At 42.2% G+C, this 72,089-nt stretch overlaps 1 long non-coding RNA gene across 1 annotated transcript; it reads right to left on the reverse strand.

Moving 5' to 3' along the window:
- Positions 1-400: 400 nt before the first annotated feature.
- On the reverse strand, positions 401-57,200 carry 2310016D03Rik (RIKEN cDNA 2310016D03 gene). The gene is made up of 3 exons (NR_045491.1): positions 57,126-57,200; positions 18,154-18,233; positions 401-1,792 (listed from the first exon to the last, which is right to left on the reverse strand). It is a non-coding gene; the product is annotated as an RIKEN cDNA 2310016D03 gene (long non-coding RNA).
- Between the last annotated feature and the right edge of the window lie 14,889 nt (positions 57,201-72,089).

Consider the following 72,089-nt stretch of genomic DNA (forward strand, 5'->3'; position numbering starts at 1 on the left):
GAATTTTGAGAAACCTAAAGTTGTATTTCTGGTCCATAGTCACTCAAACTGGCTCAAAAGTAAACTATCCCTTATTTCCGGGAAACAGTGAGAGCTCCGCTGTTTCTTTCCTTGTTTTGTGGTGATAGGCACCTTGGGTTTTCCAATCCACAGGATGTTCACTTGCTGGTAGTCCTTGAGTGTTGGAAAGCTTCAACAAAACAAATGAGTCTGGGTCAGTGAATTCCCACCAACTCAATATCAATGACAAATGAAGACAGAGCTCAAGGAGGCTCCCTTTCCTTGCTTTCAGTTCTACTATGTGCTGATAAGGGCTCTGTATTATTGCCAACATGATTTAAAAATCAGGTGAACTCTGCCAGAATAGAATCACACAATTCTGTCCCCGAAGGGAAGAAATGTTTGTTCACAGTACCGTTTATTTGTTAGCCTCTAAATCTATTATGCAAATAAAATTGTGAAACTACTACTGTGTTTATCCTGTGGGTGAAATGCTTATGGAAGAGAAGTCATTGAATATTAAAATGCTTATCACTTTGTAAATGTATGTTATAAAGATAAAAAAACAAGGAAATCTATTACTTTAAAGTGTGTTAATAGATGGATAACCAGTTAAAGTAAATACAGTATTACTTTGTGCCAACTGCAGACAATTCTTTTGTCTAAGGCTCTAGAGAGCATGTGGCACTGACAGGACCCAGACATGGTTCTGAAGGCATTGACCTCAAAATAGAGGAGAAAATCCTCGAGAAGCATTTGGCAATGTGCACCTTATTATCACTGGGTTTTAGTGCAATGGGGGCGGGGGAGAGTTTTAGGAGAAAAACTCGATGTGACCCAGGTAAAATCACAGGAAGAGCCTGTCACTTCACCTGCAAGGAGAAGCAGGCTATGTTTCTAGGGTAGAAATACCTGGTATATTCTTGTGTGAGGGGATTACATGACAGATGTCAAGAACAAGCTGGGTTGGGCATGACAAGATGTCAGTAGTCTGTTCTGGATGGAGATGGGCTTAGAAACTGTGTTTCATTGGGTTCCTCTGCTTTTTCTTCTTTATCTTTCCCACAATACAACACCAAATACATACAGACATGACCCCTGTACTGGAAAACAGACAGAGGAGAATGTCTGGGAGAAGAAGGCAGGCACTTTAGAAGACAGAGAGTAGGGTTTGCATTCCATCTGTAAGGGGCAGAGGATAGAGTCTACTGAGAAAATACTTGAAAACAGAACATAGCAATGGAGATTTTTAAGGCATTCCAGGTATAATGGGCTGCAGCTAGTGAACTATTACAGTGAGCTCTTACCATACTTTGGCCCTATGAGACCTATGTGTCCTTGCCTAGATCTGTACTGGTAGTGGCTCTGCAAGAACTTCTGGCACAGAATTCAGTCAAGCACTGGGGTGGTCAGCTGGAGCCTCCTGCCTATCTGAAAGCGCTGCCCCATGACTGCCTAAAGAGTCTGCTCTCCTCTGGTAGCTGAGCTTCTCTGGTCCTCTTGTCAGGCACAGGTGGCCAGCTCAGGGACAGAAGGACCCAAGCATCCTCAAATCAAGATCCTGGAAATTCTCAGTTGATACTGGTGATAGACAGCTCTGTTCCTCAGTCCAGAAGTAGAGTAGTGCATGAGACATAGCCTTGTAGATCCCAGCCTGTGAGTCTCTGCTATTCTACTTCCTGAGATGTCTCAAGTACTGCATGCTGCAACCTCTGTGTACTTCATTCCCGAGGAAGAAAATGTGGGCTCCAAGGTGAGACGCCTTTTGTTACTGAACAAAATAATTCTGAAACTGAAGGAAGGAAAACATAAGCATAAGAGGCAAACTAGAACACCCACATGTCCCAAAGAACAGTGGGAAATGGCACTTTTCTCCTCACAGGAGAGCACAAGTGATCTGACCTCTCCTGTTAGCTGCCGTCAATATAGAAGACACAAGTACACTGAGCATCTTAAAGCTTAGAAAGAAGACAAAAGCAAGTTAGAATAAAAAAAATCTCATCTGAAGAAGCTCTGCTGCCGGTGAGTAAGGGTGATGGTTGGGCGCACCCCCCCCCCAAGGCCAGAGAATGCTTTCTACAGTACACTGTAGAGAAAACTAACTTCAATAAATACTACAAAGGCAATCAATAGGGAGAATGGCCAATACGGATGACCAAATGAAATATGAGCTAGATGAGACAACCTCGCAAAATTAAAGTTAATGACAGTCTAGTCAGGTGTCTCCTGAGACATGTATGTCATCTCAGTTCCTGGGAAGTCCCAGGCCTGCAGGTGGCTGAGAGTGGAGTTGAAGATCCTGAGGTTTCTCATCCACCTTTGAATCCTTTCCTCTCAGGCTGGTCTTGGCTTCATCCAGGCCCTCAGCTGAGAGCGACTCGCATGACCCTAAACCCAACAGCATAAGTGTTAATAAATAGAACATCTGCCCAAAAAATCTTCAGGCTTTGTAGATAAGCTAAGCTGTAAAAGTGAAATTAACCATTAAATGAATAAAAGAAAAAGAAAAAAATATCAGTGAAACTGTGAATTGCCAATATATGCCAATACATTGCTAGAACTTCAAAGCACCCGGCAGCAAGGTCCAAGGAAGCTATAATTACAACTTTTTTCCACAAGTAAAAATGAGTTGGAGCTATATATTAGAAGGGCCTACTTCTACGTGTGTGTGTGTGTGTGTGTGTGTGTGTGTGTGTGTGTGTGTGTGTTTGTGTGTATGTGTGTGTTTAGTGCTGAAACACAGATGTATTAGTCAGGGTTCTCTAGAGTCACAGAACTTATGGAACAGACCGGAAATTTATTGGAACGACTTACAGGCTACAGCCCAAGTAATCTAACAATCGCTAGCTGTGAATGGAAACTCCAAGAATCTAGTAGTTTCTCAGCCCCACAAGGTTGGTTTTTCGTATGCACAGGAATCCCTAAAAGTAAGCTTCAATGTGAAAGACGAATTAATGTGCTAGCAAGGCAAGGGCAAGCAGAGAGCAACAGCTTCCTTCTCCCACTTCCTTAAACAGGCTTCCAGCAGAAGGTGTGCCCCAAATACAAGGTGTGTCTTCTCACCTCAAGATCTAGATCAGAGGCATGTCTTCCTACTTCAAAGATCCAGATTAGAAGTGGATTCACTCACATAAGCCAAGCAGATTATCTCTCACAGGTGTGCTCTCCATTTCTAGATAGTACTGCACTTCAGGTGCAGTCAAGTTCACAACCAAGAATAGCCATCACACACCCCAGAACAAATAATATAATTTAGAGAAAAGAAAAGGAATCTTAAGAACCAAGGGTGAAATGTCACATCTCTGACTAGAGATGGAAGTTAACTCCATGATTCTCATGAGCATCTCTGCAGCCTGGACCCAGTAAAGCAGCCATGCAGAAGCCAGATGGTAGCTGGCCATCTGCAATTCTGAATGAAGAGTTACCAGTTCTTTGGACATCAGAGTTATAATCAAAATAATGGGCATGTAGACCACCCATGATATTTCTATGAACTCCCGGGGAGGGGGGTGGCTGACTCCCATAGAGGCATTCTGGGGCAAGTGCAGGAATCACCCAGTTTGCTGCTCTCTTCAGCAGGGCTCTGGTCCCCGGGAATAGGTATTCCCAGTGTCTGAAGACACGATTTACACTTTACCCATATTTTCAGCCATTTATTTCAGAAGGTTAAGATTTGTCACGTTACCTCCCAGCTGGTGACATAAGCCAACACTTATTTTCTTTGCTAAACTGAAAATAACAATTTTTAATTTCTTGTGGACTTTAAAACTGCTTCTGCCATTTGTCTCTGTACACCTATGAATGCTTAGAGATGAAGTGCACAGAAAGCCTGAAGTTGATGTTACATAGTCTTTGGGAATAAGCATAGTAGCTTTGGTATGGGAAGAGATGATACCAGTAGTTCTTTCTTAAGTTTCGAGTAAACTAAAATACAGCCTCTCTCCATGTACATGTGGGTTTATGGCTTTTCTACAGTTTATTTCACCTTTTTCCCCACTACATTGTCAACGAATATCATTGAAAGATATTACCTGATTCCAGCTTTACAATTTCATCTAGGTGTCTTAGTAGAAATGAAATTTCTTAAAATGGCTTGTGTGTTAAGTATTCTTGGTTGTCAACTTGACATGCCTGCGAAAGAAGGAACCCTAAATGAGGAGCTGCCTCTATCAGATTGGTTTTGGGGAATGCCTGTCAGTCTTTTTTTTTTTTTTTCACTGTAAATGAATGGAGGAAGACCTAGCTCATTGGTGCCATCTCTAAACAGGCAGTCCTGGGTTGTATACTTTGAATATACAAAGTAGGGAGTAAGCAGCATTCCCCCCAAGACTTCTCTCCTTTTCCTGCTTTCAGGCTCCTTCCTTGGGCTCCTGCTTTGGTTTTGCATCATAGAAAATCTGTAACCTGTAAGCCAACTAAACACTTTACTTCCCAAGTTATTTTTGGTCAGTGTTTTATCATCTAAATGGAAAGCAAACCACGGCAGCTTAGAATTTGCCACTGGGTAGATATCCCAAAAAGCTCTTTCATTTTCTTTATCCTCCTTAAACACCAGGCCTTGTGAAGCCTGTAAAATGTCCTGTAACCAGAGAGGTAAGTGGAGCAATTGAAAGTCAAAGTCAGCATCGCAGAGGAGTTACTGAGACATGAGTGTCCTCTACAGGAAGTCAGCTTCGCTGAGATATACAGGGGTCAGAGTGACGAGGGATGAGTGAGCTCTTCATGTTCTTTTGTGGGATTTTCCTCAGGTCTTGTCATAACATCAGAAGTCCAACAGGATTTTGCACTCCTCATTGTCTACCTGGTGCCATTCCACAGGAATTACTGGATTTACTGGATTATTAACATGCAAACTTATGTATCAAAGAACAATAAATCTTGACTATTAACCATCATATAACACACATTTTAGATTCTAAATGGAGCGTCTTCATTTTGTGTAAGAATAGATACTTTACAAAGATAAATACTCTCCCATTTAGATGTCCATATTTCTTAAAAATTATGAATTGCAAAATAATTTCTACTGTGAATCAAACAAATAATTATTGCATTATAAATGACAGCTATGTCTCTAAATATAGGTTCTTTAGAAAAAAGATACTACAATATCCCAGACATCAATTTTCATTTTAGATTTGAATAAGAAGCATTCATTATGATTCTTTTAAATTTTTATCTGAAGATGCTATTAGGGACAGCTTTCACAGAAAGGTATTTTTAGACAAATGCACATGGTTCAAATAAAAAAATTAATATAAAAACAATTAAAGCTATTATATTAATTTAATTGCCTTTCAAAAACATTTTATTGTATCAAAGATTTTAAAGTGTGCTTTTGGAATTCATTAGAAATTTTGTGCTAAATCCTCAGAATCTTTTGAATGATTCCTTTCAAACACTGAAATTATTTCTACTGCTATTTTGTAGCACCCCACAGCGAGATCATCAGCATTAAGAATAGGTCATTGATGACCGACTAGGGCATCCTCTGCTGCATATACAGCTAGAGCCATGAGTCCCTCCATGTGTTTTCTTTGATTGTTGGTTTAGTCCCAGGGAGCTCTGGGGGTACTGGTTGGTTCATATTGTTGTTCCTCCTATGGGCAATAGGAGGAGAGACCCTTGGTCCTGTGAAGGTTCCATGCCCCAGTATAGGAGAATGCCAGGGCCAGGAAGTGGGATGGGTAGAGTGGGGAGCAGGTGAAGGGGGAAGGGGATAGGGGATTTTCAGAGGGAAAACTAGGAAAGGGGATAACATCTGAAATGTAAATAAAGAAAATATTTTAAAAAAAAGAAAAGAAAAGAAAAGAAAAGAAAAGAAAAGAAAAGAAAAGAAAAGAAAAGAAAAGAAAAGAATAGGTCTTTGCTCTCCTGGTTGGCATCTCATCAAATCCATGGTCACTATAGCTTGGTCCTCTGGTGCTGACAATGAGCATGTCCCTTCACCCTTCATTGTACTCAGGACATAGAACACCAGGAGGAGCTGGCATGACGCCAATGCCAGTGACTGTCTCTTAGCTCACCCTGGATTTATTATTACACTGCTCTGTGTCTAAGAACTCAGCTCAGTGCGAAGCAGAGCATAAGGAATATGTGGCCATCGAGCTGGATGGCTGAGCTCCACCCCGCTGACTATGTTACAAGCTTATCCCCCCTCTTCAGCAGCCAGAAAGAGCAGCGCACTGAATTTCTGAATTCTTAGCTCTACTAGACGTTGAGCTACTGGGGGAAGATGTTCTTTCTCATTGGCTGCTCTACCCAGGCCTTTGTTGGCTGCAAATGAGCCTGACAAATGGCTCTATAAGATTGGTTCATCTTTGTTTTTCTGTTGGTGGCATTCGTGTAGATTCTACTATTTATTTCTACAAATGATACTGCAAGGAGCAGTTGCATTTACATGCCACAGAGCGCGTGTATACCTGGCTGTCTCTGGGGCTCACAGCCCACAGAGCGCATGTATACCCAGCTGTCTCTGGGGTTCCCAGGCTCAGTGCTTGTTCATACTCTCCATCCACATGGATCCCCAGTGCGTTACTGCCCATTTGGCTGCTTTTGCACAGAAATGCTGACCTTTGCCATCACATTGCCCATGGGGCACGTCATACTGCTTGACAAGTAGCTGAGAACAAGTAGCACTCTATGTTTTCAGAAGGTTAGCCTTCCATTTCTTGGTTGTAAATTAACCTGTTCTCATGAACGACCCACGGTTCTGTTGACTTTAACCTTATAGCTCTCAGGTCTGTTAATGCTCTGTGTCAAATTGCAGAATTCCTCCAGGCTGGCGTGACTCTAATTCAGTGGAAGGATCCTTCTGGTTGAGAGATATGACTTTAATGTGAGGCCTCTACATATATCTGTGGGGGGATTATCTTGAATACATTAATTGCTATTGGAAGACCCATCTTCATTTTGAGTGGCACCATTTCCGGAGTGGGGAACCTTAGAGTAAATAAATCAGAGAAAGGGAGCCGAGCTACATGCATCCATTCATCACTCACTGCTTCTTGACTGTGGATGTAATGTACTTACCCTCCTGCCATTGATGACTTCCCTACCATGATGTGCCATGAGGCACAATACAAGTTGCATTAGTCAGAGTACTTGATTACGTCAAGAGGAAAAGAAAGCAAAAGTGGCTGTTTTTAGGGCTATTTCCATTGTAGACATTGGTCATTGGCTCACCAGTATCAATCTATAGAATATAAATAATGAGGAAATGAGAGAGGGCTCCTTTGCTACCTACTGACTTCTCATTAGCAGGACCAGGACAATCTGGATACCCAAGATCTGAGTTTACAGCAGGCTCTTGCTTGTTTCAAGCCATAAAGTTTCTGCATGCAAATCTTCTGAAATATTCTTCCCCTTTTGACAGCTGAGTTATTCTTTGAACAGCATAATTAGCATATAAAGGGTGAGTTTTCCATCTAAAGGCACCTGAGGCATTTCAGATTCCGAGTCTCTGGAAATGACCTTGCTTTTAAGGCGCCTTCAAATCAAGACTCTTTCACTCCTGCCATGAGCGCTTTGCTCTGCAGATGAAGGGGAGGCATTGTTTCAAGCACAAAGGGGGGGCTCATACCAGCCAGTCCTGAAAGGCTCAGGAGTGCTTTTATAAGATCCTGTAGCAAAGAGGAGGAGTTGGGACACAGGATGCTGAGTCTCAGCCCACCACTGTTTCCTATGCTGTCTGCTCCTCCAAGCTAGTACCTGAAAGTACCCATCTGAAACTGCTGTCCAGAGTGCTTGGGGCTACTGGCTGTACTTCCCTGGGTCTCTGGAGGAGGAAGTCATTAACATCTTCCAATTGTGAATTGTTTAGGTGCCAATAGTGGCTGGATTGTGGTGTTTGTGTGCTGATGCTCCAGGTGGAGAAGTGGTTGGGCCCTCTGTCTATGGAGATTCCTAAGATTTAAGGTCTTTTCATTACAAAACATTAAAACCATAAACTCTGTGCTTGCAGTGGGCCTAGTGTTTATTTTCTTCTTTGTTTTTCCAGTCCAGGGGCTTCCCTAGTTGTTCTGGGTAACGGGGTAGACCACCTTTAAGTGTCTTGTGTCAGTAGACAATAAGCTGGCGAGGCTTTGAAATCTGGCAAGAATGGCCAAGATTTGGACTAACACTTCTCTTTTTGCTGTGGTTTGAGAGCCAATGAGGTTAACAGTGGTGGGGTCAGAGGATGTGGTAGTGGTCATGTGGCTTCTAGTCTATGTGTTCTTCATGGGATATGCCTGTGTTCTCATTTGTTTGGACCCTGGCAGCTCTGTTTGAAGGAGGAATACCAAGTGATAGCAGAAAAACAGCAGTCGAGGGTTTTGTAGTTGTGGTGAGGTTGTAGTCGTGAGGTCTGTTACTGTTGACCCATCACTCTGCTGGCTAAATGTCATGCACTCCACTGTTGGTCTGCTCAAGATTCAGACACTGGCTTGGCCAATGCACAATGAGGATTAATACTTTGAGAAAGGAGCTTGTTCTAGATGTCAGATGCAGTATAGAACCTTTGAGATGAACAGAAAAGAGCAGGAATGTTGAGAGCTGTCTCTGTCCTATTCTAAGTTACTCTGTATTATATCAAATGATGATTTTCAGGTTTGGCCTTACACTGGAAGTCCCCATTTTACAAGCATCCTTTGCTTCATTTTGGGTGAGAAGGCAACTAAAGCCCTGGGTTGAGTCCAGGAACATCTATAAGGCATCACCTATCTAGCACAGATTAATAGATTCCTTTAAGTAGAAGGAGAGCTACCCTAAGTTTCTTGGGGTGAATTGAGACTATCAGAGCACATAGTACATTAAATAACATCAGCGAAACCAGGTCCAAGAACTTATCGGATATAGTAGAGCAAGGCAAAGTTGTAACTTTCCCATCTGTACTCCACGAAGTGATGAACACTGAACACTATGCGGGCCCCAATTAGCCACGTGTGTGCTTCAAGGACTGCTAAACAGAAGATTTTTTTACTGTCCCTGGAGTTTTGGCTGCCCACCGTTGACACAGTCCACTTGGCCACCTGTCTGTCCACTTGTCACTCATCATTATAGACCTGGATAGAAATTCTCTAGTTCCTTCTCTCGGACCCAAGTTTGACCTTTAACTGCACAGCTGTCACAGCTTTGACCTTAAAACCTGATTCCAACACATTTTTCCTAGCATAGGTTTGGTTCATTATTTTATCAATTCAGAGTATTTCTCAACCAAATTCTGAAAATTCCTGAATTTTCCTGTATTCTTTTAAACTTCTATTCTCTCTCTCTCTCTCTCTCTCTCTCTCTCTCTCTCTCTCTCTCTCTCTCTCTCTCTCTCACACACACACACACACACACACATACACACACATACACAAACACACACATACACACACATGCACACACAGACACATACACACACATACACACACACATACACACACACTCACACACACATACACACACAGACACATGCACACACACTCACACACACATACACACACAGATACACACATACACTCACTCACACACATACACACACATACACACAGACACATGCACACACACTCACACACACATACACACACAGACACACACAGACACACACACACTCACACACACACACACACACACACACACACACACACACACACACACACACACACACACACACACACACACACACACATACACACACACACACACACACACACACACACACACACACACACACACACACACACACATACACATACATACACACACACACTCACACACATACACACACAGACACATGCACACACACTCACATACACATACACATACAGACACACACACACTCACAGACACACACAGACACATGCACACACACTCACACACACATACACACACAGACACACACAGACACACACACACTCACACACACATACACACACACTCACACACACATACACACACACTCACACACACATACACACACAGACACATGCACACACATACACAAACACACACACATACACACACATACACACACACAGACACACACAGACACATGCACACACACTCACACACACATACACACACACAGACACACACACACACACACTCACACACACATACACACACATACACACACAGACACACACATACACACACATATACACACACACTCACATACACAAACACATACACACACAGACACGCACACATACACACACAGACACACGCACATACATACACACACACACACTCACACACACACATAACAAACACACACACACACACCTACACATACACACACAGACACACACATACACATACACACACATACACGCACACATGCACACACATACACAAACACACACACACATACATATACACACACAGAGACACACACAGACACACACATACACACACACACACACACACACACACTGTAACTGATGTACTTTATAAACTTGGAATTATTCTGGGAATGGTGCTGATCCAACTTGGGTGGCATAGTGTGGCTGGCCTTGCTAGGTTAGTCTCACAGAATACCTATATATCGGGGTACAGAAAATGCTGCAGAGCTTATTAACCATGGGGTTAGATTTAAGATACTGTCTGACCTATAATCCTAATGTCCTGAATACTTAATAGTCAGCTGTCTATGAGGGTAATAATTGATGCTAGTGTGTGGGGCGAAGGGAAAGCAGGAGCCTTGGCTCCCCACTTGAGCAAGAGATAACTCAGGGCTCCCTGGCCACATCCTCGGGTCCAGCAGTCTCTGGGTATAGAATTTGGTCTTGTGGTTATTTACTTTGACAGTTGACAAACTTTGTGCCCTTCCTCTTAATGTTTCTCCTTGCTCCATGACAAATCTGCTGCCCTGGAAGCCATCCACCGAGCATGTGACATGCTGGCTTTCTCTGAATGCTGTTGATGATTTTCTTCATATTTTGCTTCAAAAATGTTGGTAATGATGTACCATGATGATTTTGCTAGGTTTTATCATGACTGGGGTTTGCTTAGCTCTTTGAATCTACAGGTGTTCTCCACAAAACTTAGACTTCTCAGATACAGCTTCTTCAAGATCGTCAGCACGAGTTTCTCCTTAGGAAATGACAGTTGTATGGCAGTTGGAAGTGCAATTCAATGGGACGCTGGAGTTCTTTGTCGACATGTTTACCTTCTCCTTATTGTCCCTTTTTTATTTAGAGTTTTTACTGACTATATTCCTAAGATTATCAGTTTATTCTCCTTTGATTATGTGTGCCTTCCTTCTGGCTTTGAGTTGACACACCGAGGTTGTTGCGTCTGCAGCTACAGTTATTTTTCCAAGACATTTTATTTTCTTACATGATTCCCACAGTTCCTAGTGGCTCAGTAAAAGTTCTAAGACTATCACTGTGTGATTCCTTGTCTTGTTTCTACTAAAATTCTCTGGTGGAGACTCAGCACACAGTTAGTGTTCTCAAGTTCAAAGCTAGCAAGTGAGTCACTGACTTACTCCCATTGTGCTGGTGCAGGTGCATGCAAACTTTTGACACTGCTGTTTGTTCTGCGCACTGTTCCACCTCACTTCAGACACTCTACTCCAACTAAAGAGGCCAAGGGTGACCCTGCTCCTGCCCAGGGGTCCAGAAAGCAGATCAACTCTGGAACAGCAGGAGTTGCCTCCTCTTGATGCCAGCCAGCATGAAAGCAGAAGGAAGAGCTAGACATTCCTCCTGTGGTTGGGTGCTTTGCTGATCCCAGCCTGTGAGGATAATTCTGGTCGATGCCTGCTAGTACAGCTTCTGGTTCTCTTTTATGATCTTAATCATAAAAAATGCTGGCTCTGGCATACATAAAAATGGAGAAATGTTTCGGGTGGCAAAGTACTATTCTTGCAAGCACATGGATCTGAGTTCAACCCCTGAAGCTTATCGGGGAAGAAGATGAAGATGGTGGTACACACCTTACCAGCACTGAAGAGGCAGATAGAGTTTGATCAGTGGGGCTCTCTGCCTAGGCAGCCTCGCTTCTTCATAAACTCCAGATCCTGTCTCGAAACCAAAATTGACTGACATCTGAAGAACAACACCTGAGGTGTCTTCTGGATGCTATATATACATGTACTTGCATATACATGTTCCCCATGCACACACATACACACACACAGAGAGACTCACATTCACAGACTTACATATGCACTCACACCACTTACACACACATATATTTATACACACATACACTCACACACATACAGTCACACATTCACATACACTCACACGCGTGCATACACACACACACACACACACACGAGCACACATGCATGTTGAATTGTTTGTGGTTTGACTGTGTTTGTTTTACTGTCTATCTTAGACAACATTTTACAAGATTTATTTTTACTGTGTCTGTGTTTGTGTGAATATCACATGTGTGAAGATATTTAGAGAGGCTGAAAGCATTCAAGACGATGCTGGATCCCTAGAGCTGGAGTTATAGACAGTTGTGAGGGACCCGATGTGGGTTCTGGAAATCAATTTCGGGTCCTCTAAAAGAGCAACAAGTACTTTTATTCATGAAAATATCTTTCCAGAAAAAAAAAAGCCTTTGGAAGGTTTTCTTTCTTTATTTTGCTTGCATGCTTGTTCTCTGTGTATCTGTATAAGTGTATGGACATGTGGAGTTGTATGGACATGTGGGATCACAGACATTTGTAGGGAGAAATGCCTTGCTAGGTGGATACTGGGATCTGAAATCTGCTTCTCAAGGTTGAGAAGGAAACTGTCCTAACCACTGAGCCATCCCTTCAGCGCTGGGCAGACACAATTTAATGTATAGATTACTTTAAAAAAATCTAGTCAACTCTTTACATCTGTTGGAGGAAGCTGAGGCTAAGGAAGGGAGAAAGACACCCAAGCCACAAGCCAAATGAAGCACTCTGTCCCCATCCACTAGAGCACAAAGTCTTAAACATCTGTGGTCAGTTTAAGTCATCCAATAGCAGGTATCCTGGGGTGTGACAAATAGCCACATACCCACTAACCTGTGACCACCATGGGCTTCGAGGGTCCTGTGAGGACATCTTAGAGCCTGAAAGATAGCCTAGAGTCAGAGTCTTTGAGGGACAGCGGGCATACAAGTCCAATTTCTAGAAAGGAGCAGCTGCCCAAAACACAGGCAGAAAGGGAGGAAGGGAAAGGAGGGAAGGGAAGAGTGAGGAGGAGATAGCACTTGTTCAGAGATGTGCTGGCATGAAACCCACATTCCTAAGCGCTGCCCTGAGCCTGGTGAGCAGGAAATGTTTTGTTGCCTCTCAGAGGATGAACATCTACTTGGTCTTTTGGTGGGTCAGAGGGAGGATTGCGGGGCTAAATTCCCCTGAACAATGATGATGCCTGTGTACATGTGGGGTTCCAGGGCTCTTTGAAATGCACAAGGAAGCAGGTTTCCAGCCAAAGATAAACAGACTCTCCTGTGGGCTTAGTAGACTGCATTATCTGCCTGATGAAAATGGAAACATTAGCAGCCTCTTACAAAGGAGCCAAACGCCACCCCATTGTTCTCAGATTCTCCCATGGTAGAAGTAGAATTGTTAAATTTTCTAAGTCCTTATTTATTTATTTTTTTATTGCCTTTCTCCTACACATAAAAAGGTTTCTAAATTCCTTTGGGTTCTTTTGAGAGAATGTAAATGTATTTCATCACTCAAACAAAATGAAACCAATAAAGAAGCAGCTACAGGGAGTGAAAGAATTGTGGCTGCTTACACTCAGAAAGGTTGATGCAAAAAGCACTTTTCATCTCTGATGAATCCCTGGTGCGGGGAAAGAGCTGCAGGAGCAGGTGGACACTGAGGTATTGCCATTACCCGTCATTCAAGGCAAAAGTTAAAAAGACCTTTCCCTTGCCTTCCTGTTGAAGATGCTTCCATTTGGAAGGTCTGTGCTCAGTGTCCATTATACCTCTGTTATATTTCCTGATGGTGTCCTTAAATGGTCAAGTGGGGGCCGCATGCCATGACTGTGCTTGTGTTAAGATAAGACACCACATAGTAACGATTTACCAGTAAAATCTAGAGCAATCTAAAGGTAGTAAACAGAATTGGACATAGAAAGGATCAGGTATCCTCACTTGTTTCCTTCAGAAAGGTCTGAGATAGGTGTGCTGAGTTGCAGTGTGAGTCTAGAGCTCAGGCCTGGAGCCCAGAAGGGGGTAAGCTAGTGCATGTGTCATTTGGAAAGTTTAATAGCATAAAGTGCATAGAGTTCTTGAAGTGTGGTGATGGCTGCAGGGTGTATAACTACGATCTGGGTGAGTGGGAAGGCTAGGGGCAGGTAGTGGGAAGATAGGACAATGGGCCACCGGACATTACATGCCACCAAACACCCTCTGAGCCAATAAAACTCACACAAGGCCACTTAAACTTGGTCCTCATGTCTGTCCTGTCAATGTGGGAACTGTCCCTTTCACCTTAGTCTAGTGACAGCCACCTGAGGGAATTAGAGGCTGGGCTAGGCTGTAGACAGCAATTGGTCTCAGTGCTAAGTTATTGGACTTGAATTGCACACTTACTGGATTCCGGATTCTAAAGTATACGTTGTGTATACAGTAGTCAACAGCATAGACACCCGCTTGGCATAAGTAGGGTTGATGATCCTGTTATTTCACTCCTCGTAATATACCCAGATGATCCCATACCCTGTCATAAAGATATTTGCACTCCCTATGTTTATTGATGCTTCATTCACTATAGCAAAGTCTTGGAATCAACCTAATTGTCCACCAACAAATCAGATGACTGAATAATGAAAATGTGTGTGTGTGTGTGTGTGTGTGTGTGTGTGTGTGTGTGTGTACTATTCAATTCTGAAGGAAAATTAGATCACAAAATCTGCGGAAAAAAATGAAGTCGGAATGTATATATTAATCAAAGTCACTTAATTACAGAAGGAAAATAATACATGTTCTCTTTCATATTCCTAGGGGTGTGTGTGTGTAAACAAATGTACATCTGAGTGCAATGTAACATGTGAAAAACAGAACAGGAAAGAATAAATATTACAGGATGAGGAAAGACTGAATACAACCAATGAGTATAAGTTATGAAAGGGATAATGATATTTTTCTAATTCTAATTTCTAAATCTAATTTCTAGTAGATTTTTCTATTGCCATAATTAAGACTCTGACCAGCTTGAGGCAGAAAGGGTTTATTACGATTTACAGCTCACAGCCCATCATCCAGGGAAGTCAGGCTAGGACCTCAAGGCAGGAACCTGGAGGCAGGAGCTAATGCAGAGGCCATGGAGGAGGGCTGCTTACTGGCCTGCGTTTCCTAGCTTGCTCAGTCTGGACTTTTTAAAAAATACAACTCAGAACCACCTGCCAGGGTGACAGTTGCCACAATGGGCTAGGTACTCCAAGATTGATCATTAACCCAGTAAATGTTTCATAGGCTTGCCCATAAGCCAGTCTGGTGGGGCATTTTCTCAACTGAAGTTCCTCCTTCTCAGATGATTCAAGTAGACCAGAAACTAAGCAGAGCACTCTGTTAAGGATTTTTCAAATTTTTTTTGGGTAGTGGATAAGTACATAAAAATATATTCATTGGTGAAAGCATAAAATTCAATATGAAGCTTAACAGCTCCTGTTTAAATGCTTACTCAAACTGTAAAAAGGTTTATTGAATTGTATGAGGTGTGATTCTGGTTGACCAGGTATTCAAATTTTGAAATTTTTCTCCTTTTTTTTAAAAATAAATTTTAGGATTAAATAAAAGAATTAGGAGAGTCAAGTCCGATGAATAGGGTTACGTTAAGTAAGATATACAGGAGTTTAGCTTCAGGTAACTTACATCAGGTCTCTTTGGGGACACAGGCTGAGGACATTCCAGAGATCCCAGAGATTCATAACCCAGCTCAGAAGACACAAGGAAGCTGTGTCCTGGACCAGACAGAATGTGATCCAAGCAACCCACGGCAGACTTCTCAGGCTGATGGAACTTCTACCGTCCTAAGCAATCACCAGCACTTTGTTTAGACACTTGCTAGAGAGGGCTAGAGAACCCTAGACTACAGACTTGTCACTATGAGAAATTCATCATTGAAATGAATCATGCGTACCCAAGCCCCTTGGATTCCTGGAAATTTTACCAGGTCACTAAACTGAAGCAAAATAGAAAGTGGAAAGCCATTAAGACTAAAGTCATTTGGGTCCCAGAGCACAGTGGTGTCAGGCCACACTGAAGTCTGGGTTTGAGCAGTAGCAACTATCATCTTTAGATACTCCTGAGACTCTAGAATACCAACTTTACAAGGAAAGAGATTTTATCTAAGTAATTCTCAAACATTTAAACTGTTTGAATATTTGAATAAATAATTACTTTCAGCAACCCCCAGTGGTAGTACTTTTAGTAATATGTTCACATTATTTTCCAGCGGTTGTTGCTAATGAAAGTGAACTGCATTTATGAATATAAATTATTAAGATTAGCCAACTGATACATGGCAACTAATTTTCAAGATACTCTCTGTAAACACATAAACTTGTATTAAATATTCATATAATCATTGTGATAATTAATCCATAAAGCAATTATAAGTGAAATTAAATTGTCTTATAAATAACCAAATAAAGTAGGACTTTAAAAGCTAGGAAGGTAACACATCAACTTTTACAACTTAACATAGCATAACTTTAATTCTGCTAGTTCCAGCTGTGCACAGTAAAGCGAGGTCCCATTGTCTTCACAGGTGTGTGGCTAAGTCATGAGCCTGAGAGGGGATAAAGCGCCTCTATGAGAGGGTTTCAGAAGAAGGCCAATGATACCTCATGGCCAGATGTTATTTGGTCCAGGTGAACAGACCTTTACCTGCCCAGTGAGGATGTAGGTATAATGCTACAGGAGAAAGAGGGCAGGAGAAGCGTCAGGGTCCAGTTGTCTGTCTCCATCCAGGATTGCTTTGACGGTTCAGTTAGATTAAGTTTGCTGGCAGTGCTAGTCTTGATGAGAGGTTCTCAGAGTTCTGCTTACCTATGTAGGGAGACTCCAAATAGGAAGGTGGCGAGAACTGAGGAAATATTTACCTACACTGTGCAGCCCATGCTCAGCTTTGGGACGTGTTCCCATTCTCTCCACCTGATGCTCTGCTCTCTGGCCAGCCTCTGTGTGGATTCCTAGTCTCTCTCCTCCCTTCCTAATGAAGCTCATATTATCTTCCTCATAGCTGGCAGAGGCATTTTTGGGTTTCTGGATCCTCTGCCTGGAAGCCCCTCTGTCTTTTGGTAAGTTCTGGTCAAACTTTTCCAGTGCAACTTCTCTAGGCAAACAGTTACTATTCACTGCTAAGCAGTACTGTTCCTTATATCCTTTGGCAATGTATTGCTATAGCAATGTGGTGATGATGATACTCATTTTAGTAGAGGGCAGGAAGATGTGAAAGAACTATTCTAGAGTGTATTTGAGATAATTTGCTAGAAAAAGTAGTTAAAAATCAATTCTAACTCTGTAAATTAGACTCTATGTGTCCTTCCTTCCCACCCCCAGACCCCCAACCCTGCTTCAACATTCTCCTTCTCCCTGGTCTCTGGCTCTGTCTTATCTATATATTTCTGTCTGGTTTCTCTTTATCACTTTCTGCCTTTCATTTTGACACATGCCTTTAAAGCTGTGACCTGTACACACACATCATTCACATGGAAATAGTGAAATGACTATAGATAAGCACATTGGTATAGCTGCCACCTTTTGATGTATGGTAAGAAGAAACCAAATCTACTCTCTTAGCATTTTTCCAGTACACAATACAATGTTACTAATGTTATACATTAAAACTTTAGACTTACCCACCCTGAGAAAGCTCACACCCCTTGTCCCACTTCCTATTGTCTAGCCTCAGAGCATGTATCATTTCCATCCTACCCTGACCATAGTCCTGGTTGTGGTCACTGTTCATTGAGTTATGACAAAGACTTTTAACTTATTCCTTTTCACTGAAAAGTATTTGACCAAGTAGAAACAAACCTGCAACAAGCAGTATGGTATAACTTCAGAGCTACTGTGAAGTTTGATGAACAGGCTCATCAGATGAATGGAAGAGACAAAGAGCGGATCAATCTGCCTTGGGGATTTGTGGTTAGTACTGACCCACAGGCAGGAAAGGGTCAGAGGGAAGATTTAAGGAAGAAAAATCTACTGTAAACAGCAAAGCCTTACCATCTATCGACCATACGGTGTCTGGAGGTAGGATCAAGACTGTCAAGCTGGGCCTTGCCTTGGAAGAAAAATCACTTCATCTGTAAAGAAAAGCAGTATAATGATATTCGTAGGAACAAGGATGCATGGCTGGAGAAAATAATGCTGAGTTGTAAGCCAGACATGTATGGAAAATGTTATAATAAAACTTGGTATGCTAACTAAAAATTAAGAAAAAAAATAACAGCTATAACCTTATACATTGTGTCTGATCTTTTAGCTTGCACAGTCTTGACAAAGAAATTACATATCCTTAGTCAACTACTCCTAAGCAAAATTAACATATGCAACCTTTTACCATGCTCCCAATTTTGTATAAAGTCTCCGAGAGGAGCTAAATTGTAATGCTCTTTAGAACACAAACTTCCTTTTCAGCTTGGCTTTTCCTGCTGTGACACATTTCCTCCCAATTTCTTACTGTGTCTCCTCTCTGAGTGTTTTTTCTATAATGCCAATGGAAACCTACAAATACTGGATAAAGGTCTCTTTCTGTTCTTTCCCTCTCCAGGACGTCTCAGCCTTCACTATGGGCAACAGGTTCAGAAGAACAGCAATGTAGAAATGGCGACCTGCACACCTCCAGATTAGGACTGCAATCTAACCATGCTGTAGATAACATCCAACCTCACTTGGGATGTTCCTCACAGGGAACTCTTCAGTAAGGAGAATGAGGCTCAGAGAGATGAGATGCCTCAGAACTGGGCAGCGACCCAAGCCTGACTTCTTGAATTCATGAGATGGCACAGGCATCATTGTTATCCCCAGACATTACAGAGTCAGAGTGTGTAAATGGTGGCACTGCTGTGTGCTGGCCCTGTGGTGACCTCATTGGAACTCTTCTTTCAAACACCTCTTGCCTCAACTTTGGACTGTCAATCATGGTGGGAGCTTAATTTCTAGATGTTTGTGCTTAATAGGTTACCTGTGTAAAAACTACTATCATTGATCACTGACAGTGCTAGCCCATAGCTATATATCCAGGTCCCTCTTGGTCCTCTAGGACATGTATAGTTCTTTGAGGATACAGGGATGTCCCTTGGAGCCTAAAAGTGTGGAAGCCTAAAGTGTGGAAGTTTCAAGTGCTATGCCTATGAAGCACGAGGAAGAGCTCTAGGATGATGGGAACAGGACCGAGGTGCAGGGTGGAATCCTGTCCCATGTACACGATGGGTTCTGATGAGATGCAGAGCCAAAATTGATCCACTGCATGTGCATCAGGACGTGTGTCACCTTGTGACACCACACTGCCTTGCTAAAAGGCCCTCCTGCCTTTGTCATGTGCTCTCAAAACCACCTCTGGACTTTAGAAAAGGCCAACAATATGGGTGACCTGAATCAGTACATGGTCAGGATATACACCCTTAACCAGTACAGACTCAAATCCTTGACAGATAGCTGAAAGACACAGCTGACTGGTTCTGACAGCTACTCTGGAATTCTGGACAAGCTGTTTTCTAGAACTGAAGTGATGAAAGCTTGGGCTATAACATAATTCTGCCTTTGATTTTCCAGTTAATGTGTTCTTATGTAAAGACAGTCAGTTCTGTTTGGCTGCCTGAGATGCTGGGGTTTTCTGAGAATCTGTGAGTGAGGCCTGCCTAGTGCTACACATACCCCAGTATCAACATTCGTATGAGTGGAAAGAATCTGACTCAGAGATCTAGAATGTCCCCTAACCTGGGGAAGACTATTAGGACCCAGAGGAAGAACCCCACAGATCCTGCTAGCTACCCCATAGTCCTCATTATAATCAGTTCTAGTTACTTTAGCCCTGAGGGAGAGAAAAAAGTCCCTACAGTCATAGCTGAAAATAGCAACCATCAAAGCAATAGTAACTTCATCTTCCTTGCCGAAGTTACTCTGGTATGTGCTCAATGGAAACCACAATGCATTTTTCAATTTTAAAGTTGGGCATGACCCATCATGTGTACAAGCAGCCTGGACCACTTCACCCTCAAATACCCACTGCCTCAAAATGCCAATTATAGAATGGTACTGGAAAAAAAAACTGGCATTGTTCACTTACAGAGAAGTAAGTCAGCAGACCATTTAATTGGCTATGAGGTGGCAGCCTTAAAAGCTGATCACAGCCTTGCTTACAATCATTTTCTCTTTGAGAAAACATTTTTGCTTAGTGTCTTCTGAGAACACCAGTGAACAGCTGGTCATATTTCTGAGCTGGAGATGAAAGGATTCCCACATATTAAAGGAAGTAGATTTGTTTCTCTCCCTGGACTTGTACCATGGGCATAGTGAAGTGATCTTTCTTACCTTATTTCTAGAGTCGGATTCTAGCCTGGAGTACAAATTACTTAATGAGACACCTCAAAATGTGATGTATTTCACTGGTGGGTGGCTGTGCACAACAAGCCTTTCCATGGTTACATTCACCGACTTTGCTGTCAGTGTTCATCATAATCCTTCAAAGTAGAATAGATTCCAGGTTCTGGATGGTAGTATCTCAGGACCATGGTCAGCACTGGGCACAGCTGTTGCAGCTCACCGGCTGCACATGGCTTCTGACCAGTCCTGTGCTGAAATCTGAATGTGGACACACAAAAATGACTTACATGGATGGCTGTATTTGAGGCTGGTTTTGGGAGAAAGAGCCAAAGAGAACATAAAAGGAAGTGCCTGTCTTCGTGTGTTTGTTACTATACCCTCCAGTGGCTGAGGCCCTTAAAGCAAAGCCTACCAGCTAAAGACCAATGGAAATTTGCATTTTGAGCTTTTTTTTTTTTGATAGGCAACTGGGATTTCTTTTAAAGATAAAAATGTCACATAAAAGCAATAGGGTGTTTTTATTTTATATCTCCATCAAAAACTGGAAATGTGGTCTTCCTGGGGCCTCTGGATACAGAAAAGGGTTTTGAGTTGCGTGGTCCCTGCCTTGTCCACAGGGAATGTGGCTCCCACCTTTACCTTACTGGCCTGTCCCAATCTAAGAGGATAATGTGGCTTCAGGGCATGGTTTCCAACCACTTGTATCCTACCCTCAGAGAAAGCATGGCTTCGTACCTTACCCAGCACTGAGAGGGTGTAGTATGTTGGCCAGTTTTATGTCAACTTAGTACAACTAGAGTTATTAGAGAGGAGGTAGCCTCAATTGAGAAAATGCCTCCATGATATATGGCTGTAGGCAAGCCAGTAGGAGGTTTTCTTAATTAGTAATTGATGTGGGAGGACTCATTCCACCATGGGTGAGGCTATCCCTCTGTTGGTGGTCCTGGGTTCTATAAGAAAGCAGACTGCACAGGCCAAGGGGTGCAAACCAGTAAGCAGCATCCTCCATGGCGCGTGATTCAGCTCTTGCCTCCTGCTTCCTGCTCTGTTTGAGTTCTTGTCCTGACGTCCTTCAAGGATGAGCAATGATGTAGAAGCATAAGCCAAGTAAACACTTTCCTCCCCAAACTGCTTTGATCATGGCGTTTCTTCTTAACAATGATAATCCTAACTAAGCCTCCACTTTCCCCACCCACAGGGAAGGCACAGCTTCTCAATTATTTCCTTCCATGGTGAGGGTATGACTTTCCAGATGGGATTTTGGAAATGGGAGTCCAGATATTACTCAGGTCTCTTGTTAACATCATCTGCCTTCCACACGTAGGTCTGAGTTGACTATTTCTGATTCATGGTTGACTTAGCTATTATAATTTATAGAGACAGACTTCATAGTGGTTTATAAGTTGCCAAATATCCATCTGTCTTTGTTGGAGTGGGGGATTATTTATGGGGTGTAAAGGAGAGGAGGTGGAGAGAGGAGAGATTGTGAATAGACTGGCCCAGACTATCACTATTATGGTGAACCTGTCTGGTCAACACCATTCTCATAATGCTGTCTGAATCTCTCAACAAGCAGATTACACATGTCACCATCTCAATTTCTTCACAAGGAATCTGTAGCTGAAGGATGGCCTGCCTCCTAATGCTGAGTCTTGCTCGGGTTCAGATGGTAACAGGATGATAACTTTGACTTTAAAATCACAGTGGCAATCCTGTGGTCTGTCCATGATCACACAGGCTCTGGGGGGACTTTTCAGATTGACTGAATGCAATTTGTCTATCCCTGATTTAAGAACACAGGATGGCAAAAGCTTGTTGCATGTGAATTTTCTTTATCTTCACTTCAAAATAGAATTGAACTTGCTGCTGTTTGATTCAGAGCAGGTGTCTAGGGGGCATTGCTCATAGCTGCTGTAGGTGTTGATAACACACCTGATATCAGCATTTTTCTTTCATGAAAATGAAGTAAGGTGAACTTTTTCTCCCCCAAATTACACCAGCATGTGAGAAAATTGGTTTTGTGTAATTGTGAATTGTAGACACTGCATGTTATGTTGGGAGTTTAATGAAAACCTCAGGAGAGATGCTTCAACCTTCACTTCACAGCAACTACTCTCTGCTCACTGAAACAGCAAACTGTCTGGAGAATGCAGTAACAGACCTCAGCATGTTTTCATGGGTACCTTCCAGGTCCTTGGGCTGGCTCAGGACCCCCTGAGATGCCAGTCCTGGGTGGTATGGAAAGCTGAACCCTGTTGTGCTCCAGGATTCGACCTGATACCTCAACTCCAGGGCATCCTCTATATTGCACCCCTGAGTCCTTCACTAGAAAAATAAAACAAAAAGCAGTTTCAAAAGTCAACCAGCATGTCAAGCAGTTAATACTCAACATTCAAGTAGAAAAGCATGTACTGAGAAGCTAAGGGTACACCCAGGCCAAGGGTCAGCTGGGTGTTGTTGGAGCAAGGCTGCCTAGGAAGAGGAGTGCTATCCTGAGACGGTGGCACAGCCGGCATCTAATGCTGTGTTAGGACAGGTGATGAATGGGAACACAGAGCACGCAGATGCGACAAGACCAGTTGAGAATCAAAAGGAACAGGAGAGCCAGAAATGTATATGCAGGGAGGCTACCACAGAAGACAGCTATGACTGTTTAACACACAAAGGCATTGTGTCACCTTCCTTCCTTCTAGAACATTCTGATAAAAGAAATTTTGTACAGTCATCTAAAAATATGCTAGTATTCAGAAGAAATGCCTTTGTCGGGCCTTGTTTATAGACATGGTGGCTACACATTTTCAGGCTATTTAAAGGAATGAGTGGTTGTTTGATGATTTTTCCTGGGTTGAGCTAAAGAAATGTCTTATCATCCCAGATAGAGACCAGAGACCAGAGTAAGGTTTCAATCCAAGTCCAAGTTGGTGATCAGTGAGTTCTTTCAGAATTGCATGCAGACTCCTATGTATGGATACTTCTCAGCATCTACAGCATATAGAAGGACCATCTCCAAGTACTTGTTTGCTTCTATATAATCCACAGAAAGGGTTAAGGCCTGTTGAGGATCTCGTAAGAAACTCATGAGACTCATGGGACTGGCTTCCAGGATGGAGATATTGGCTCCTGTGGATTCCCACAGCTGCACAGATTTAATATGGAGATGATCTTGCCCAACATCAGGAAGCAGCTAAATTATAATGGTCTAATTAAAGAGATAGCTGCTTATTCGTCTCATTGTGATTACTCACTTCATGTCAAGGTGACAAGGTTTCACTTGCTGATCTCTGTTGAGTCCCTATACATTACCACACCACCCTGAACCCTGCCTGCTAATCTCACATTAGCATTGCTTCTGAGACCTGCATAGGAAGAACCCTTACCATTTGGTGGATCACCTTCCCTTGCATAACCCCCCAACATATCCCCGCCAGAGGTGGATGTTCCTATACCAGACTGATTGGCCCATCCTTTCTTCCTTTTAGTGCTCAAATTCAAGCTCTGGCAGGACACAGGTCACATTGTCACCTACACCAGCAGGTGAGGAGGATAATTGGCATAGAGGTCAAATTAGAGTAAACTTGTACCCTGAACCCAAAGGCAGCCTTCAGAAAGGATGCTACTTCTAAAGTAAGGGCGTGGAGCACTGAATTTTTCAGCAGTGCTGCAGATGACCCCAGTTCCCTTCCAGAGACTTCTTTCTGGAGGGGTGGTGTAGAAGGCTGGGCATACTTGTAGACACTGGGCTCATGCTGTGGACAGAGGCTCATGCTGTGGACAGATCAGAGCACTGCATTTGGATGTATGCTCTTGGTTCTTGATATCCCCTCCTTCTGTACAAAATTTTAACCCATTGTCCACAGGAAAGAAAGGGAAACCTAGCGCACATGTGAAGGAAGAAGAGGGAGATGGAAGAAGAAAAGGAGGAACTCTGGAAGCATGCCATGTTGCAGTTGACCAGATACAGGCATTATCTACCTGTGCATTCTGCAGAGCTCACCAATTGTTTATACATCTCATGATGAAGACATTTGTTACCTTTTTCAAACAAGACAGTCACCTTTGACCCCCATCCTTGGCACTGTGAGAAGATGGCTAAGCTGAAACCTCTTTCTACTTAATGCCTGGACACAGTATGAGAGGTTTCTGGGGGTTGCTTGAATTTCCTGCAAGCTTTGTGGGTGAATTGGACATGGGCAGCTGGGCATGGGATACTGGTTTTGGTGTGGGGAGCACTCACTGTACACAGGAAAGCAGAGTAGTTGTTACATTTTTCTTCTACAATGAAGCTCCGAGCTCAGGTCCTTCCACTCAGTGGGGATTTGGCAGTCTTTAAAGCTACTCATTTCTGACTCAGACATTTCTTTTCATGATACCCGTATTCAGTGCATTACCAGGAAAACATCTGCACTGCCTGGGCGGGGAGCTAGATTGAAATTACATTCTAGAAGAAAGAACATGATATGCTTTCTGTAGGAAGTGTTACTTGTGCGAACTGGAGGAGAGCAGTGTTAGGAACAAGTGAAAGTCTGCCATTGTCCTCATCCTCTTATCTGTGTATCAAGTGTTAGCAGGCGTCAGAGCACAGCCGAGGTTTCACTCTGATAGGACCTGCTGGGCTTCTGCATCACACTCTTTGCTGTCTCGGCTGACTCCCGCTGCTGGCTGCTCAGGCTGCATGCAGGTGAGACAGACTGCTCCCAGCAATAGTCTACAAAAACATTTATGTATTTCAGTTTCTCTGGAATATTGAATACTGCAGGGATCCAGGAGAAATAGCACCCCAGGCAAAGGAGGGCTCAGTGAAGGCAGGGCACAATGGGCAAACAGGAGGGAAGATGAAGACGGTGGTGATCTTGGAACCATGCAAGTGTTTCCAGAACTCTTTTAGCAAAACTATCATTACATTTTACATCTGTTTGAGGAAAGGGACGAGCTGCACCCCTCACTCTTCTGTAAGCAACCTCACTCCACTGCCGAGGACGGAACACACATGGCTCAGTCATCCCCACTAGTGTCCATTGCCTCACCTTAGCCCACTGTATGTTAGAACCCAACATCTGGGTTTTAGGGAATTATAGCAGAAAAATTCACAGCAGCCTATCAGAAGGGCCAGCTCCCATGAGAAGGCAGAATAAGGAAATCCCCTCATATCTTCCCATATAGAAGAAAAGATGGAAAGAGTCTATTATTATTGGTTAGAGTCTGAATATGTCACCCAAAACTTAATACATTAAACCTTAATCATAATACAATGATGTCATTATTGTTTGATTAAGGTAACTGCAAAAGCTCGGTTGTTTAGGGATTGATGCCCAGCAGGTGAAGAAAACCTGCTAGGAAAGTAGAAGCTAGTTGGAGGAAATGGGGAAATGGGGCCATGAGTGGAAGATGGTATTTTGTACTTGATGTCTTCCTTCCTTTCTGCATTTCTGCTTTCTTGCCACCATGAGGTAAGCATATCCATCCTGCCGTATGCCACCCACCCTGATATTTTTTCCCTTATCATAGGCCTAGACACCCTAACTTTAATCTGTGAGACAAACTAGTCTTCCTTCTTGAATTTTTCATATTTCGTTATAGGAAAAAAAGGATGATCAATACAGAAGGCTAGTCCTAATTAAAGCACAATGGCCTAGCCTGTCAGAAAAGCTTGAGGCTACCCTTAGCATATTTAGTCATTTTAAGTGATGTGACAGCAAAGCACTAAGACACCATCTTGAAAGCAGACAGCAGTCCCTACCTGATATCAGACCTGCTGCCACTTTGCCCTTGGTCTTCTGAACTCTGAGAAATGTGTTTCTGCTCTTTATTATGTGGCCTGTCTATAGTGTTTAGTATAGTAGCATAAAGGAACGAAGACAGTGCCCATCCCACCTCTACCCTGCTCCTTTTGCCATCTCAAGTTTCCATGGAGAAATGCCCTGATGAGTAGATGCTGTCTGATTCCTGCATCACAGATATAAACCAATGGCACCATTGAAACTCTGTCTGTGGTAAGACTGTCCTTTGCAGGAATCCTTGGATGACCTCACAGATGGGCTTCAGACTGGAGTGGTGGGGTGACAACTGAAGGGTGGGCTGAAAACCCACATGAGCATGTACAGGAGGATACAGGCCCATGTATATATGCTCAGTGAATAATTTCTGGAAAATTATTTTTCCTTTTTGACTTAGACACCTGCAAAGGAAATGTGTTTTACACCAGGGAACCTATGACATTTCAACCCAAGGGTAAAGTATAAGAGTAAAATCTCATCAAAATCATAGCCGGGGTGGGGGTGGGGGATGAGTCTAAGGAGGAGAGAAGCCTAGGCCACAGGATGAGTTCAATGGCTGAGCCAAGAAAAGGTAGTTAGTCTATCTGTAGCTCCACTGAGATTTTTTTAAAACCCCACAATTCCATTATAACATGAACATTTGACTTGGAAACAAGCAACAGCTTCATTGCTGTACCGTGTGTGCTATTAATTTAAATTGCTTAAACGCATTTCTCATGCATTAGTAATAAAGCTAGACTAAATTACAATCCTTAATTTTTTGCTGATGTTTTTATTGCATGGTGATATATGGAAATTTGCAGATCACTGAGAGTTTTAATTCATCTCTTTCCCTTGTCAGCCTCTGGGGACAGGAAAAATAACAGGAAAATCAAATTCTCCTGGCACGTTAGAATGACAAGCCTTAGGGAAGAATCTACCTAGTTTATAACCTTAGAGCAAAACAAACAAGGGGGATTTATAATTTCCAATGGGCTCTATAACAATTTATATCTGTGAAATCTTTCATGTTATGAAACATCTTTAAGAATGGATATTTTCTAATTTTTGTCTGTTTGTTTTGTTTCATTTTGTTCGTTTTTGAAAACAAGTTTTCTCTGTGTAACAGTCCTGAATGTCTTGGAATTGTCTTTGTAGACCAGGCTAGCCTCAAACTCAGAAGAGATCCGCCTGCCTCTGCCTCCCAAGTGCTTGGACTAAAGGCCTGGACTACCACTGCTTAACTTCTAATATTTTGAATTGGTTTCAGATTTGCAGAAAAGCTACACAAAGAGAGTGGTGAGTTCACACAGGCCTCACACCCAGTTACTAACATTGCTGATGGTGTTAATACACAGGACACACAACGCTCCATTAGTGAATTAGCATTGAGATTGCTGTGAACTGAAGAACAAACTATTTCAGATTCCTTTAACTCTCCTTAATGTGCCTTTGTGATTCAACACCCTGACTAGAGCATCAGAGGACAGGAGTCCTGTCTCCTCTCAGGCTTCCCTTGTTTTCTGTCAGTGCTGTTGTGGTGTGTATATAATACGCTCATCCCCCAAGTTTTGGTGGGCTGACATTTCATCACTGGTTTGAGGTATGGAAAGGTTTGTAATGTGATCTGACTCTCGAGTTTAGAGGTATGGACACTGGGATGATTTAGGATAATGAGGCCGGTGAGGGAGGCCCCATGATTGTGACTTTGTGAAGATGGCGATCACATATGAATGCACATGCTACCACATCAGGTGGTGCCCTCACCGTCTGTCTCATGGTCCTTCCATCAAAAATCTCATCACCAGCTACCACCATTAGCCTTAGGCCTTTGGAAACATGAGCACAAACAAACTGTTCTTTATATTGTATTTGTCTATTGTATTACATTGCAATGGAAACCAGGTAAATATTGCCCTTTAAGTTTACAGGACACACTGTTGGTTTTGTATTATGTCTCCAAATTAGATTTTTCTGAATTTTTTTCATGCTGCAAGTGAGATCATACACTTTGAGGAGAAGGTGGAGGGAATAAGATCTTACTGAGAACGGAGCTTCTAGTAAGGCTTAGTGATGTCACTGAGCATGCCACATGCTCTTTCCAGAGTCACACTTGTAGGTTCTCCATGATGAAGTCATACCCCAGTTCACTGTTCTTTGCTGTTCTGCAGAGGAAGCCTGAATGTACAGTTAAGAGCAGAGGTTACCTATACAGTGCCACCAGTGGGCAGAGCATCTACAGTTATTATGAAGAATCCTTCCATCAAAAGGCTCTCTTGTACATTGTTTTACATGGTGTGGTACAAGCACACACACACACACACACACACACACACACACACACACACACGCACACAGAGAGAGAGAGCTTCCTCCCCTACTACCCCACACACTCCTCCACGCAGTAAGATGAAGCTGTTAAGGCTGAGAACAATCTGAGCATACATTCACTCAACATTTACTTGTTACAGCTTTTAGTAACCAAGAAGGAAATGTAATACACATTTAAGCTTTCTCTTCAAAACACAATTCACACGCTTATGAAGAATGAGGAGTTCCATATTAGGCAAAGTAGCTGGGCTGGGCAATGAAACTGAAAATATGCTGGCCCTGAGTTTGGCATTGGAGGTCCCTGGGATTCTGAGAATGGACAGACCAGTGAGGAAGGATGTAATTCTTGGGAGGGACACTCATACATGCTTTCTGGAAGTCTACTGGGCAGAGTACACGAAATGAGTATTGACTGGGGGAAAGAGGGAAATGGGAAACAGCAATGATTAGCAGTCACATTGGGAAATAAATTATGCACCACATGGACGTACCTATGGCAAGTTCACTGTTCTTCTCTTTGGCTCGACTCATTGCAGGTCCCAAGAGCTACGTCCCAAAGGAGGGATCTGTGATCCACAACTCTGTAAGTCCTTCTGGGGCAGTCTTGTCAGGATTTTAAAGAATGCACATACTCTGAGTATAACAAGCAAGCAACCGCATTTAAACAATGCCTCCTTTCAGTGGGAATTTCCTAATGTGTCTAGCTGTGAACGTCTAAAGCTTGTTGACATGCACAGTCTGCAGTGTGTGGTGCCCGGGAGACACCTCCACTATGGTACAGGATACGACCAACATGCTTTGAGGCATCTGATAGATGTGTGACTAGGAAGTAATAATGAGAGGCCGACAAACCCAATTCAAAGAATGGAAGGCAAGAAAGAGCCAAGGTAAATGTTCACACCAGGAAGGAAAAAAGAGGTTCTGCAACCCTGAGGGGAGAAGGGCACAAGGGTGATGGGGCTTCCAGGACAACGTTGGACATCTTAGCTCCTCACAGAGCCTGAACTTGTTCTTGTGGGTAGTCCCAATGCAGCAAAGGCTCATTAAATGCTAGCTGTTTTTGTTACCGCACTCTCAGATTGGCTTAGAATAAAAAAGTGATTCAACACAGAATTTTCTAGAAAACTTTAAAAAGACAAGACTTATCTCTTATCGAAATTTGTACTTGAACAGAATTCAAACAAAACTCATCTCTGGCTTCATGGCTATATCAGAAATAAGAGTGGGGTCCAGACCAGGGCACTGAGCATCAAAATGCCAGTTCCTGTCATATACACTGAGCATCAAAATGTCAGTTCCTGTCATATACGACTTTCCAAAATTTGAGCAGATAGGATTGTGACAAAGGTTCAGGATCTGATTCCTAATTCATTAATTCTAGTAATTTCTGCTGTTACACAATTTTTCTCTAATCGTATTTAATGGAAATAAAATCAAGTAGACTAATTGCCTAATGCAAATGTAAAATAGAAGCAACAAATTTGTATAAAAAGCAATACTTTAACATAAGCTCAAGTAAAATAAATGTTTATACATGTTAATGCTTTTGAATGTTATTAAGTAAAATATGACATGAAATAAATTAATTCAAAATAATCAAATTTAATTTACTTTTTCCATTAAAAATACTCCAGTTATTTTCCAATTAATTGTTTCTCTAAAAACATGTGATTTTAAAAATTCATTGCATGTGTGCATATTTTCTTTTTTGTCTTCCTTCATTCCTTTCTTTTTCTCTCTCTCTTTCCCTTCCTTCCTTCCTTCCTTCCTTCCTTCCTTCCTTCCTTCCTTCCTTCCTTCCTTTCTTTCTTTCTTTCTTTCTTTCTTTCTTTCTTTCTTTCTTTCTTTCTTTCTTTCTTTCTTTCTTTCTTATGCCACAGGTGTATATCAGAAGATAACTGTGGGATTCAGTTCTTTCCTGCTAAATTATGTGGGTTCCAGGAACTGCCCTGCCTTGGATAAAGGCATCAGCACCCACTGTTTCCATGCTCCAGAAGAATCCTCTGATGAATGAACAAATCCTCTGATGGCTCACTATTTCTTGGCGAACAGTGTTTTCATTGGCCAAAAACTAGGAAGCAAGAAAGCAGGATTCCTGGTGTACAGAAAACAGAGCAGACTGTTGACAGAGGTTTCATGTGAAGCAACCCAAATCACAATACAGCCATGTAGATTAAAGTGATTTCTAAATGTATGTTCCTGAGGTCACAGGGACCACTGTAGTTCTTAGTTGTAATAAACTGTAAGTATATAGATTTAATGCCTTTCTTTAATATTTCCAGAATAATTTAGTTTTCCTCAACATTTTCCTGTTCCAAAAAACTTGTTCACAGAACTTCTTGTAGCTTACTATCAGTCAAAACACACTGGCCAGCATGTTTGTACTCAATGTATTGTTGTTGTTGTTGTTGTTCAGTGAACATTTCTTGTTGTATTACCATGGTCTACCAATGTAATTCATGAACCAGGATGTGAATACAAATTTCATGAGTCAAAGGCCTCCGGGAACACTCGCCATCTGTGTTAAGCATGGGATACCAGCTCCCATAATGAAATTTACAGTACAACCCCAAACAAGAGAAAAGATCCTTGACAACGTTTAACACCTGGTGTATTACTTACCTTTGTGACCAGATAGTAGACAAAAAAAGTAACTTCACTTAGAAGTGTATATTTGGGTTCATAATTCAGGGAATAGGGTCCTTAGTGGTGGGAGAAGCAAGGTCCAGGAGGGTCTCCTGGCTGAGGAAGCAGGCACTAGCTCACCTTTGGATGGATCATAAACCAGAGAAAGAAATGTGGGCCCCAGCTTCCTTTCTCCTTCACTCATGTTCAGGGTCAATTTTCTCTCCACAGTTAGACCTGTCTGTTGGTGGAAGCAGCCTCACTGAGGCACCTAGGAGAATAACTAACTCCTGGGTGATTTCTGGATCTGGTGTAATGGTTTGAATGAAAACGGCCTACATAGCCTCATAGGGAGTGACAATATTAGGAGGTGTGGCCTTGTTGGAGGAAGTATGGCACTGGGAGTGGGTTCTGAGGTTTAAGAAACTCAAGCCAGGCCTAATGTCTTACTCTCTCTTCCTGCTGCCTGCCAAATTAGATTTAAACCTTTCAGCTCCTCACTTGCATCATGTCTGCCTGCACAATGCCATGCTTCCTCTCATGGTGGCAATGGGGACTAAGCCTTAGAACTGTAATCCAGCCCCAAGTAAATGATTTCCTTTATAAGAGTTGCTGTGGTCACAGTGTCTCTTAAACAGCAATAAAACCCTAATTAAATCATCTCGTCAAATTAAAAGTGACCATCAACCCAATGAACATCAGCTGTAACATCTGAGATATATGAGTGTCACTGGCGGGATAAGCAGGTCCTCACACACACGTCTCCTAGGAAACTAGGAATTGTTCCCACCCGGACACAGGCCAGTAATTGTATATGTATTATTTCTGCCAGAAAGCAGTGTGACTTTTCCTATTGTCCCATAAATCATCAATGGGTCTTGGAAATTTGCTGTGCTCTCTGAGAGCGTTTTACTCTCAAACATTTTTTCATTAAAACACACACAACCTGGAAGGAGATATTGTGCACAGGTGCCTTAGAGTCAGAATGTACTTCTTGAAGGAAGCAATATATTCATTTGTTAGAGCTAAAGAACCGGCAGTGCTGTAGAATTAATATGCCTTTGCAGTGAGAAATCATTCTGCTCATTTAGAGATTAATAAAGAAAAAAAAAAGAACTCTTTAGTAACAGCATGTGACTGGTTCAGGCTAATGCACAGAAAAGAACTAGCCTCAAATACTAAAGTTTTCCAGCTTATAAGACCGTAAGATTATACTCTTCACATATGATGTCATTTACAAATCTTCATGTCCCAGCCCCAGGTTACACTTCGACAATTTAAACAGAAGCAGGAGACTACAAGTCTGGGCTCTAGGGAAGATGGGAGATTTATAAGTAAAAGACATAGCCAGAATTATTTTTGAAGCACACAGTGTTTTTTGTTTGTTTGTTGATTGGTTGGTTGGTTGGTTGGTTTTGTGTGTGTGTGTGTGTGTGTGTGTGTGTGTGTGTGTGTGTGTGTGTGTGTGTGTTTGAATAGTTGTTACCTGTTACTTAGGGCCATTTTTTCCACCTGGTAGAATTACACTTTTCCTGATAAGATCGAAGAGAACTTAGTGGCATAGCTTAATTTAATGACGTCTGTGACCCTGTGCTGTCCCTTGAGATGTCCATACTCTCTGATAGAAGGATGAGCCAAATGGCTTGCCTCCTTTCATTATGGGAATGGAGCCTTAGAAGAAGTCCATCTTGGTGAACAAACATTAATAGAAACAATTTCTCAGCAACCCCAAACTTCAAGTATGGTACAATACTTTCCCTACAGTTTCTAACAAGTCTGATTGCTATTCTATTTGTCTTCCTGTCACATAGGAGGCAGCATCCCTTTAACTAAATTCTCCTCTGTGTAACTTAATATTTCCTAAGCAACATTGTTCATAAGTCCTTTATAGCATTAATTTTAACTACTTTAAGTTTCTCCTGCATCAATAGGTCATACATTCTAGAAATCCACAATTTCCATGGAATTATTCTACCTTCTTTCTGTATGAATATCAATAGTTAAAATCAGGTATTCAGGATGCACTTAAAGAGATTTGATTTCTGCAAAGCATACCTACTAGTACAAGCTAGATTTATAATGCTTATTTTTATTTCTATGACATTCGTGATAACTTTATACTGTACAAAGAACAATGACACTATGATATTGATGATGAAATATAGAATTTCAAAGGTCTAGAAACTGTATAGCAGCAAGGAGTGGAAGGGATGGTAGAGTCTATAGTTTCCTAGGACTGAGTGGCCAAATGACAAAAAGCAATACAGGAGACAGATGCTTAAAGACAGACTGATAGACAATATTCAAATTGAAACAGGCATAGATAAGTTTATTGTAAGCATGAATCACCAAAGCTGATGGAAAAACACAAAATAAAATCTAAAGATCCTGAATTGCCAACCCACAAAGGGTCAAATGGAGAAATGTGTATCAGTCATAATTAGGAAGGTGATTAAGGGTTTCCTAATAAGTTAAAGGCCCAGGAAAGTTAATGCATCAGAATGAATGTAGCTTCAGGTTACAGAGTTACCAGGCTATATAATGTTTAGCTTTTGAAAAGTCGCTTGAAATAGATTGCCATTAAAATAGGTTCTACCTACCTCAGGAGATTAAAAAACCCTCTATCATTCACAATGTGAATTCCCACAGCCCAGGAATAGCACACATCTTTATTGGCTCCCTAAGATCCCTCCTTGCTTCCCTGCTTTGAAGCCTACAGTGATCTCAGGTTCCCTATTGTCTTGCATCCCTGGGCATTGCATACATGGAAATTCTGCTCTACACATAGCCCTAAGGTACTCTATGCCAATGGATACATTTACAAACAGAATGAAAACAAAGACATTTCACCAACATTAAAAACTGTAAAACAGGGGCTTTGCCAGAGCACCTGGGGGAGCCCTCTTTGTTCCCAGATCCCATTGAGACTAGTCTGCACAGGTGAGAGTGTGGGCTACAGAAGCTAACAGCTTCTGGGACAGGCCCTGTTTCGGGACTTCATCTTCTGCCAGGAGCCAGGTCTGAATGCCAGATATCTATGCACCTTCCCTGCAAGAGGAGAGCTTGCCTGCAGAGAGTGTTTGTAACCCCTGAAACTCAGGAGAGAGCTAGTCTCACAGGTCTGCTGATAGAAGATAACAGAATCACTAGAGGAACAAGCTCTAACCAGAGACAACTATAACAACTAACTCCAGAGATTACCAGAGGGCGAAAGGCAAATGTAAGAATCTTACTAACAGAAACCAAGACCACTCACCATCATCAGAACCCAGCACTCCCACCTCAGCCAGTCCTGGGCACCCCAACACACCCGAAAAGAAAGACCCAATTTAAAAGCATATCTCATGGTGATGGTAGAGGACATCAAGAAGGACTTTAATAACTCACTTAAAGAAATACAGGAAAACACTGCTAAAGAGTTACAAGTCTTAAAATAAAAACAGGAAAACACAACAAAACAGGTAGAAGTCCTTAAAGAAAAACAGGAAAACGCAGCCAAACAGGTGATGGAAATGAACAAAACCATACTAGACCAAAAAAGGAAAGTAGACACAATAAAGAAAACCCAAAGTGAGGCAACACTGTAGATAGAAACACTAGGAAAGAAATCTGGAACCATAGATGCGAGCATCAGCAACAGAATACAAGAGATGGAAGAGAGAATCTCAGGTGCAGAAGATTCCATAGAGAACATGGGCACAACAATCAAAGAAAATGCAAAATATAAAAAAGATCCTAACTCAAAACATACAGGAAATCCAGGACACATTGAGAAGACCAAACCTACTGATAATAGGAGTAGATGAGAATGAAGATTTTCAACATAAAGGGCTAGCAAATATCTTCAACAAAATCATAGAAGAAAATTTCTGAAACCTAAAGAAAGAGATGCCCATGAACATACAAGAAGCATACAGAACTCCAAATAGACTGGATCAGAAAAGAAATTCCTCCCAACACATAATAATTAGAACAACAAATGCACTAAATAACGATAGAATATTAAAAGCAGTAAGGGAAAAATGTCAAGTAACATAAAGGCAGGCCTATCAGAATTACAACAGATTTTTCACCAGAGACTATGAAAGCCGGAAGATCCTGGACAATTGTTATACAGACACTAAGAGAACACAAATACCAGCCCAGGCTACTATACCCAGCCAAACTCTCAATTACCATAGATGGGGAAACCAAAGTATTCCACAACAAAACCAAATTTACACATTATCGTTCTAGAATCCAGCCCTTCAAAAAATAATAACAGAAAAAAAAATACAAGGACAGAAACCACACCCTAGAAAAAGCAAGAAAGTAATCCTTCACCAAAACCTAAAAGAAGACAGCCACAAGAACAGAATGCCAACTCTAACAACAAAAATAATAGGAAGCAACAATTACATTTCCTTAATATCTCTTAATATCAATGGACTCAACTGCCCAATAAAAAGACATAGACTAAAAGACTGGCTACACAAACAGGACCGAACATTTTGCTGCTTACAGGAAACATATCTCAGGGAAAAAGACAGACACTACCTCAGAATGAAAGGCTGGAAAACAATTTTCCAAGCAAATGGTCTGAAGAAAAAGCTGGAGTAGCCATTCTAATATCTAATAAAATCGACTTCAACCCAAAGTTATCAAAAAAGACAAGGAGGGACACTTCATACTCATCAAAGGTAAAGTCTTCTAAGAGGAACTCTCAATTCTGAATATCTATGCCCCAAATACAAGGGCAGCCATATTCATTAAAGAAACTTTAGTAAAGCTCAAAGCACACATTGCATCTCACACAATGATAGTGGGAGACTTCAACACACCACTTTCATCAATGGACAGATCGTGGAAACAGAAACTAAACAGGGACACAGTGAAACTAACAGAAGTTATGAAACAAATGGACTTAACAGATATCTACAGAACATTTTATCCTAAAACAAAAGGATATACCTTCTTCTCAGCACCTCATGGTACCTTCTCCAAAACTCACCATATAATTGGTCAAAAAACAGTCCTCAACAGATACAAGAATAATGAAATTGTCCCATGCATCCTATCAGATCATCATGGACTAAGGCTGATCTTCAATAACAACATAAATAATAGAAAGCCAACATTCACGTGGAAACTGAACAATACTCTTCTCATTGATACCTTGGTCAAGGAAGGTATAAAGAAAGAAATTAAAGATTTTTTAGAGTTTAATGAAAATTAAGTCACAACATACCGAAACTTATGGGACACAATGAAAGCATTTCTAAGAGGGAAACTCATAGTTCTGAGTGCCTCCAAAAAGAAAGTAGAGAGAGCACACACTAGCACCTTTACAACACACCTAGATGCTCTAGAACAAAAGGAAGCAAATTCACCCAAGAGAAGTAGATGGCAGAAAATTATCAAACTCAGGGGTGAATTCAACCAAGTGGAAACAAGAAGAACTATTCAAAGAATCAACCAAAAGAGGAGCTGGTTCTTTGAGAAAAACAACAAGATAGATAAACCCTTAGCCAGTCTCACTAGAGGGCACAGGGACAGCATCCTAATTAACAAAATTAGAAATGAAAAGGTAGACATAACAACAGATCCTGAAGAAATCCAAAACACCATCAGATATTTCTACAAAAGGCTATGCTCAACAAAACTGGAAAACCTGGAATAAATGGACAAATTTCTAGACAGATACCAGGTACCAAAGTTAAATCAGGATCAGGTTAATGATCTAAACAGTCCTATATCCCCTAAAGAAATAGAAGCAGTAATTAATAGTCTTCCAACCAAAAAAAGCCCAGGACCAGATGGGTTTAGTGCAGAGTTCTATCAGACCTTCAAAGAAGATCTAATTCCAGTTCTTCACAAACTATTCCACAAAATAGAAGCAGAGGGTATTCTACCCAATTCATTCTATGAAGCCACAATTACTCTGATACCTAAACATCAGAAAGACCCAACAAAGATAGAGAACTTCAGACCAATTTCCCTTAGGAATATCGATGCAAAAATACTCAATAAAATTCTCGCTAACCGAATCCAAAAACACATCAAAACAATCATCTGTCCTGACCAAGTAGGTCTCATCCCAGGGATGCAGGGATGGTTTAATATACACAAATCAATCAATGTAATCCACTACATAAATGAACTCAAAGACAAAAAAACCACATGATCATCTCCTTAGGTGTGGAGAAAGCATTTGACAAAATCCAACACCCATTCATGATAAAAGTCTTGGAAAGATCAGGATAAAAGCAATCTACAGCAAACCAGTAGCCAACATCAAAGTAAATGGTGAGAAGCTGGAAGCAATCCCACTAAAATCAGGGACTAGACAAGGCTGCCCACTTTCTCCCTTCCTATTCAACATTGTACTTGAAGTCCTAGCCAGAGCAATTCGACAACAAAAGGTGATCCAGGGGATACACATTGGAAAGGAAAGAAGTCAAAATATCACTTTTTCAGATGATATGGTAGTATATATAAGTGACCCCAAAAATTGCACCACAGAACTCCTAAACCTGATAAACAGCTTCAATGAAGTAGCTGGATATAAAATCAACTCAAACAAGTCAATGGCCTTTCTCTACACAAAGGATAAGCAGGCTGAGAAAGAAATTAGGGAAATAACACCCTTCTCAATAGTCACAAATAATATTAAATACCTTGTCCTGACTCTAAGGAAGTGAAAGATCTGTATGATAAGAATTTCAAGTCTCCAAAGACAGAAATTAAAGAAGATCTCAGAAGATGTAAAGATCTTCCATGCTCATGGATTGGCAGGATCAATATAGTAAAAATGGCTATCTTGCAAAAAGCAATCTACAGATTCAATGCAATTCCCATCAAAATTCCAACTCAATTCTTCAACGAATTGGAAAGGGCAATCTGAAAATTCTGCATCTGGAATAACCAAAACCTACGATAGCAAAAACTCTTCTCAAGGATAAAAGAGCCTTTGGTGGAATCACCATGCCTGACCTAAAACTATACTACAAAGAAATTGTGATTAAAAACTGCATGGTACTGGTATAGCGACAGACAAGCAGACCAATCAAATAGAATTGAAGACCCAGAAATGAACCCACACACCTATGGTCACTTGATCTTTGAAAAGGGAGCTAAAACCATCCAGTGGAAAAAAGACAGCATTTTCAACAAATGGTGCTGGCACAACTGGCAGTTATCATGTAGAAGAATGCGAATTGATCCATTCCTATCTCCTTGTACTAAGGTCAAATCTAAGTGGACCAAGGAATTCCAAATAAAACCGGAAACATTGAAATTTATATAGGAGAAAGTGGGGAAAAGCCTCGAAGATATGGGCACAGGGGAAAAATTCCTGACTAGAACAGCAATGGCTTGTGCTGTAAGATCGAGAATCGACAAATGGGACCTCATAAAATTGCAAAGCTTCTGTAAGGCAAAAGACACCATCAATGAGACAAAAAAAGCCACCAACAGATTGGGAAAGGATCTTTACCTATCCTAAATCAGATAGGGGATTAATATCCAATACATATAAAGAACTCGAGAAGGTGGACTCCAGAAAATCAAATAACCCCATTAAAAATGGGGCTCAGAGCTAAACAAAGAATTCTCACCTGAGGAATACTGAATGGCTGAGAAGCACCTGAAAAAAAAATATTCAGTATCCTTAATCATCAGTGAAATGCAAATCAAAACAACCCTGAGATTCCTCCTCACCAGCCAGAATGGCTAAGATCAAAAATTCAGATGACAGTCAATGTTGTTGAGGATGTGGAGAAAGAGGAACACTCCTCCATTGTTGGTGGGATTGCAAGCTTGTACAACCACTCTGGAAATCCGTCTGGCAGTTCCTTTAAAAATTGGACATAGTATTACTGGAGGATCCCACAATACCTCTCCTGGGCATATATCCAGAAGATATTCCAAGCGGTAAGAAGGACACATGCTCCACTATGATCATATCAGCTTTATTTATAATAGCCAGAAGCTGGAAAGAACCCAGATGTCCCTCAACAGAGGAATGGATACAGAAAATGTGGTACATTTACACAATGGAGTACTGCTCAGCTATTAAAAAGAATGAATTTGTGAAATTCTTAGGCAAATGGATGGACCTGGAGGGCATCATCCTGAGTGAGGTAACCCAATCACAAAAGAACTCCCATGATATGTACTCACTGATAAGTGAATATTAGCCCAGAAACTTAGAATACACAAGATATAAGATACAATTTGCAAAACACATGAAACTCAAGAAGAATGAAGACCAAAGTGTGGACAGTTTGCCCCTTCTTAGAACTGGGAATAAAACACCCATGAAAGGAGTTACAGAGACACAGTTTGGAGTTGAGACAAATGGATGGACCATTTAGAGACTGCCATATCCGGGGATCCATCCCATAATCAGTCTCTAAACTCTGACACCATTGCATACACTAGCAAGATTTTGCTGAAAGGACCCTGATATAGCTGTCTCTTGTGAGGCTATGCCAGGGCCTAGCAAACACAGAAGTGGATGCTCACAGTCAGCTATTGGATGGATCACATCCAATATTGGGATCACCCAATGGAGGAGCTAGAGAAAGTACCCAAGGAGCTAAAGGGATCTGCAACCCTATAGGTGGAACAACAATATGAACTAACCACTACCCCCCTGAGCTGGTGTCTCTAGCTGCATATGTATCAGAAGTTGGCCTAGTCGGCCATCAGTGGAAAGAGAGGCCCATTGTTCTCGCAAACTTTATATGCCCCAGTACAGGGGAACGCCAGGGCCAAGAAGTAGGAGTGGGTGTGTAGGGGAGTAGGGGGGAGGGTATGGGGACTTTTGGGATAGCATTGGAAATGTAAATGAAGAAAATACCTATTTAAAAAAGGGAAAAATAAAGTTTCTCTCTCTCTCTCTTTCTCTCTCTCTCTAACTTCTGTGTGCTTTTGGTTATCTTTGTAAAGCAAACTTAGTGTTGTTTGCATAGCTGATTTTATTGTCCTAACTCATGACCTCCATTGCAGGTGACACTTTTATCTAATACCTAATTAAAAAAACTAAAACAAAATTTATAATAGAAAGTGTTTTAGAATCAAATATATAAATGTAGTAAAATATTCTCCATATGTGTATTAATACATTCATGGCAAAGATACATTTAGACAACCAAAAAATATAATCATATTCCAAGAATCTTTAAAATATTGACACCTTTAAGTCCAATACTTCTATTAAGAACTATTATAAACTTGATAAAAATAGAAATACCAATATGCAAAGATATTCAAATTGCAGTGTAATTTAACTGTTAAAAGGTTAGAAAATCTTATCTGTACCCAATGTCCAAAGAAAAAAGAAAGAAAGTACATTGGGTACAAATCATAGCTCAAAGTACTCAAACACTGTGGCTAGCCAAGAATTAAACTCTACTTGGGAAGGAGACTAATTTACTCAAAGTTTGTTATGGAATGAAGATCCCTGTATGTTCAGAGAGCCACCACCAGGGGTCTACATGGCTTCAAGGTTAGCTGGGGATGCAGAATGGGATAAGGAGTGGGTAGGGGACAGAAGGAGGGAACAGGGCCACCTAGGCTGGTCCTGCAAACTCAGGGTCTACAGGGTCTTCTTTCACCCTTCCCTCTCTTTCACTGTTCCCATGCTTGTGGGTACAGGTCCCCTGTCAAAACATTTAGAATTATAGTAGAACACATGAAGAGTTGAAGTCAGGGGACAAGCTGAGAAACTAGCCTGGGCAGGTCCAAGGACCTCTGTACTGGGGTCTCTGTCTCCCAACACAGTATCACCCCATGTCTGGCACCAGCACTTTTCCATGCTTTGCCAGTGACACCACTAAGAGGCTCCCTCAGGGGCCTGCAGACCAGGCTACTCTGGCAACATCCCTCTATTTCATACCAAATGCAGCAGATTGTCTCAAGAGCACACTGTCGCTACTGAAGCAGGTGGCGTGCATTGCGATGATGGACTGTAATGGATGCTGAACTTTATCTAGTGCATTTGTCTTTTAAAAGTAGTTTATTTTAAGTTGATCTTTGTGTACTGCTAATGAAAGTAAAAAGCAGTAAGAAGCCTAACTTATTTTTATAAAGTATAAATGAGAGTGATAATTTTAGCTTGGATATATCACCCAGATTTGAAATACATTCTAAAATTAAAGCAATGGTAAGCATTGACTTTTCTTTCTTCTTATACAAGTGCCACTATGATGTCTATGCAAATTAGGAACAGTCAGCCCAAACTTAGTTTTTAAGAACTAATGAGGTTGCAAGAGATATGAATTTCTTTCTCTTTTACATTAAGAACTCATAAAATTGTTAACGTTATATGTAGTACAGCTAGGCACATTTAATATTTTTGTCTAAAATAAAAATTATTTACACACAGTTTAACAAAGGTGTTTAGCATTTAATTATAGGGAGTCCAGCATTGAGAAACATGACTTTAAATTACCTCTATGTCATGCTTTTACACAACCATATATAAATTTCCTTATAAATTAGTTTTTAATGATTCATTTTAAATATGAAATTAAAATTTTGATGCAACTTTATAAGTAAATTGCATGCAAATCTCTACACCACAAATGTAATTGCTGAATTGTTTTGCTAGTAGGGTATTGAGGGAAGTTGGTGTGAACAGATTTTCATGCTTTTTGCTACAGAATGGAAGAACTTATCATGACATATTGGCAAAATATAACCTCTTAAAATTATTGACATTGATTCAGAAGATTGATAAAACATGCCAGGTATGGTAACGGAGACTTTTAATACCACCACTTGGCATACAGAAAATCAGGTGGATTTCTCTGAGCTCAAGGCCAGTCCTGCCCATGCAATAAGTTCTAGGCCAGTCAGGACTACATATTGAGATGTTTTCTCAAGAAGTCAGATCAAATCAAATGATGTAAAATGAAGACAGGAAGGGTAGGGTCTTGTTATTCATCATTTTGACAGTGGCTCCTGTTAGATGATTTGACTCGTAGCAGAAGGAGAGATTTTATAGGTGCTCAGAGAAGAGAGCAGCGACGTGTTCCAGCCTCCCGTGACCATACTGAGAACCACATAGATGACCTTTGGACTGTTTCATGGCTGTGTTCTCCCATACATTTGCATTAGTTTATTAAGTAGGAAGTGAATGGCAGTTTAGCTGCACTTGATAAACAGGGTTAAGGACTGTTTTCCCTGAACCTGTGAAGGGAAAAGGAAGCTGGAGCATGCTCAGCTGCAACTAGCTGAAGTGTCGAAAGGTACCATGGGATGCAACGGTCTGTCTGACAAGACCTGTACACCTCCTACAGTGATGTTTGAGTCACCCAGTATTTCAGAGACAACCTATTGCAGCAAAGAAAATATGGATGTCAAAAATAGATTTTAAAAGAATTTCATTTTTAAGTTTGTGTATTATGTGCCTATGTCTGAGTAGGGCCTGAGCACATGAACACAGGTGGGCAGAGGTCAGAGGTCTTATAATCCCAGAAGCTAGAGTTAGGGGTGATTGTGAGCTACCTGACATGAGTGTTGGGAATTGAGCTCAGGTTTTCTGCCAAAGCAGAAATGCTCTTAATTACAGACACATCTCTCCAGCCCCCAAAGTCATTTAACTTTATGGAAGGGAAAATTATTACACTGGTGTGTTGAGATCAGAATGCTCTCTGGTGGAAGTGATTATGAGATGTGTAGAGCAGTGGTTTTTCAAGAATTTGAGTCTCCATTTTGCAAGCAGCTTTTAAATTCATTTTGAGAATCGAGGATGCCTGGCTGAACATGTGGGTGATACCATATATCTGGCACTACCCATGCAGCACAGACTGAAAATGACTTACTCCTGGAAGTAAGTTTATCAGGATTTTAAGATTGTGTGGAAGGATTATTAAAATCGTAACAGGAAAACAGGCCTAAGAACTAACTTATCAGTCACAGAAGACCACCAGATGCAGAAAAGGATGAAACTCCATCACTTAGACCCCATAAGGAAGTGGACACCTCACCCTGAACCCAGTCTGAACCCAGTCCCACCAACCTGCCATCTGACCTCTCACCGTCGTCTGAAATGGAAGGCGCTCATCCTCACCCTGTGCCCTCCCAAGCTGAGGCAGAAAGGCACCTACACTGGAGGGAAGAGGCAGGGAAGATTTGTGGACATGGTGTTCACAGGACATTAGAGATACCCGAACAAAGCTTATCTCATAATTCACTTCAATGGATTTCATAATATGGTTTTTCTAGGCAGAGATAAGGCAGCCTGGAAATGCTCAGCTGAGCCCGGAAGGCTTCCTCCCTGAAGTGATACAGCTTCACATCTATTCAGCCATGGCAAGTTTGACTCCGAAGTTTCATTCTCCCTTCAAGAATTAAATCTAGGGGAGCTAAGATTAGAAGGCCTTAAGCTTGTGCATGCGTCTCTCTGTGTGCACGTGTGACAATGACACTGTCCTCTCTAAAAGAAATGTGCTTCACTTAAATGGCTGGCTGTGTATACTCCTTCCATTCTAAGAAGGGCATTTTGTTTTCTTCCAGACGAGCACTCCTTTTAGATGACATGTCCATTTTATATCAGTGAATAGAACTTGTTTAGAAAATTGTGTTTCTAGCTAAACAAAAGCCTATAGTTGTATGTGTATCATTCAGGAGAGAGGGTAGATGAAACACAGGCTGCTGAACGCTTGAGAGATTCCAGAAAACTTCCCGTTTTCATTGAGGACTTATGCTGTCAAACTGTGATTAGGATAATGATATTGGAATCAGAAGGATTTCTACTCTCTGTGCAGGAAAACACAGAGTAAGGAAGACTAAAGCAAGCCACATGGGGTTGTTGTGGAGCCTTTAAAGGCAGGAAATGGGTAATATGGATCCTGGTAGACTATCTAGCTAATGAGATCTACAGATCCACTTGCCTCTACCCAGCCAGCTTTGTGTTGCAGATGTGAGCTGCCATGCCTGGTTTTAATGTGGGTTGTAGAGGATCTTGACCCATGACCTCATGCACAGCAGACACTTTGCTGACTGAGCCATTTCTCCAGCCATACGGACACATATTTTAATTGTGCAGTTATTGTAGTTATTGTATTTACTTGGGTTTAACTCGGGAGTGGTTGTGAATCTCAACTCCATTGGCACCCTGCAGGCATGGAGGATGAAGAGAGGCAGTGGAGCACTTTCTCAGCCTGTAGACAGTGTGGATTACTGTGCTAGTTACTTTTGCATTGCTATGTCCAAAGAAACAACCAACCTGAGATGACGAGTTCAAAGCAGGAGCCTGTCAGGGACATTTAAATCAAAACCATAACATATATCATTACATTCTTCGGCTCCCAGTGGGAGCAAAACCCTTTTTGGTAATGACCCAAATTTAAGTGTGAGTTTCAGGGCTGGAAATCTTTACTTTGCTGATGTGATATCAGCAGGAATAAAGATAAAGGCCTCCATCTTGACTTGTCTGATGACTTATGAGACAGGAATATTGCTAAGGACATTGCCCAGCTCAAAGCAGCTATGCAGAGCAGTGTGGCTGAGGCACAAGCGTTGGAGATGTGGAATGCAGTTGGCACAGCCCTTGAGGCCACGGTGGGTGGGTGCAGAAGTATATGCACTGTTTCTTGTCCCACAGCAGATGACTCTTCCTCTCTCTTTGACTCTCATCTATACTTCTTGACTTTTAGTTTTCTTTCCCAATTTTTTTCCTAGCTCTTCAGGAATTTTACACAATGTATTTTGATTATGGTCATCCCTCCTCCCCCAACTTCTCTCAGATTTTTCCCTTTCTCCAACCACCTTACGTTGTACATGCTCTGCCTTTTCATTTGTCTTCATTATATTCATTTTTTGTTTGTTTTACATGCCTATTATACAAAGCTCTTGAGAGGCAAAGGAATCATTTTGGGCAGAGTTCCTGGATTTACAACACTTACCATGCCATGGGCAAAATACTGTGTGAGAGTTGGGCCATGCAGAGTACAATCAGTTCCTGGAAACAAGGGGCGGGGTCTACTCAGGGGGAGTTTGCCCCAAGCTAAGGATCAGCAGTTAATGCTGTTATCTAGGCCAACAAGGACACACACACACACACACACACACACACACACACACACACACATGAACGCACACACACACACACAGAGGGAGAGAGAGAGAGAGAGAGAGCACAAAGCACACACAATCAAGGAAGGCAAGGAGGGTGAATATCTAAAAAGATCCATAGGCATCCCAGTCTGCAAATAACAGGACCTGTAGAGGGAGTTTCTACATGATGTTTTCTCATAGAATGTCATGGTGGAAATTTGGAGACTCAAAATTGCCACATTATTTATGGAGACTCTGTTACTGCAGAAGTTTAAATGAGAATGGTCCCCATACACTCATATATTTGAATACTTGGGCTCGAGTCGGTGTAATTGTCTGGTAAAGATGAGGAGAAACAATCTTGTTGGAGGAGGTGTGGTACTGGGAGCAGGAACTGTGAGGCCCCGGTAAACTCTATTCTGTGAGTTGTCTTGGTCATGATGTCTCATCAGAGTAAATGCCAAGTTACCAAGGGATTTAGTAAAGTTTAGTGTGGGGCCTTGAGAAGAATACTGCCTTAGTTAGGGTTTTATTGCTGTGGAGACATCGTGATGACAGCAATTCTTATAAAGTGAAAAAAAAAATGTTGTCACTGGTCTACAGTTCAGAGGTTTAGTCCATTATCAACATGGGGGAAGTACAGTAGCAAGCAGGCAGATATGGGCTGGAAAGGTAGTTGAGAATTCTACATTGAGATCAGCAGGAAGAGAGAGACACTGGTCCCTGGTTTGTGCTTCTGAATCCCCAAAGCCTTGCCCCAGAGACACACTTCCTCCAACAAGGCCATATGTACTCCAAAAAGGCCACACCTCTCAACAGTGCCCCTCCCTATGAGCCGATGTAGGCATTTTCATTCAAACCCAAAACCTTCCATCCCCTGGCCCCCATAGGCTTATAGTTACATCATAATGCCAAAAGCATTCAGCCCAACTTCAAAAGTTTCCATAGTCTATCATGTCAAGCCTATTTAAAATTCTGAAGTTCAAAGTCTCTTCTGAGACTCACGACAATCTCTTAACTATAATCCCCTGTAAAATCAAAATCAAAAAGCACATCATATATTTCCAACATTCGCTGGCGCAGGATAAACGTTATCCTTCCAAAGGGAAGGAAAGGGAGCATGGTGAGGAGGAATCCTGGACAAAGCAAGACTGAAACCAGCTGGGCAACGCCAAACTCTGCGTGTCCAGGAATGAGGTCAAAGCCATCTTCAGATCGCCTATTCCTTTCAGCTGTGTTGACTGTAACACATGCCTTTAGTCACACTTCCTGTTAGCAGCTTTCCTTAGCAGGTATCCCATGACTCAGGCATCTTCAACATCTTTGAGTCTCCAGCACAATCAAGGTTTCACCTTCCCGGCTTCATGCAATGACCTATCTAGGTCTCCATCCATGAACACCCCTGACACATGCTTAGCCTCAGGGGTTTTCCTTAGTCATGGAAGGAGATGCCATAACTCCTTGTAACATTGACTCTAAAGCCAGAACCATGTGTGGCTGAGGCTGCCAAATTCTGCTGCTTGCTGAGGCTGGAATATAGCCCCTCATTCACCAGCTTTCCATTGTTTTTGTTTTGTTTTGTTTTGTTTTGTTTTGTTTTGTTTTGTTTTGTTTTGTTTTGTTTCCTTCACTGTCTAAACTTGGTTGTCCTGGAACTTGATCTATAAACCAGGTTGGCCCCAAACTCAGAAATCCCCCTGACTCTGCCTCTGGATGCTAGGATTTAAGGTGTGTGCCACCATGCCTAGCCCGAAACTTTTCTTTAATTCCTTCTCAGAAGTTAGAAGCTTATCTGGGCAGGGTCTTGCTCTGAGGTTCACTACTTCTTGTATTCCAATTAACTACTGGCTTACCTTAATCTGTTTACACTTCCTGGTGCCCCTTTTAGCCACAAAAGGTGCATTTTGGGTTTGTTTGTTTTGTTTTTGTTTTTGTTTTTTGTTTTTTTGTTTTTTTTTCCTTGCTCAGCTTGCTTCTTTTCATTACAGATCTGCAAAAGCCTGTCACTAATAATCAACACACTCAATACTAACCTGTCTGGAAATCTCCTTTGCCAATGTTATTTTTCCATAACTCTTTAATTTAGCCTTAGGCAGATTTTTTGGGGGAGGGTGGGGAGGTGGAGAAGCAGGGGACAAGGGCACAAAATAGCCATATTCTTAGCCAAAATATCACACGACTGGTCTCTAGCCCACATACTAATATTCTCTTCTGCAACTTCTTCAGCCAGATCTCCACAGTTCACTCTCAGCACCACTATCTTCTAGGCTCTTACTAGGATGGGACCCTATGCATCACTTAAAGTGTTCAACTGCTTTTCTAGTCCCAAAGTATTTTATATTCCTTCAAACAAAAGAATGGTTCAGCTTATCACAGCAATCCCCCAGTCCCTGGTCCTAACTTCTGTCTTAGGATTTTATCACTGTGAAGACATGGCATGACTACAATATCTCTTAAAAAGGAAAACATTTCATTAGGGCTTACAATTCAGAGAGTTAGTCCATTATGGCCCTGGCAGGAAGCATGGTGGCAAGCAGGTAGACATGGTGCTGGAAAGGTAGCTAAGAGTTCTACATCCAGATCAGCAGGCAGCAGGAAGAGAGAGAGCCCCTGGGCCTGACTTGGATTTCTGAAACCCCAAAGCCTAGCCCGAGTGACACACTTCCTCCAACAAGGTCACATCCACAAGTTCAGATCTCTCAATAGTGCCACCCTCTGTGAGTCTATGGGGGCTATTTTTATTAACACCACCACAAACACCAAAGGAACAATTATTGTTTCATTATGGAGAAATTATCCATAGAAACCTTTAGATTCCGATAGTGCTTCCTGTAGAATGGAAATACTCTTCACTTATCAGCTTCTGTCTGGTAATCCCATCACTCCTCTACCCCATTCTGCAGAATGCATGAGATCAGCTCACTTTACAGGCAGCAGCTTTTAGCTGGGACAGTTAATTAGATTGCTATGGAGGAGACAAGATGATGCTGGAGACAGTGGGTCCTGTCAGTCTGACTCCTGGCTTCTCCATTCCTGAGTCACAATGACAAAGCTCCCTTAGGTCAAGGAATCTTTCTCCTAAGATCCATAGATCTGAAGCCAGTCAAAGCAATGAATACTTTCACTGTTTCTGTGTCTGTGTATTCAAGTGTGTCTATAGGTAACTTTTTGATTACTAGGGAAAACATATGTCTATAAAATTGATTGCTTCTTCATTTACAACTGTAGTAATTACTGATGGTTTTGAGTTTCTTTTTTAATTTCTTGCTTAGTTCTGGATTATATTCTTTTTATCGTGTTCCTCTTACATCCTGAGATTATGTCTTGAAGTTCTTTAACACCAAATGAGCCTGAGTCATTCAACGGATTAGGTGATTTTTTTTTTTTGCTTTTTCCCCAGTGAAAGAACTTGAGGAAGGCAAATTCCTGATTTCTTGGAAGTCCTGGGTAGAAAGATGACCCTAGGTACTTACTTTTACTGGAGAGAAAATCCTCCATATCCATGATGCATGCCTAAGTTCTATGTATTATTTACCTGGATTGCTTGGAAAGCAAATGTCACTTGTATTTATTTAGAGTCCATGAATGTCTGCCCTATATATTCCATGTCTATATGCATGTTGTCTTCATTGTTAATGTGTGAGGTCTTCACCTTAAATACTATGTCTCCTTCCTCTTTATTCTCCCAGACTCAGCAAAGCAGCTAACAAACAGGTGGTAAATTTGTGATTTCACTTGGGGAATGCAGTTGTTTTTGGCAGATGATGGATGTCTCCTGCAGGATAGACAGTCTTGAGGACTAAAGGACAAGTAGACAGATGTGCTGCCTGACCTGGATCCCATCATGGAGACTTCCATGGGGTGTCAGAATAGACAACTTCTGTAAGTGTGGGGAAAGAATTCATGTCACATCTCAGAGTGGAAAGGATGTTAATAATAGAGATATTTGGAAACCATGCTTAGCCAGAAGACACTGGAAAGTAGGCTTCACACCAGCATCTTCTCCAATAACCTATTTGTCTTTACCAGGCCTGGGTGCTGACACAAGACGTGTTCCTGAACATTCAGGCGTTTCAGTCATATTGAGGAGAGTCCCATCACCCCGCCAGAAACAGGCTTACAGGTGACTCTGAACAGACAGCACACTGTTAAAATATTGTTAAAGGGAAGGGATCAGGAGGGGTTGGGTGTGGGGAAGATGGAGGGAAAGAGAATTGGGAGACAGAATTGGTTGTGGGGGGCTTCTGTGGGACAAATTAGAAACCTAAGACAAGGGAAACTCCCAGGAACATGAGGATGACCCTAGTTAAGACTCCTAGCAATTGGGGATTTGGAACCTGAAATGGACACCTCCTGTAACCAGGTGAGACTTACAGTGGAGGTATGGGGACTCCAAGTCAGCCACAAAACCTTCAACCCACCCACAATTTGTCCTGCCTACGAGATGTGCAGTGAGAAAGAAGGCAGAACAGAGACTGAGGGAATGGCCAACAAATGACTGGTTATACTAAAGACCCGTGCCATGAGAGAGCCCAACTCTGACACTATTAGTGATATTCTACTGTACTTGCAGACAGGAGGAGCCGAGCATAACTGTCATCAGAGAGGCTTCACCCAGCAGCTGATGGAAACAGATACAGAGACCACAGCCAAACATTAGGTGGAACTCCGGGAATCTCGAGGAAGAGGGGAAGGACAGATTGAAGGAGACAGAGGGGGCAAGGACACCACAAGAAAACCTATTGAATCAATTAATCTAGGCCCATAGGGGCTCACAGAGACTGAACCGCTCACCAGAGAGCATTCATGGGATGAACCTACGCCCCCTACACATATGTAACAGACGTGCAGCTTGGTCTTCATGTCAGACCACTAACAATGGGAGCAGGGGCTGTCCCTGACTCTGTTGCCTGCCTTTGGGTCTCTTTCCCCTAATTGGACTGAACTGCCTTGTCTAGCCTCAATAGAAGATGTGCTTAGTCCTACTGCAACTTGATATGTGGGGTGTGTATGTGTGTGTGTGTGTGTGTGTGTGTGTGTGTGTGTGTGTGTGTGTGTGTGTGTGTGTTTGTGTGTGTGTGTGTGTTAATATACATGGGATGCCTCCCCTTCTCTGAGGAGAAAAAGAGGGGGAAAGGAGGGAACATAGGGGTGGGAATGGCAGGAGAGGAGGGAGGGAACACTTTGATTGGGTTGTAAGGTAATTAAGTAAATAAATAAATTTTTAAAATATGCCATTAAGGAGGCTAAGCAGGTGGGGAGGATTCACATGTACTTAGGGCATTTCTATACAGCTATTTCCTGTGAAAGCACTGTAGCCAGCTGAGCTAGCTCTGAGCTGACAGAAGCCTTAGACACCGTGACAGCACAGTGTCTGTCCACTCACTTTATTCATACTGCCCCGCCAGCTGAGTGTCACAAGTGTACCTCGCTGTAAAAGCCCTGGTGTTCACACTTTTCCTTACTGAAATTCAAACAGATTATTTTAAAATCTGTTTCTGCTACATCCAAAGACAACTAAACTCTGTTTGTGTCCTTCAAGAAACTTCCCTTTTCGTTCATAGCCATTAATTCTACAGCTACAGGGTGCTTTGACGTATGACTCTAAGAAATAAATTCAAGGAGGCAGACATAGAAGTCAGGGGTGCCAGTGCAGTGATATTAGTATCCATTCACTGCAAACCTGTTCACAAAGTCTACAGCAGGGTCCTTCAAGTCCTGGGTTGAAGGAGAACATTATAAGTTTCCATTCTGACAGGAGCCTGACACAACGGTCATCTGAGGGGCTTCATCCAGCAGCTGATGGAAACATGCAGAGACCCACAGCCAAACATTGTGCAGAGCTCAGCCAGTCTTGTGGAAGAGTCAGAGAAAGGTTTTAGGGAGGAAGGGGGTCAAGGACACCACAAGAAGACCTTCAGAGCCAACTAACCTGGGGCCATGGGGCCTCACAGAGACCGAACCACCAACCAAAGAGCATACATGGTCTGGACTTAGGTCCCCTACATAGGCAGATGTGCAGTTTGGTCTTCATGTGAGTCCCTCACAGAATGGAGCAGGGATTGTCTCTAACTCGGACTTTGTTTTCGGCCTTCAGATCTCTTTCCCTTAGCTGGGCTACCTTGTCTGGCCCCAGTGGGAGAGGATGTGCTTAGTCCTGATGCTACCTGGTGTACCAGGGTGAGTTTAAGGGGAATGGGGGAAAAAGGGTGTGAGGGGAGAGGAAGGAGGGGGACTGTGATCAGGATGCTAAATAAATAAATAAATAAATAAATAAATAAATAAATAAATAAATAAATGGAAAAAAGTTTCCTTTCTTTCTCTAAGATCCTGGGGAAGGTTCTGTAGATTCTTATTCCTATGGAAAGTAAAAATCATTTAAAATCCCATTAATAATAATTTTCATAACTATGATGCTATAATCATTAAAAACTATTATATAAGCCTATGTTGACAAAATTATAATGATATTTTCCTGAGAAATTATGTCCAGCTTCTAAACAACTACTATCTAATTAATAAATGACTCACAAAGGCCGCACGGCTTCAATGTGCTGGATATCACCTGGGGAGCTGGCAAGTGAAGGGGGCATGGGGGATGCTGAGAGCCAGATGGTCACTTTCTAAAGATCAGACAAGAAAAACAGCAAGCAGGTCAGCAAGCAGTTTACGATCCTAAGAAATGACACTTTGCTGAAGGTGGCAAGCTGACTTGCAGATGATATGGTTAGGCAGCAGATGCGGGGTGGGGGTGGGGGAGGGGGAGGGCTGTGTGCATCAAGTGGGGCCTCAAAGAAAACAAAGGCCCAGGTAAAACAATCCATACAAGCAATTCCTATTCATAGATTTTCAAGGTCAGTGTTGAAGAAGCCTCCAAGAAAAATGCTGAGTTTTTTGTTTTTCCTTGTTTTGCTTTTGTGAGACAGTCTTGCTATGGACCGCAGGCTTGCTTTGAACTTGAGATCAAACTCCTGCCACCTCCCAAGAGTTGGGGTTAGTTCGGCTATGGCAAAGGCATGTCACGAAGCCCAACAAAAAGATGCTTTTGACTCAACCAATAAAACAGTCAGGAGGGGCCAGAAAGGGAGTGAAGATCACTGCCCCTCAGATGTGAGGATGAGGTCCAAAGCCATGCTTGACCTGGGAAGATGCAGAATAAAGATGCTCTCAATCACCATTGACTCCCACTCGTCTCCAGGTGTTCTTAGCATCAGGACCTCTTTTGTACACTCTCACAGATGGAACCACCTAGGTGCATACTTCTTGAGGAAAGACATCCAGAACAGTACGAGCAGGCAGAACCAGAGGTCGTACTGAGCAAGGAGACAGACGCTGGCCTGAGTTACTGTGCCCTGAATGGCTCTCTCAGCACCATCTCTTCAGGACACTGCCCTTCCTGTCCTGCTGGATTCTGGCTTTCTTGTCATGGTTCTGTGACTGAGTACAACAGATATGTCACTCCTTATGTTTCTTTGTGGCAAGTGGGCACACAAATGACGAAAGTTTTCCAGAAAATGTGGCACCCAGAGTTGAATTTCTCTACATGGCAAAAACCAACCTGATTCCAAGACAGAGAATGAGGACCCAGGACTCATGTAGTGCCGCCTCAAGCTGTGCTGCACAGTCCCTGCCTGAAGAGAGGCAGCAGCTTCACCGAGCCTTGGTGTTCCCAAGTCTACAATGCTCAGAATGGAAGAAGCCTACAACCCTGAACCCAGGGCTGCTTCTGAATGAAAAACATAATAATAATAATAATAATAATAATAATAATAATAATAATAATAAAAACAGATTGTGACAGATCACTTCACTAAAAACAGGAAACATGGCATTGGAGATCAAGTTCAAGGAGGCAGCAGTAATGGTTGGTCTTGGTTTGAATACTGATAGGAGGACTGACTGTATGAGTCAGGTCAGAATAAGCATCTGTAACTTAATTGCTCAGATTTCCACCTAGCCAGGGCTCAATAGACTTCTTTTCCTCCTTCTCAGCTGGAGGATTCCTAATGGTGCCTATTTGTGGTGCCTCAGCTCCATACTCAGCCAGAGAGCAGGGGGCCAGTTTCCATAGCCCTCAACAGAACTCATGAGGCTCAAGTTGGTTTGCAAATTCACCTCCAATCCTCCATCCCTAGATCTGTTTCTGCAGAGGAGTTTCTAGGGAGGCAGCAAAGCTGCGGGGGCAGGGGGTGGGGGTGGGCTTTGTTTTTCTGTGATGAGAGCTTTGTTCAAAGGATGAATTCCACTTTAAGAAGTTTGTTGCCGAAGGCAGCAGTTTCAGAGAGTTTGAAGTTAGTAAGACTTTCAGCAGAGAGTGTGGAGGTGAGGGCAGGGTGCCTGAGAGCAATGTGTGTGAGGAGCCTGTTCTGGGTGCTCCTGGGCACGTGCTCATCAGGCAGCCTGAACATCTGCAGTCAGAGTAGTCCATATCCATGATGCCAGTGATCCAGAGGAGGCCCAGGATCAAAAGCTAGATCAAGCATTAAATGCCCTGCCTTCCACATCTGAGGGCCAGCCATGGGCTATTTGTGTGTTCACTCAGGCCATATTTACTAAGCACCTATTATGTCTCAGGGTTTCATTGCTGTGAAGAGACACCATGACCAAGGCAATTCTTACAAAGGCAAACATTTAATTGACTCTGGTTTATAGTTTCAGATGTTCAGTCCACTATCATGCCAGGAAACATGGCGGCATCCAGACAGACTCAGTGCTGGAAAAGCTAAGAGTACTATATCTCGATCCAAAGTCAGCAAGGAGAAGACTATGTCTTCCTTGGGCAACCAGGAGGAGGCTCTCCACATTAGGTGGAGCTTGAGCCCAAAGAGCTTGAGATCTCAAAGCCCACCCCACAGTGACACACTTTCTCCAACAAGGTCTCACCTACTCCAACAAGGCCCCGAGGGCTGGGGATGGAGCTGAGATGCTGGCCTCAGGAGAGGAAGAAGCACACCGGAGAGGCATTAAAAAGAGAGAAATCAGTAGGGTGAGTAGCAGCCAGGCCAGACTGGAGTGTCTGGTGCTCTTCTGAAATATGTGAGTGGACATTAATTCTAAGCTAGCAAGGATACAGTTGTCCCCAAGTGGCAAGAGGGATGATAGGGACATTGCCAGTCACAGCTGACTAAGAAGTTCAAAGTACAAAGTTCTTTCATCTTGTAGCACTTATGTCCTGGATGAGGGTAGCTCCATCTTCTTCAGGGTTTCAGTAGAGTGGAAGAAGGATGGCTTCTTTTGATGGCTTGGAAATCCATGCATGCAGCTGGCTGTTTTTCTTTAAGGGGGGCATGTGAGTCTCAGTCTCTTTACGCTTCTCTGGTTTGTTTTGGTTTCTTCTTGTGTTGTTATTCTGCCTTGGAAGGTTGTGTACATCCAGAGGCCTTCCCACTCCTAGGCCACACAGCTGCTTATGAGTGTCCCTTGTAACTCTCGTGTGTCTGCGCCACCAGTTGTAACATGTCTCCTTGGCCAGCTCTGCTTCTCAGTCTTTCCTTTCTTTTCTTGGCCTTGCTGAAGTTTTGTCAGTTTTGTTTATGTTTTAGGGAATTCGGTTCTTCAAACTTGACAGGGATTCTCTGTAAGGAGCTGAAAATTATTTTTTTAAAAAATCAAAAGTTAAGAGAATGGACTCAGAGGAGCTTTGGAAGGTGATAGAAGGGCCTCCTGATGGAGTGGAGGATTTGGTTTGGCCAATTGTCTAAGGTCTGTGGTAAACGATTACAAATAAGAACAGAAAATGAGCTTTGCTGTAGACCTGAAGAGCTTCCTGGCTGTTCTGTAGCCACAGTGTCAGGAATAACCACAGTCTTTCCTGCTGATGTCTGTGCACATCATTCCCATGGGAACTGATTGTTCTCCTGGGGTCACGTTTCTTCTGTGGCTGCTGTAGTCTTTCAGATTTTAAATGTATTTTCAGACTTCAATGTAGTGACAATGTTGGCACTTTTGTTTCTTAAAAAAATTATAGGAATATTATAAAAATATGTTTTTGTTTTAATCCCAGGTGTGGGATATGGGGCTGCTTCAGATTATCCACAACACCTGACTCTGATTTGTCTCCTGGAGCAGTGTGATTTTTTTTTCCAGCTACAGATTGTTTCTGCAATTGTGTGATGTTTGGAATTCTAAGGACTCTTGAGAGGGTATAAATGCTAGGGACCTGAGAGTTAGGGTTTTTGTTGGTGGGGGGTTGTTGGTGGTGGGGGGTTGTTGGTGGTTGTGGTTTGTTAAGTGGGTTGAGCAAAAAGGAGAAACAAAAATAAGAAATTAGATATTCTGATGGTGAAGGCTCAACTTGCCCCAAGGAACTCAATGCCTCTAATCAGCAGGAAGTAGTCTAATGATAACATGTCCCCTTCCCCATCATTTTTCTCTGCTATCTAGTGTTAGGGGGTTAAAAGGGTAGAAGAAAGAAGAACCCACAAAATAGTAAAAAGTCTGGCTACATTTCAGCGTTTTAGATGGAAAGTTAAAGTTAATAATTCTTTTATCTGAAGAAAACTTTTTCTACTGTTACACTTTCCAGACTTTTTAGGGAATATTTCAGATCTCTGCCTAGGGAAGGCACTAGTTGAATTCAGTACTGACTTATATTCAGGGCATCTGCCTACAGTTTCTGAAACTGCTACATTCCTGTCCCTCACACTACAGGTGACCTTCTCCAATTTGACTCCAGAGCTGCCTGTGTTCCTGTAACTGTATCACTGTCTTATCCATTTTCTATTATCTAGACATTTATTTTTACCCCACCCTTTCTTGGTATCAATAATGCCTTGTGTTTATTTTATGATGGAATTCTGCTAATATTTTCAAGTTACATTTCCACTCAAATCTCTAAATAGTCCCACGTGTTCCCCAAAAGACACACCAACATTTAAAAAACCTACCAACAATATATGATCAAATGAAGTTAATTAGCAGTAGCCTTTTAATGCTATAAGATACTCAGCCATTCCTTTTATTTCTGCACTTATCCTAACAGCTTCAAAAAATGCATTTTAAAATAGATTGTGCATTTGGAAAAAAAATCAGAAAAATCACATAAATTATTTTGACAAATATATCCCCTAAGGTTTTTCTGGACAGCCTTCTTTTACAGGATACCCAGCCAGCCATTTGTAACTTAGCATCCCATTCACAAACTTTTGGATTCACATTTCCCAGGGTTGGTTTTAAAAAGTGTTTTGTCTGTTCCTTTTATTTCAAGAGGTCCAAATGCTTGTTTCAATTTGCCCAGGCTGTTTCTGGTAGGACCACAGCCCTGGTGAGACAATGCCTAGAATCTCTACAGAGGTCTGCTCATTCTCTACACATAACAACTCCTTCCCCTGGTGTTCAAATATCCACACCCTTTCCTTGTTTATTGGCTAAAACATTTTCACAAAAAGAAAACTTACTGTCTGGCTACCCTAAGGTGCATTTTTTTTTTACACAAAAGGCAGTATAAATGCTCTTTCCAGTTCTATTTTCAAAATAATTTGTTGTTTCTCTAGCGTGTCCCCAAAGTGATCACGAATTCCTTTGATCTGACACATTAGCTGGGATCATTAATAATTCATGGTGTTTTATATAATGGAAGTGCTTGGAGTCCCCTAAGGTTATTTTTGTCATTATTGATGCTAAAATCATTCAATCCTAATCCTGGGATGCAAGATCCACAAAGTTCTATTAAATAAAAGAATCAGACAGAAAGGTACACAGCTCAGGTGTTCAGCTAGACCCTCAGAGAGAAAGATCATGACCAGAGTCCTGTGGCCTCAGACCAGCATAGCTACTAACCTACAGGAAGGCCAGCACAATGCAGCGATGCCCGGTGCTGCTTCTGCAAATGAGATCAGATGATCCGCCAGTCCTCGTGTCCAGCTTGTGTGGCCATGAACTGTTTGTGAAGCTTACCTGCACGAGGCCTTGTCATTATACAAGTCTGCTCCTGGTCCTTTGCACTATCCAGCGGTGACAGTAGAGGACAGCATCGTCACCTCACTCCCCAGGGACTGTAGTTTCTTCTGTGACTATTCTGGGACATGCCCTCTGTGTCTTACACCAGAGTCTCCTTGAGAGCTGTGTCCTGTGTATTGGGTTACTTGGCATATCTCCCCAAAATAGATCAGTCAGTTCTCAAAGGAGATCCTTTCTGCAGGAAATGGGAACTACACACCCCAATATTCTATTTTTATTTTAGCTGAAACTTAGAAGCACTTCCATCCAACTAAATTATTCACAATAATCAGAAAAAAAAAGCAAAAGGTTTTTTTTAACCTTTTAGCCTATCTTTTTTCTCAGCACTTTGTGCATAAGAATAGCAAAGTTCTTATAGACATGAAAGGAAAAAAAATAAAATCCTGACTTGAGAGAATCAGAAAGGCTCTCTAACTTCAAGCATAATATTAAAAGTCCCAAGTAGCTAAAAAAAACAAAACAAAACAAACAAACAAAACCCCCAAAATCTGAACTAAACAAACAAACAAAAACAAACAAACAAACAAAACCAAATAATTCTCACTCAATTAACTTTTGAAATAGATATTTAATCTAAAAGTTAAAACATTTTAAGCATCAAAACATCTTCTTATAGTAACAGAATTAGGGGACGACTTCCAAGTATAACTAGATATAGAAAAACCAACTTCCATAATTTAGTTATTTTGAAATGTGCACGATTCTCAGAAAGTTGCTAGCACAATAATTGCCGTTTTCTAAAATACACAAAGATACTAAAATAACAAGGACCAACAATATAGCTACAAAAGATCCAAAAGGAAGCAGAATCAGTTCGGCGGTAAACAGAAGGCCTTGCGATAGTTAGCCTCCATTTCTCTGTCAAAATGTACAAGAAAATCAAACTGGAAGGAAAAACCATTTACTCGCTTCACAGTTCCAGATTCCAGTCATGGCTGCTTGACTGCTACCACTTTAGGGCCGAGGCAAAAGTATGGGGACTGCGAGCGTGTGGTGGGGCAAATCTGCTCACTTCTTACTCACGAGGTAGGAAGAGAGAAAGATAACCTCCTGATATCGCCTTCAAGAACACACCTTTTCTGACCAGGAGCCACCTCCTTCCTGCAACATCACAAGCCTGTCACTGAAACTTCAGCACCTGGATTTGAGCTATGCTCCAAGCCCCAAGCTGTGTCACGATGCTTATCCTGAGTAAGAACAAGAGAGAGACGGAAACAAATGAGTTCTGACATTGCTTCTAAGATGGGGTTTAACTGGATTAATTAGAGTCCAGTCACAGATCCTAAAATCAATTCTCTCGCAGGCTGCAGAGAATACTTCGCCTTCATGAGGGCGAGCAAAAGCAGATACTACGTGAAAAATGCCCATTCTTTGATGTGATAACTAAGTGTCTTGAAGTTTAATACATAGCTGCAATTCTACATATTAAAGAGACATAAAGTGAAGTTTTATGAAACCATTTTCTGTAGGTTTAATGGTGGCTCATCATCCGCTCAGGGCCTGGGGCCATGGGTGAAGCTGGACGCGGGATCAAAGACTCCACACCGACTCGGGCGGTCATCGGGCTATGAGAAGCTGCAGGACCTTGGTCCTGGGGTGGGGAAGTGCAGTCTGAGGTCCCTGGGGACCTGCTGAAGTTGGCTGAGGTCTCTGGGAACCTGTATGGAGGCCGATGGCATCAGGTTCTCAGACTCTTAGGCACCCCAGACACCAATGGATGCCATGGAAGAGCTGACAAAGAAGTGGGGGCCCACGGGCTGGATCTAGCCTGGGCTGAAGGGGAAAGTGGGGAGGAGAGTGCACCAGCTGAGTCCCCATAGGAGGAGAGAGTCCTTGACTTGCATGGCAGACAGTTTGACTTGGTGGAAACCCTGGCTGGGAGCACTGAGAGGCCTCTGCAGGAAATTAGACTCGGCTCTTAAGATGAAGACCTGCTCCATTGCTCCCCATGGCAGATCCCCATGAGAAGAGGCAGTCCATGGCTTTAAAGCATTTACTGTCATGGCGGAGAGTTGTGATGAGTGAAGCCGTACCCCACTTTCTCAGGGCAGCCTGAGGTTAATACCTTTTGCAGGGAGGAGTGTCTGGAAAGGGGAGTCTATTGGCTAAACCTCCAGGACTTTAGGTGCCTCATTAAAATGGAGAGATGACTTGAAGCTATGTGACCAGTGGTCACGTCTTCTACCTGTGGAGGGGGTTGGGGTGTTGCCCTTACATGACTGATGGTCACAGAATTATGGAGAGCTGAGGCCTTGTGTCAGGAGCCTGGTGTCTAGGAGCATGGCAAACACCTACTGTCCCTTGCAGGATCACCTGCGGGGTCATCGCTATTTTAAACCTATCTCAACCAGAAACCAGGCTGCCTTTAACGGTCCCACAATTTTCTATGCACACTTCAGTGAGGTACTTACTGCTAAAGTAAGTAATACCACCAATTACAAATCTCTAAGTCCGAGGAGTTGTGTGCTATTGAGGGCTCTTTCAAGATGTATTAAGGGAGAAATACCCAACGGCTTGAGGTTGTGTGCAGAGGATGGTTCCACTTCTACCAGGTTGCAATCTGAAAATAGAAACTGAATGTTCCATCCATATGCTACATACAGCATGTAGTCGTCCTGCCTAGCAAAAGACATAGCCTGGTCTATGCATACTGTTGATTCACAGTGTATCTCATTGTGTTGTGGAGAGATGCTGGGCATGACACAATAACACTCATCAGCCCACATAAAATATATACATATCATTTTATCATGTGTTCAGAGTGGTCCATTAATGACTTAGAAGACATGGAAAAAAATATCTTCAGATGTTAGCAAGTTGGGAAAGATTGAATGTACCTAAACACAATTGTGTGTGTGTGTGTGTGTGTGTGTGTGTGTGTGTGTGTGTGAGAGAGAGAGAGAGAGAGAGAGAGAGAGAGAGAGAGAGAGAGAGAGAGAGAGAGAGAGTATGTGTATGATGTGTGTTTGGGGATTAGAGGAGAACCCTAGGTGACCTGCTATTTTCTACCTGACTTCCTTGAGTCGGGGTCTTTTACTGAGCCTAAAGCTCATCATTTTAGCTAAGCTGGCAGTCCAGAAAGCCCCACTGATAAATCCCTTTTTCTTTGCTCCTTACAAAGTTGGGATTTCTGGCACATAACGATACTCAGCTTTTCTTCCTATGTGAGTTAGACATCTGAACTTGGGTCCTTGTCTTTATTCAATAAATTTTCTTACCCACTGACCCATCTCCAGGGCCCTTAAACATCTGCAATATTTTAATGAAATATTTAAGTATACTTGCAAATTTCAATAGTCCTGCTTTGAGCATGACTGATTGATTTATATAAGGAGTCGAGATTCCCTGCTTCTCACACCTACTAATTTCCTAGTGCAGGCACCAACTCACAGAAAAGCTCTGCCCAGAGTGTCTATATGGTTGCAAGGTCTGTTTAGAGTATCTGACTCCACTCCCATGACACAGTGCCCCCCAAGAGCTACAGGAGATAGAACCGGGCAGATAGGTGCCAGGCCTCATTTTGAACATTTGTAACAGAATAAACCAACTCCAGGCAAGTACATTAGCCATTCTAGTCATAGGTATAAATAATGGCTTGAAATGGCACACTTTTATGAGGTTTTATGGACCTTCCTTAGTTTCCTTAATATCAGGACAATTATTTTTGTTATCTGGTGCTTCTTTTTAAAATGGAGATCACAGAAGTGCCATTGTTTCAATAACTGCAAAAGAGTCATTTGACTGCATTCTGTGCAAGACTTAACCCACTACACAGATAGATGCTTCTGCCTCAGGGAAAGTGAAGAGGATAGCAACTCCTACTCCTAACTTACAGCCTCAGCTTCCTGATACCTCTCATAGACCTCCTAGGGTTGTGAGAGATGAAAGACAGATAGTTAGCACCAGGATATCTGAAGAGCTTCAGGCTCCCTGAGGTAGAGATGAGCATCTGCAGAACCAGCCAGGATTCCAGAGAGAAAGGCTCACTCTTTACATGCCATGGGGCTAAGCAGAAGCCAAGTAGAACTTCAGCTGTGCAAAGCCCAGTAAAGGACCCAGGGGAAAAAGCAGATGTTTGCCCAGGAATGTTGTATAACCAGAAAGCCCCTGTTCCAGGTGACCTTCTTGTTGGACAAGAGATCCCAGGACTGAGGAGATTAACACAGGCTTCGTAAGGGATAATTCTCTGAGTTAGGAAGGCAATGAGCTGGATCTTCTGAGAGTGATGGGAATATTCAGTGCCTACGCTCATTTTCTGGTTCTTCCCAGGGCTATCAGAGCAAGTGCTGTTAGTACTAGTAGAAACAGTTCATACTCATTTTGCCCACTGCATCTGCCTAGTTGTCTCTGTTCTTGGTAGTATTCATTCCTCTTGTGCTTCTTTGTCTTGGCTTTGACATGATATAATTCTTATGAGCAGAACCAGTTTCCAGGTAATGCCATGTAGAAATAAAATATGTGATGACTTGGGATGGTTTGCCAAGGACGAGGCAGGTGATTAAGTAATAAAGCCCATCCACTGATCTGGAAATCTGAACAGGGATATGGGCGTGGCCTTTTCTTAGCCCAATCTTCCCTTTAGGAAAATACCTGAACCAGGTAGCTTGTGAGGAACAGAGATTTATTTATACCACAATGTACATGAATATATATAATCAAGTTACAGGTAGATTTGATGTCTGAAGCCCCATCTATGTTCTCAAGTGAGGACCAGGTACTATCATCCCCTGCCTTCACAAGATTGGAACCTCATCTCAGAACGAACTTTGAAGGGGTACATTCTTTGCTCTGTTTATCTTAGACATCTGTATTGTGCATGCCCCTGATTTGACCAGGGTTTTCTACGAATGAGGATGCCACATGCTGGCTAGAATACCTATAACCCTGGAGGCTCTGGAAGTCTGAGGTGCTTGGAGAAGCAGAGTCCTCCTTGGGATAGAGTTCTGCTACAGTAGGGCTGGTAGCAGGATTGAGAGTGTTCAGTGAACAGTGAGTGTAGCTTTGGCATACTGCCCAAACTTGTCCACTATGCAGCCTTGAAAACAGACACTGAGACCTGCACAGTGAAGGTTGTGAAGATGCCCAGATACCCAAACTCTGTACAACGGTGTGACCATATGTTTAATTCCACATCTTGCATACTGTGTATGCACACTAGATTTTAAAGGCTGAGAATGTATATATACACACTTGTAAATTCCTGGTCCCCAGAACCTATTTGAATGATGCTCTGCTAAAGCTAACTGGTAAAGTGAGTGATAAGATATCCAATCCTTAGAAAGCACAGCTCCCATCAGCAGAAATAATGTCACCTCTGTTAAATGGCTTTTCATTTTCTCCATTGCAGAACTATTTAAGCAATTGAATACCAGATATTTATAGCAAATACATTCCCTGACTTATCTGGAGTCCCATTCATGGTGATGTGTATGTATCTTTTATAGTGTCCTTTAAATTCCTGTGGGCATTAAAGTATTATGGCAGGTGGCTATAAAACAAGGTGCGATCCACTGATACTCCCAACAGCCCAGTTGTACCTCCTTCCTGTGAGACACCACATAGAACAATGGGAGCAGTTTTAGCAAGTTCCATGAGCAAGGCGTACGTCCTGTAATGAGCGTGCTCACCCTCTAGACAGATACAAGCACTCTTTCCCAAATCATATTAATCTAGGGTTCCTTGAATTTCTTTAACATTTCATGGAATAAGGAAACTGCACCATTACAATTTTCCTGTACAGAAGGAGTACCGTATTCTTTATTACCACTGGGTACCCACGATAAGATCAGAAAAGGTTTTTAATGTAATAGGTATATTGTTCTTATTTTTCTTTGAAATTCTTATTGACAGTAAAAATAGTATCATGAGATTTTAGTCTTTTCCTTAAAATTTAACAAGCAGAGGAGCCGTGGCTCACAAGGAAAGGATAAAAGGATCACATTCCTGCCTGGGGTGGTGTTATAATGAGCCTTCTTCCAGGAACTGAGCGGCTCCAGCCTTACCGAGAAGCCTTCCTGGGACTGCAGACGGCCCAGACTGGAGGTAGGACACAGGAAAAGCTGATATAGATGAAGGGAATTCAGGGAACATCAATAGGAAGCCCCCCTTCCTATTGATCTAATTATCCAGGTTTATTGTTATTAGCAGGAAGAGGAGAGGCATAAGGGCAAAGTTCCCACTCTCCAGTTTCCTGTTCTCGGGCATGAAGTGATGGTGTTGCTGTACAATGGAGAGGCAAGAGTGTGAACTGACAGTTCCTGGCCTGGCTCTCAGTTACACCTGTTACTGCTGTGATAGTGTCTCCCTTTGATATGCAGTCTGAGGATATACCCGTGGCAACATCTCCAGAAAGAAGAGGGGCTGGTTAGGAGATTATTCAGGGAAAGACCGAGGGCTGAGGAATCCCCCCAGACACGGCTACTCAGACACACAGTTTGAAGAAGAAAGGCTGGCTGCTTCTAGAGCCCTGCGAGGCGCAGGCACTGTTCCTTGAGCTGTCCTCCCCCATGCATTTCATATCAGAGGCTGTCCTCCCCAAGCACCCTCCTCAGATGAGCTGCTGTGCTCCCTGTGCTCATATCAAATGAGAAGCTGTCCTCCAGAAATCAACTCAGATGAGAAGCTGTCCTCCCTGCAGTAATCTCAGCTGAGACATTGTGCTCCCTGTGCTGAGTCAGATGAGAACCTGTCCTCCCTGCAGTAATCCCAGGTGAGACTGTGCTCCCTGTGCTGAGTCAGATGAGAACCTGTCCTCCCTGCAGTAATCCCAGGTGAGACTCTGTGCTCCCTATGCTGAGTCAGATGAGAAGCTGTCCTCCCTACAGTAATCCCAGCTGAGACATTGTGCTCCCTGTGCTCATCAGAAATCAGATTCACATCGTGGGTTTTTGCTGTTAACAATTTTCAGGAGTGAAATCAAAGAGGAAGGGTTTGCAGTCCTCTGGATGCTATGGATTTTCTAAGGCACAGGGAGGCACAGGGAGGCACAGGTATGAGCTAATTAGATGTTAATGTCTAATTACAATAAAAGGCCTTCTTTGGAGGAGGAAGCATTTATGCGTTAGTGGGAAAGTTTTTTTGTAAGTTCTCTTTCAATTTTCTCTCAGGGTGACGTGACGTGTGAGACACGGGCAGGAAGAATGGGAGCAAGCACAGCATCTGTCCTCTCCTCCTGGTCAGGGACATCGGGCTGATAACCCTGCACTTCACTCCTGCACATAGATAATAATATATAAACGTGGGTAGAGAGGGGTCTAGATTTTAACTAATTCATAAATCTTGATTGTGGGTTTTTTCCAAGAGGCACTGTCTTTCTGCACTGTGTGAATATCAAATGGAAAATTGATAAGCAACAGATCTAGAACTTGGCTCAGAATGAAAGTATCGGAAGGCATGTTCACAGGTGTTTCCAGTAATGGATGTCGGTGGAACACCAGCGCTTTTCATTTTCTAAAGAATATTTTCCATAGCAATCTATTTATATTTACTTTTTAAATGAATATTGTTGTTCCTAATTTATTGTTTTAAATTTTAGCAATAATTAAATGTAATAGTAAAATACACTAGGGATATATACTTGTGTCATTTTTCTTAATAGTTAATACAAATGTTTGCAAATATAAGCACAATTCTTAATTTTCAAAGTTGATATTTTTATTTCTTTTTATTAAATTATTGCCTTGACAAGTTCATACCTGTATACAATGTATGTTGGTTACTATCTCTCCTGTTCATACCTGTATACGATATATGTTGGTTACTATCTGTCCTGTTCATACCTGTATAGGATGTATGTTGGTTACTATCTCTCCTCAACTCATCTTATTTTGAAGAACTTTCTATAGTCCTACTGACTGTAAAATGCATTCTTGGAACCAATTTTTAAAGAGCTAAGAGATTAGGAGGTAGGTTATTGGCTGCTGCATTCATTGCCTGACTGTGCTGTAACTAAGTGTCTGCTCAGTGGGTAGACTTTGCTCCTGGAGCTCTTGGTGAGAGAAAGCAGCCTTCTTCATGCAGCTTAACATCACCCTGCCCCAGCCATGAGTGTTGAGTAGCGGGACGCTGAGGGAGTACTATAAATTCAGGCATATAATTATCTTGTATTTCTTACCCCAAGCGGGGCAAATTCCTACAGTCTGCTGACATTGGTGTGCTTTGTATCTGGAATGTCCCTCACAGGCTCATTTGAACACTGGCTCATAGAGGCAATGCCATCTTGGGAGGCCATGGAGCCCTTGGAAGGCGGAGCTTAGGTCACAGAAGTAAACTCTTAGGGGTGGACCTCGGAGGTTGTACACATTTCACTGGTTCTGCCTCACTGTTTCCTGACTGATGAATTTGTGGGAGGAAATTTCAAGACAGTGTACCACTGAGACACTGCTGGCTGCTTTTAGCTAAGTTTACAGTGAGAATCAGAAAGATTGAAAAAAATGTGCAATTTCTTCAGAAAAGGAGTGCATCTAAATTGCAGCTAGAAATATGCCCATCATTACAAATAGTAACAAAAGAGTTAGGACTTCAGCTCATTTTGACCTATTTTTAATTGACACACAAATCAGAGTACTGTATGAGCATATATATATATATATATATATATATATATATATATATATATATCAAGAAGTATTCCCACCTGTCTCCTCAATAATATAGTATCTGTCATGAAAATACTCTCTTTTATTGTAGACTTAAAAAAATTAGCACAGCTGGTTTGGTGTTGCATACTTGCAACTCCAGCCCTTGTAAGGCTGATGCAGGCAGACCTTGAATTCAAATCCAGTCTGAAATCTAGAGTGATTGCCTGTCTCAGAAAATCAGAACAACCAAAATGAGGAAAATGAGAGGAAAGCCTATCATATTTCCTTACTATCATGGTGTACTCTACCCCTTCTCTCACTCAGCTGTAAGTTTGATCAATATCTTTCTTCTCTTTATCTTCCTTTTAAATGAAATCACATGATTTTATTTCCCATTTGTGTCTTATGTCACAGTAAGTGGTATACTTGTAAATGGAAAGCCAATAACAGGCTTCAATTTCAGAAAATTATCTAGGTCACTCCATAGGGTTAATGTCTCACCTCTTCTCCTTCAGAAAGGTGATACCCAGGAAATGGGATTCTAAAGGGATCCCTCCTGAAATAGGAACTATACTTTACAAAAACATCCACCACACAGGTTAATGATGGACAAATAGCTTAACTGGCCACTGTGTTGTTTGAGTGGTGGACCCATTCTGCCCCGTGAAGTGAAGGCAATGAAGGGCGACAGCTCTGGTGATGCTCTCGGGGGCAACAGCGAGACCAAACCACTAGCACCACACTGCTCACCATCTGAGTCTCTCCCCCACCACAGTTCCAGTCCTTTACTTCCTACTTGGCCACAGCTATGTGCTGCAATGCTTAATAATTCCTGCTCCTCGGGTTCCTGAACCTCTTCTCTTACCTCACTTCTTCTGTTGTGGCCATGTTACTAAGCCCTGAATAAAATTTGCACGTCCTTGAATTATTCTATATTTTCCTGGTTCTTCTCAGATGTTTTCTCCCCTGATAGTCTCCATCTACTGTGTACAAACAATACGACACTTGAGCCTTCAACGCCTCACCCTCCTTCTAAGATAGTTTTAAATTCCATGCATAATCTAGAGGGTTTTTTAGTCAAACTTCCTGACTGGTCCAGAAGTACAAATTAGTGTTGACTTACCATTAAATTAGATATTTAAATAGCAGACCCACATTTTTCATGGATAATTTTGAATGTGATTATTAGTCATCAAGTTAATTCAGTTCAAAAGCAAATACTGGGTAAGTAGGAATAGGTGGAGCACGCAGATGAGACAGCACAGTGAAGGACCATGCGTGTGGAAGCTGTGATTCCCTGAGCAGAAGGGTTGCAGAAAATGCTACTCAGGGCTAAGAGATGTAACCTCTAAGCTCTAGGTCTGTAGACATGACCTCATGCTCCTCACAGGGGCTCTGTTTCTTTTGTCCTCTTATATGTATGGTTGTATTAGCAAGGCTCATAGGGGGTTATGAATAAATCATTCCTGCATGATGAAATAAGTGATTGTTCTGCCTGTATGGGTTTCATAAAATAGCATGCCTCAGGGAAATGTATAGTAGGAATACATTCTGAGTCATGTCACGGAGGTGAAGAGAGGCTGCACACAGACGCTCAGCACTGGGCAGATGGGATGGACAACGGCTCATTGCTATTCAAGTGTTCTTCTAGTCTGGAGAGGAGATGCAACATGATAGGTATAAAGGCTTCCTGAATCCCCTAGATACCGAGGTATTCCATATACTCACTCTCAGTTTTAAGTCCTGCAGTACAAATACATGTAATTTGGAGCCATATGGATTATATTATATTTGGGTCATCCTATGATCTGTTGGAAGATCGATCCACTGGTCTGTTCATTGGGACTTGGTGGGGCACTCCATGGGACGCAGGGGTTTATGGAGGGATGATCGTATGCATATGATGCTACTGAGCCTGATGTGTTGGGGGAGAAAGGAAGATCGGGAAGAATGGGTAGCAGTGAAGAGGCCTAAGAGAGAAACACATTGCAGAATCTGGGGGAACAAAACAAACCAGAGTCCAGCTTGGCTCATGAAGAGAAGGCATCTTCAGTATGGATGTAGCTGTGGCTGTGGCTGGAACTCTCAGTAACATGGTCATTACCGGTAGTAACTTAAAAGTAAGAGCATGGAATATGGCCATTCACTAATCTTCTCAATTCATTTTCAAATATTTCCCTTTTTGAAAGAAAAGCTCTCTATTCCTTCAAAGACAAGTTAAATATCAAATCATGGAAGTCCCTTGCAAATGAATATGCAGATAAGCATGCTTATAGCATAAGCACTCGGGAGGTATAGGTAGGAGGATTGCTGGGAGCTCGAGGCTGCTGTGTGCTCAATAATGGAACCATGACTTTAAATGTGCCTTCCAAAGACAAAAGAAACTTCAACAGCTCTACGACAGTGCTCCCCTGTCTCATAGTCAGTCTCCATTGTCTTGATGTGTATTCGGCAGACGGCTTCCTCCTAAGGCAACCAGAAGCAACAAGTAAGCCATGGTGTGAATATGATAATAATTTTGCACACAATATGGCTGAATGAGGGTGTGACACACTGGATGAGGCAGAACCTGCTCTGTGAATCTATGTAAATACCTGTACATATACCTGTGAAGTTCCTATGTCCATCCCTAACTCTCAGAGGTGTTCGCTCCGGTAATTAGCATTGATGCCTGTCACCTGAATGCAGAGCCCGAATCACCACCTCTGCTGAAGTAGGGTCCTCCCTACTCCGTTTCCCTTCTCAACACTTGCTGCTTTTAATACGTCCTGTTGAACCTTCCTTGGTAAGTCATCTGACAGGACATGGACCAACAATTAAGCTTCAACAGGCCCTGCGGTGAGGCCTATTATGATCGGACTCATCATCAAAGCACCAGAGTAATGAAAACGCAATTATAAAGAGGTCAATAAAGTTGGTAGCCTTAGGTGAACTCAAAATATCCTGGTAGAAATGTGTGTTTTTACATTAAAATAACTGTTCATAAGTCCCTAAGGTATCACTGGGACAAAAATAAGAATTCACAGTATCATGTCTCAGGCTGTCTACAAGTGACAGTTTTAACACATACTGTGTTGTACTTAAATCATCAGCTACAGTGTGATGTGAAACTCCTTAACATAGACGCATAACTTGGCAAAGACTGCAAGATTCTTCCTTGTCTCCTGTGTCACCCTAACCCTGGCTTTCTACACCTTATATTAGTATCCACCCCTTAAAATAAAACCAATTCCTTCTCTGCTTTCTCTGGTTTAAAAAGTTTGACTACACCTGAGATACCCACAGAGAAATAGACATCTTTTATTAGATTTGGACTTCTGGGAAGGTGTAACTCAGGTTTGAAAATGGTGGAGGTCTTCTGTGATTAGTGGCTGCTGACCCTATTCTCTGAAGACCACTCTGGTCTCTAATGGAGAGCCGTCTCTCCCCTGGTGACCATGGCCTTCCCACCCAGTTCTGCTAAAGCCAATGTCCCTTCTGTTGCCGTGTAATCTACACTCCTGTGACGCAGGCTCCTTTCTGAACTTTGAGTTTTCACCGAAGGACGTGGGGATGGAGAAATGCCTGCAGAGGGCTTGCAGAGCAGAGGTGATGCTCTGTCCTCTTCCTGAAGTGTGTCTCCCAGAATCTCCTGGATTTGAAACTGCATCTTCTGTCCTTTCCCGTCCTTCCAGCCTGGATTGTGTCTTCTCATCTCACTGACTCCATGAGCCCTGTGCACAGCATTTTATTTAATTAATTAATGCTCTTCAAACTTCAGAATCAATTTAGTTAACGTCCCTGCACTCTTCATTACTAGAAACCAAACATGCACACAGTGATGTACACATGTGCATACACATACTACACAGGCAGGGTGGGGTCAGGGACAGAGAGCATGGTCCTTGTGAGCCTTCAGTTCTGTTTCTAGAGAGGCTTCCCAATGAGCTCCTCTCAGTGAGTTGTTGTTCCTGGTATTGTGGGGTTCCTGTGGCCCTCGAGGCCAGATACAGCCTAATTTCAATTTTAGTTTACTAGAGAAAGAGTTGGTGAGTTGGGAAATAACACCACATGTCAAATCATGGTTAAACTTAGACTACATAGTAGGTGGCACTTGCCTTCAGAAGAAGGATTCCAGGAAAAATGAAAAGAAAAAAATCTGTGAACATTACTGACTTTGGAACTCAGTGTTTTAAAATTCTATAAATCGTTTCCTGTGAATTGGGAGCTTTCGACTCCGATACCACACGCATGACTTTGTTAAGAGAATCCTAGAGAGGATGACAGCTCCTATACGAGCAGCAGCAGTGGGCAAAGGAGCTATCAGAGGAGCCCTGGCCATTGGGTGGTGTTCATAGGCTGTGAGCAATTGGAAATCCATCATTTGGAGAACTTGGTGAAGGTTTTGGGATCTCCAGATCTCTGGATTTCAAATTCTGAGGAGTGGAAATTTCTTCCAGGTAAAGTCATAATGATCCATCATTTCTAGGTGTATATGGTGCTATCATTGTAATCCCAGTCCCTGAACACTTAGGAAAGTATAACCTGAAGAATTAGGTTCTGTCTCTGAGCAGTTTGCCCTCCCCCACTGATACTCTGAGAAAGGCTATAGCACTAAACCTCTAACTGCAAGATTGCAAGATTCTTCCCCACGTTATAAACTGAAGTTGCAAATGTGTATGATCCTAATGCTTTTTCATCTTAGTTTTGCTTGCTTAGCAGCTTTTGTTTTATTGTTTTAAAATAAAAATGAGTGCATATGACTTCTATGGACTAAAATCACCTCACATTAAGGATGTTCACTGAAAGGTGTGATATACATATTCTCAGCAGGCAGCGGCTTACATGCGCCTTGATCCTTTATTTTGCACACAGGAGATATGATCTCTGGAGAGATGTCAGGCTGGAACCTCTCAAGGCTGTCCAGCCAGCCATATCTAGGATGATACCTCCCCAGTGGTCACCTGGTAGGACTGGTCACCAGTGGGGGGCTCTGCTGAGACCTTGATGAAGACTACATTTTGTGGGACAGCTACTGTTTTCTGGCGTAGCTATTTGTTCCAGAGGTAGCACTCCACAGAGCTTTTGGTACTTCCTTAAGGTGTGACCCCTAAATGTCTGGAAGCAGAAATCTCAAGAATTACAAACAGAAGCTGGGAACTCATGTGTCAAGCTAGAGTGTTGGCTGATTTTCAGGGAATGACTCCAGTTGTCCCCAGCAATGGAACCTTCCTCCATTCAAGGTGGATGATTTATCATATGTGCTGCAGGAGAGGAATTTAGGGTACCAATGACTACTTCTGCTAATTCAGTTACTTACCAAAGCAAGGTGGATAACCCTGCAATTTTAAAATGATGGTCTGTTTCTTGTAAGAGTCTTTGAGATCCAGAGATCCTTCCTCGTCCAAGGTTTATTGTGCAGCCTAGAGGTTACACAAATATGTAAATTCATAATTCATATATCTCCTTAAAACACAGAATTCATTTTGGTCAGATATGTATCAAGACATAAAGTTGCTGGCTAGTGTAATATTTTGCTTTTCATATTTTGAGGAACCCCACAGTGTCCCACCAGGCTGCACTAGTTTATACTCGCACCAAAACCTACCCCCACCATACCACCACGCTCATCCTCTATTTTTCTAGTAAGATCGCCAGATGCTCCTACAATGGGACTGCTCTTGAGAAACCCCATGCAACCCAAGCCTACCCACACAATTATATACTTAAAAGGCATTTATCTTAAACAATTTTTAAAAATTTCATCTCTAAGGTAACTAGGAACAAAATCATTCTAGATTTCATCAAACATCCTTTATGTGACCCATTAATTTTTCACCGCTGGTATCTAAAATCTAAAGCCTGTCTTTGGCCTGTAGGCACAAACTTACCATCCTCTGGCAGGAGAACCACAGGTTGAATGGCAGGAGCCAAGTTACTCTGGCTTGGTGGTGGTTGTTGTTTTGCCTGATAATTAAATGAATCTATGCTTAATCACAGATATTTTGAAGTCTCTCAGTCTGCTTTCTAATTCTTTTCATTCCAGCCTAACACCCAGCTGTCTGTTTGAAGACCAGGATTCTCAATATTTGCTGAGCAGGCTTTTAAAACTTCTGCCCTGTTTGATGAAGATAATGTTATTATCAGTAGGTCAGAGAAAGTGTCACATTGACGGGTATTTCAAAGTTGAACAATTTGTGCTGAATTGAATGGGAGAATATGAAGTCTGTGGTGATTTGTACGCGCTAAGTACACAAGGGGCAGAGCTGTCCTGCAGTATCACCCAGGTTGGCTCGCCTCCCAGACTTACATGTGTAGAATGGGGACACAGCTAATGAATCTG

This window comes from Mus musculus, chromosome 12, assembly GCF_000001635.26.
Source record: "Mus musculus strain C57BL/6J chromosome 12, GRCm38.p6 C57BL/6J".
Lineage (NCBI taxonomy): Eukaryota > Metazoa > Chordata > Mammalia > Rodentia > Muridae > Mus > Mus musculus.